Genomic DNA, 72,089 nt, shown 5'->3' with positions numbered 1-72,089 from the left:
GTTAAGTACAAAACATAGGTTCAAAACTTCTCCTGTCAAAGTTGTAATGCCACAGGATTTTTTGTGTTTATTTTTATTGCTATCTTTTTTTTTCTTATAATTTTTGTACGACCTACTTATTTAGTATTATTTAAGACTCACAATTAGATATTTTTTGTATACCACATAGATAATCTCATCAAATCATCTTTCAATAAATCCTAAACTCAATGGAGTAAAGTATTTCTTCCTTGAGAAGTTACTATACTTGGTTCATATAGTTTTGTACATCATATAATTCAAATTATAAAATAAAACAATTATTTATATATATAGAAAACTATTTTCTTCACGTTTTTTATTTCAACAATCGATCAAATGTAAATAATCCAAAACAGTTTAATTTCACTTATTCATACAATCAAACAATGGTTTAACACTTCATCACAACAAGTTAATTATAATTCAACACTATTATAATTTACTATTTTCTCTTATTTAAACTATGAGCTACCAACAAAAAAAATTCCACTACCACTAAAGACTTATCTATTCACACAAGAAGCAATAGCTACATACAAATAACTTAAATCAACGATATTATCTACAATGATTCAAATAAAACAGATATTTATCTTCAATCCCTAAATGTCACATATATATTATGTTTGTGGACCACAAACATGTATTTCTAGTTGATTGTTGTCTAAAGTTCAAAATTTTTGACAAAATATATTTAAATTTAAATATTTTTCTTACTCAGTTAATGCATGTGATCCTACTTTGTAATGTTTAATCATTTTTCTAAACTTTTTATGTTTTTTTAAGCTATTTAATATTGAAAGATCAAAATCTCACTCTCTTTTAATTATGAAAGTTTTGATATTTAGTAATGAACATAGACAAGATATTTGGGATTAGTTGTAGGTTATTATAAAAAAATGAAATGTATTAAGACAAAAGCAATTTGAAGTTTTTGGACAATCTAGACCTGTTTTATGGTCAAATTGGTATTCTCCTTTACATAATGCCTTAAAAGAGTCTTTGAATCATATGAGTCGGTACCAATTTAATCAATGAATCAAATTCTACACATCCCAATTACCACTAGATCAATCAACAACATACAACAAAAATTACAATCCCAATAAAACAAAACTAACCAATCAAAATCACACCAATTTAGACTTTATGAATCCAAGAAAATGCGCAAATCAGAAACACTCAAATAAACACAAGTTTAATAATGACTTCCCTTACTTGATGAAGTAGCTCAATCGACTCTAAAAACTCAAATTTCTTTCTTAAGTCATGGAATACTCTATCTACACATATAAATATCATATAGACGATCAGATCATACCCTCGTGATCATTGATCTACAAAGAAGCAAAAAGAATACCAAAAGGACATATACACCCTAAAAGAGACGCATGCAAGCAAAAACATAAATTAACTAAAAGAAGAGTTGAAAATTAACTTACTCAAACACAGAAATTGATCTATCAATCTTGAAGATCTCGCCGCGAGGATCACATAAATAATTTTAGGTATTCAAATAGATAATTAGAAAGTTAAAATTTATAAAAAGAAAAAAAATAACTCTAGAGAACAAAATTTTTAAAAATAATATAACTTGTTTATAAAATTTATATTTATACTTAATATCTTATTACTAAAATATTTGAGTTCCATTATTTTTAATATGACACCAATTTTAAAATACCATCTTTGGCCGTTACATTTTCTTTAGATGTGTTCCCATGTTATTTTCATATAAGCTTAGTCTTATTAAATACAGGTTAGGTCAAACATTTTATTTTCGTGTTAGACCCACAATATTCAAAAGTTATTTAACGTGCTGACCTATTTAAAGAACAAACATTCCACAACATCTAATTTGATTTATTTGTTAAACAGTAAATTTGTATCTCTATTCATACTCACATTCATAATTATTAGCAACACATCGATTTTGTTTTCTTATTCATGATATATACAAATTCATCTCTTACCACAAGAAAGACAACAATTAAAGAACTAAAAAGTTAATCTAATATATCTATTTTCGTACAAGAGTTCTTAAATTTACAATTAAGTTGTCTCTTTTTCTTTTTTCAGTTTAATGATCCCAATTACATGTATGACTGTCAAATCAATTTTCTATTTGCTTGAAACAAATTCCCAAACCACGATCATGTATGATGAAATATTAAAATAAAAATATTTGTTCACTCTATGTAAACAAATTCTCCAAATTTGGAATAGTCATAGAAGACTCATTTTTTTTTAAATATATATTAGCTAAGTGAAAATAATTAAATTGTACTATTTTGGAAGCCGACACGCAATCCCTTCATAGCTCATTGTCACTGTTTCAAGTCAACCCCCACACCCCACGAGGTGCTCGAGCCTTTTGGCTCGGTTCTCATCATCCATCCAATCCAAAGTACCAAATACAAAAATAAAAGATAATCTTCAATTTTATTTTTTCATCATTTTTTTTTATTTCCTACTCTATTACGGCGAGCAGTTATTAATCTAACCGTTATAGTTAGTACAACTTAATTACGATTTGTTGTTTAGTAAACTAAGTTTAATGGATGAAATGTCTTTAATAACTAGAGAGGATGAGAATCCGTTACGAGCGTTCTCTTTGAGAGTGATATCAACAAAATATTATTTTAATGTTGAATTATTTAAATGTGTTTTTCATATTTTAAAACTGTAAAATTTATGTCGAACCAATATTTTTATTATTAAAATAAAATCTCTCGTTAAAGAAATTACCATGCTAAATGCTATTGCTATCGGACCTTTTCCCCTTTTCGCTTAACTTTTTTTGAACTAAACCCTGCAACTACGCCACCGTGTATCAGGACTTTTCATAGTCGATTTTGCGGGGTTTAATGGAAAAAAATAGAAAAAAAAAGTACTTTTGGTTATTTACTTGAGAAACATAAAAGGTGAAATATTTTTTTTTTTATATAATTTATAAGCAAACTCTCTCCTCAATAATGCAAAAGTAAGAAAGATAAGTATTTTTTTTCGTTTTATTGAGAATATAGTAAAATAAAAGAACCAATAAATAATTCAATAAAATATGATAATTCGTCTGGTGATTTATTTATTAACTTTCATTTAGGCATTTTTTTTGAATAAATACATATATTTTTTATTTGGGTTAGTTATATTTATGTTTTACTTGTTATTAAGAGTGAATTTGATTTCCTACCTTTTAATGGACTTGCCTTTTTATTAAATTATTGTATTTAATGATTTATCATTTATTATGAACCGAAAAGAATTAATATATAATTAAAATAGAGTGTTATATTAACATAGAAGAGCTAACATAAAAGATGACAGAGTAAGATGTCAGTAGTGGAATTAAATATTAGTGAAAAGTTAAAAGAGAAATTAAAAAGACATTATTAAAACAGAAGAAGAGTAATTATTTAATATTAATGTAAAGATTTAATGTCTTTTTTACAGAGTTAATAATATGATTTGGGAGTCTCCCACTAAACATTCATGGGAGAAACAAATTTTGTCCTCTAGGAAACATAAAATTGGTTTGGTATGGTGTGTGAATTGAACCCATCCCTGTAGTAATCATGTCTCAGCACAACTTGGTCTAATCCTTTTTGTTTTGAACCAAGTGTGTTGTTTAGTTCGCAGAGGAGTGCAGGTAGAAAACTTTGAACCGCTTCCCCGGGAGACAAAAAAGGAAACTTTTGCAGGAAACTGCGAACCAATTCAGGGAAAGTCATCACGAAACGCTTCAAATCTCATCCCTTTCTACTTAATATCTATCATCCGTTTTTCCCTTTGAACTTTGAACCAACTCAAAGCATTTACTCAAACACCTAGCTAGCTAGCTACCTGTCACCAACACAACTCAGATTGCATCATTCCAAACGCTTCCTTGGGAACTTTCTCTTCTGTCATATTACGTGTATGTGAGTTGGAACTCGTATACACTTCCTCACTGCTAAACCAACCCCAAAACCCGTTCTTTTTGTGTTTGGGCTCACGTAGATCTGAATAGAGTTTCAGGTTTTGGTCATAGTCAGAAGGAACCTTCTAGATGGCGAACCGTTGGTGGACCGGGAACGTGGCGGTGAGACCCAATGATCCCAACTCATCGCTTCAGCCCAGAGAGCAAGACAGCGGCGACAACGCCAACAACGCTACTCCGACCAACAGCGGCAACAGTAACACCAACGTCAACCCTGGGGAGGACGACGACAACCCCGCCAACAACAACGACGGCGACGAGCAGAACCTTAGCAGCGGGCGGCGGCCCAGGGGCAGGCCGCCGGGGTCGAAGAACAAGCCGAAGCCGCCGGTGGTGATAACGAAGGAGAGCCCCAACGCGCTGCGCAGCCACATCCTCGAAATCAGCGGAGGCAGCGACGTGGCGGAGTGCATTGCCACCTTCGCCACGCGCCGCCACCGCGGCGTGTCTGTGCTCAGCGGCAACGGCGTCGTCACCAACGTCACGCTGCGCCAGCCCGCCGCTCCCGGTGGCGTCATCACGCTGCAGGGGAGGTTCGAGATTCTCTCCCTCTCCGGCGCGTTTCTGCCGGCGCCGTCCCCGCCGGAGGCCACCGGACTAACCGTGTACCTCGCCGGAGGGCAGGGGCAGGTCGTCGGCGGAAGCGTGGTGGGGCCCCTTGTCGCCTCGGGAGCCGTGATGGTTGTGGCTGCCACCTTCGCTAATGCTACCTATGAGAGATTGCCCTTGGAGGATGAACAAGGCGAAGAGGACATGCAAGAGGTGAATGAAGGTGGTGGCGGCGGAACTCCACCACCTTCTCAGGGTGATCAGCCGCCAGAAGTTCCAATGCCGGTGTATAATTTGGTCCCTAACAATGGTGACGTGTTCTGGGGACCCCCACCTCGTCCTCCTCCACCTTCAAATTATTGAAATGAAACCCTTGTTTACTTTTCACCGTTCATTTTGCCGACTTACATATATATGCGTAGTGTGATCTGAAGTTTTCTTTGTTTAAACCAGGTTAGGGTACACCTTAGAGCGTATTAACAATCGATCTGTTTCATTTTGTTTTACGTTCTACCCTAAACGTGTTCCTTTGTCTTTGATGTTGTCCCTTCTGTTCAATCTGCACATTAATTTGGGTTCTGGAAGAGTTTATTCGGATATCTATTCTATGAATGATAGACAATTTTTGTTGTTACTACTTTCTTAGTTGGATTGTGTTGGGGAAGAAGTGCTGTACTGCACGTCTGCATCGTGTACTCTGGTTAATGAACGATTGCGATTGAATTTTTGAAAGATGTGTACGGAAGCTACATGATAATATGTGCTGGAGCCAAGGTCGGTTCTTGTGTCTCTCAGGTATAATCGTTATCGTACTTGGTTCCCTGTCCTTTCTGTCTTGCTGTAATCGGGCATTTTGTACTACAAGGGAGGGGTCATTGCTTTATTTTTTCTTTTCTATCATTTCCCCAGTGGGGCAGGTGGAACTTCTGGTTGCTTCAATCTGGTAAGTGATTCTGATAACTGATAAAGTTTAGGTTTTTAGAGGAACCGCGAAATGTCCCTGTATCTGCATCTCTTTGGTGCAGTATTTGTAAGGATTGAGATTTACGATTTGGTTTAATTATTGTTGAGTGAGTAAATGTCCTAAACTAGAAGTTCCATTTTTCACTTTATACATTACCACCCATGTGTGGTTGAGGTATTTTTGAGGACTGATAACTTTTTCTCTGAAACAACCATAGGTATAGGACAAGGTTGTTCTTCTAGGACCTGTTTGTGTTGAGCTTATAATTAGTTGGCATTATTGAACTTCATCAGAGGTGCCGATAAAGGTTGTCTAGGTGCGAGTATTTGGAAGCCCACATGCTGGATACTATTTTTTCGTTAGTTACTTGTATCATTACTTGTTTGATTTGTACTAATCTAGCTATAGGCAAAAATAGAAGAAAAAGGGTAAATGTAGACAGTGTCTTTTTATCAATTTTAATGTGAGATGATTAGGTTTCTGATATGCATGAAAGATGTTGGGGGGCAGAATAAATGTGTCTGCTTTAGCTTTTGTTAGCCAGATTGAAGGTGGTAAAATGAAGGGACTCTCTACACTTTTTTACGATAGTTCCTCTTCATTTCCTTAGGCAAATGTAGAGTCTTGATAAAATATACATAAAGAGGTAAAGCTTAACAAAGTCATATTTTTAACGCTATAAAACCCCCCCCCACCCCCCCCCCCCCCCCCCCCCCCCCCCCCCCCCCTTTGTATTAGAAAATGATGGAGCCGTGAAATTTTCGCATGACTTTGTTGTTTTTATGCATTTTACAACAATATGGTTGAAAACTTGAAATATCCCTGTGTTTTATTCAGCCTGGTCAAGCATTTCAACTTTGGTTGCCCCTTTTAGGATTTTGTTTTACTTATAATGTCTTAATGTGGTATTTGTATTTTCAAATATATACTTGTCACAATGAGCATATTGCATTATAGTAATATAGTCAACATTTAGGCTTAAATAAAATTTCAGGTCCTTACAATTGCGATGAAATACTGTTTTTTTGTGTGTTCCTATAAATCTTATTTCAACACCTCTCTTATGCAGTAGAATTTTTTAATTTTATTTTAGGAAATATCACGCTTGCTTTTCGATGTCTACTAGTTTTGAAATCACATAACATGGTAATAAGTTTACGACTGAAGAAAAGTATATATTTTTCCTGTTCCAATGAAGGCTGGATTTTTAAAGAGGTCAAAATGAGAATAATTACATATCATAGAAGGGATAAGAATTCATTCAAACCTAATTTTCCACTCTCAAATTTTCTTGTAGTCATTTCAAATTTGTCTACTAGCTTAGAATTGTGCATCCTTGTGTATTTTATCACCGTAGTTGGGAAAAGGGTGAAGAAAGAACCAAATGTCATTCTACACCACTGTTGTCTTGAGATTAGTGAGAATCTAATAATTCAAAAACTGTTTAAGGCTGTCTAATGACGTAACCTGTAATCACATGCATGTGTGTTCTGTGCATGTAAGGTAGATGTTCTTCCAAAGTACCTATGAATATTACAGTACTCACCACCACCCATTTTAGGTTTGTGTCTGAACAATTAACATTGGAGATGGTCCTTTGCAGTGAATGTTTCTTGCATTAGGAATTAGGACGATGCAAGATTTATCTTTGCTACATAAAGACGTTTGTAACTTTCATTTCTGCAATTGGACTGGTTTGTCTGCGACAAAAGTTGACACGAATTCTTGCTATATGATGTACCTTCAAGTTAAACTAGGTAAGTTATTCATTACGATGAAAAACAGACTAGAAAAGTATGTTTCTGTTAAGAATTTGTATTTGATTGTAAGCCAATTGTACTCTTTTTAATATTTCTCATTTGTTCTTTTGTCATTTTCGTTTATCGTATGCATGCAAAATCACATATAGATAAGGGTGAAAACACACATTGTTTCTCTTGTGTAGTTTTGAGGGAAAAAAAAAGTTTCAGTATGGAGATGAACATGCAAAAACACACATTTCTGTTTGGTAATTATGAAGATGAACATTTTATGGGCACAGGAAAATTGGGCGACGATTATTTGTTTGTTATGACGATGGAATAAACATATATTCTGTTGGGCAGTATCATTTTTATACCAACAATTTTTTATATATATTTTATATTTATTATTTTATTCCATAATCTCTCTTTTTTTTTTCTTTATAATACATTTTCTTTAATAAGTGAATTGTCACTCCAATCCGCGTAAAAAAGGAATTTTCCTATTTTTGTTTAACCGTGTAGGGTGTGCAAGGACTTTAACGATGCGTATGTTAGTGTTTTTGAAAATTTAATGATGTACCCGAGAAATTCGCATAAAGTCACTTTTGAGGGTACCAAAGGTCAAAAGTAATTGCAGATCATTTATGGTAAAATTAATTAGAGTCTGAACATCGATCGGTGAGTTGGCAGGTTTCGAACGTAAAAATTTGAAAAGATTAACACATAAGAATGGTCTTAAAATTGAAGTTCTAAATCTCATAAAAAAAAAAAACTGTAATTGAAATAGGATAAGATATAAGGAAGATCTTAACTTTATACTTTAGAAATAATAAAATTCTTAAGTTGTAAAAAATTAAACACAAATAGAAATTATAAAATGTGAATCTTATAAACCAAATGACATTTGAACGAGACATAACACTAGATAATTCTGAAAAAACCTTGGCTGATTTAAAGGATTCACTTCATGACAAAACTTTAACTTGTACATTCAAATAAAATTGGTTTTGGAACTGGGAATAGTCAAGTAGAAATTTTCAAAAAGGAAAACAGTTTTAGATAAAGATGAGGTAAATTCACTTCCATCATGTGTAATTTTATGCGGGTAAAATTTTTCTGTGTTTGGAATTGAGAAAAAGAGTTGAATATGTGATCATGACTCCTATATCAATGATCTAAGAGTTAGAACTGAAAAATTAAATAAAAAATTACAAATAATATTGATGCTTTGAACCAAGATTTTGTCCAATGGAGTGTTAACAAGGCATTCTGTTGGTTATGAGTAAATATCTCCTTTTGAGATGATTTTTTTTTTCATTATTATCATTATTATTGCCATCAACCATGCAATTGTTGGTTGGATAATTCTTCTTAAGAAGAAAAGAACAACTTTTCTGATCCAAAAGAAAAAATATTATGTTTGAAGCTTCTTTTCTTTGAAATTTCTTCTGCCATTATTTTCTTTGTATGCAACTAACACATGTTATCTACCATTAGGGATATTCATCTGTTTTCCTCACTGAAGAAGAGAAAAAATTGTAGTCATTATTGTCAACGGATCTTTCAGCATAATACTTTGTGATATGCAGGGGTGATTTGGCTAGATTTTTCAAAAGACCCGAATTCGATAAAATATATTGATTTTAAAATTTACATATATTTTAACTAGATTATATTGATTTGAATTTTTTTTAATATAATTAAGTTGGATTAAAATATGATTAAATTAATTTTTGTTAATTATATTAAATTTCACATGGGATCAACTTAATGCGAACAACCCAACTCAACTTGACACGATCTCAAACCAATGTATATTTGATGTATGAGTCAAATACAAACTCAACTTGACTTGGACTGATGTGGTCAAGTGTAGTCTATCTTGATCCTACCTAAATTCAACTCAACATCAACCAACTAGATTTGACTTGATTTGAGTCTATACTAATTCCACTCAAATGTGGTGCAGACCAACTCGTTTTGACCTTGGTTTGGCCACCTCAAATGTACTAGGCTTGGTCTGATTATGCTTAAAAAGGGCCAGTTAAATCTGATTTTAATTGGTCTGGCGCAACATGGTCTTGATTGGATTAGGTTAAACCCAATCTTGATTGAATTAGAAACAACCTAGGTCCGGTCCAATTCGATCCAACGTGAGTAGTTTATAATTCGATCCCGTGACAACTTTTTCCTTACATATTTAATTTATTTATCATTTAAGAGATAACTATGTTATACTTGAATTTTGATAAAAACACACATTTATAATTTTTACATAATTTTTTACAACATATATTTTACTCCTCCAATAATATTTACTCATTTAAATTTTTAAGGTCTTATCTCCAACTACATAAATAAAATATTTATTTTATCATAAACTTTATCATTCCACAGTAATTATTATCATTATATTTATTTGCTATACGTAAATAAAATATAAATATTTAAATTAATATTATAATTGAATAAATTAATAATAAGTAAACTAGTGTGTGATAAAATATATATTTAAAATCAATATATATATATATATATATATTAATAAAATATCTATATTATTTTCATAAAATAACAAATATTTATATAACTCATAAATAAAATAAATATTTCAAATAGTGTTTTTGAAAAAAAAAATTGTATAGATGTTACATACCCAAACTCGACTAAACAACGTCGCCTAGTCTCAATCTAGACACAAATTAATTCAACTTGACTTGTTTATATAAATGTTTTTCAACCTAGGTTTGGGCTTATTTGTTTTGACCTAGGTTAAGACTGACTTGATTTGACTTAAGTTGAAACCAACTTGCCTTGACCCTTGATTATAGTTGAGTCAACTCAATATAAGTCTGTAGGACAACTCAACTTTATCGAGGTTGGGACCAATTGTCTTCTTTATGGACTTAGGTTAACTTGTATAGATTTAGGCCCAAGTTTTCATTTAAATTTGGACTCATACTGACTCAACTTAACTTGGATCTAGAAGCATAATAATAATTAATACTTTGACAAATTATAGAATTATTGTAGAACCATTCATATCAAAATTTTATTTTGAAACTTTATTTTATTTTCTTTATTATTATTATTATTATTATTTGTCATCTGAATATAATATTTTGTTATTAAAAAGAATGTAATATTTTTTTATTAAAAAATATATCAAAATGGTTGTTAACAAGAAAAAAAATAGATATCAAATGATCATTTTCCTAATAGTTCAATGCATCCGAAAGCAAATTTATTGAATAAAATATTTTAAATAAATTTTATTTTTTAAATCTAAAATTTAGGTACGAGATTTCAAATGTCAAAAACAATGGTACGCAACAATGTGAAGTACTATGTGAATTTTGTAAAAGCTATTTGTTTATGTTTTTGTCAATGATTTAAGAAGACAATGACTGTGTGAGATATATCATTTTAATAATGCCACAGATGTACAAAACTTTCCATTAGAAAACTTATTCTGGTATTGAAAACCCTCGATCAAGGGTTTTCTGTTAAGGCTTGAAGGTTTTCTGTTAGGGCTTTCTGTTAGATGTTAGTTAGGGTTCTGTTTACCCTTTTCTTCCTTCTCACGGAGACTATTTAAATAGATCTCCTCCTTTGTACAACACCAGTTAACAAACACACAGAATAATAATAAGATCAGTTTATGCGTTACTTACCTTCGAGTTATCTTCTCTCCTTGATCTCTTCTTCTCGCGCTTCCTCTTCTTTCTCCATGCTCTTTCTCTGAAGCGTCGTCGCCATGCCAGTGCGTTCTGGATCAGGAGGTCGTGGGTCTGAAACCCTCGAGGTTAGGTTTGGGCTGCAATATGGTATCAGAGCAGGTGCATAGCCTGCTCTGTTTTCGTTTGCGCACTCTGTCTCCTAATTCTATCAATCTACAAATTGCAAGATCGAATCTTGCAGCATGGAAGACAAAACCAACAATCAGGAATTCAAGGAAGAAAAATCAATGCAGCAGATGGAAAGATTGGATCTTGACCAATCTTTAATTCCCACAAGTCCATACTATATTCATCTTGGGGAGAATCCAGGACAGGTCATACTACACCTTCTCTGAATGAAACCAATTATAATTCCTGGAGCTGGAATATGAGAAGAGCCCTTTTGTCCAAAAATAAGTTGAAGTTCGTGGATGGCAACATCAAGACTCCTACCAAAGATGATCCTCTGTATGAAGCTTGGGAGAGAGCCAATGTTATGGTTCTCTCTTGGATTATCAGAACACTCTCACCTCAGATTGCTGAGAGTGTTATTTACATAGAATCTGCAAGGGATCTATGGAAGGACCTGAAAGAAAGGTTCACTAAGGGGGACTACTTCAGAATTTCTAATCTTCTCCAAGAGATACATTCTGCCAAGCAAGGGGAGAGAAACATCACCCAATTCTTTACAGATATAAAAATTGTCTGGGAGGAATTGGAATTCCTACGTCCTATCCCTAATTGCGTTTGTGGTAAATCTTGTGACTGCAACCTTTCCAAAATTTTCATAAAACAGAGAGAGGTTGAGTATGTGATCTGCTTTCTAAAGGGTCTTAATGACAGCTACAATACAGTAAAGACTCAAATCCTGCTCTTAGATCCTCTTCCCAATATAAACAAAGTCTACTCTCTTATTATGCAACAAGAAAGACAGAATAATGGTGCTGCCAGCCTAGGGACTGAAGGAAAAGTTCTCTTTAACGCCACTGAAAGACATGGAAAGTCTTAAGATCAAGGCAATTGGAGAGGTCAAGGAAGAGGCAGCATGCCCCAGTCTCAAGGAAGGGGAAGGGAAAGAAATCCTAACTATGGCAAGCAGTGTTCTTACTACCATAAGATGAACCATACTGTTGAAGAATGCTATTCTAAGCATGGGTACCCACCTTGGTACAAACAAAGGAATGATGGCAGCAATAATACTCTGGAAAAGGGCAGCCAAGAAAAGAGGGAACAACAGGTTTGTAATCTCAATATGAGGGAAGATTCTGCTGACAAACAACCAATGAAAGATGAATCTATCAAAGGATTCACAACAGAACAAATGCAGAAACTTCTAAGACTCCTTTATGACTCTGAGGGTACTGGACACAACATCAATCAAGTACAAAAGCGTGATAATGACTCGAACAGGAATCCACAAGGTAACAATCTTTGGATTCTTGACACTGGTGCAACAAATCATGTTGCACACAATAAAGACTGTTTCACTACCTTTTTCAAAATAAAACTTGTGAAGATAAAATTGCCTAATAATAATGATGTCACTGCCTACTTTGCTGGAACAGTTCAATTCTCTGATAGTCTAATTCTTTTTAATGTCCTATATGTTCCAAAATTCCATTTCAATTTAATTTCAGTTCAAACCTTAATCAAAGATTTGAACTGTAATCTAATATTTTCTTCTGAGTGCTGTCAGATACAAGACATTATTACATCACAGATGATTGGACAAGCTAATCTCAGTCAGGGTCTCTACTATCTTGATATTGTTCCTGTCACCAAGATTACTGATTTTTTTCCTAATACTGTCCTTAACTGCTCTAAAGTTGATATAGATACTTGGCACTATAGACTTGGGCATCCTGCCCGTAGAATTACTGAACAAATCTGTAAAACTTTTCCTTACATTCAATCTAAAGGTTCTGATGTTTGTGATACATGCCATATTTCCAAACAGCATAAATTGCCTTTCTATAAAAGTGATATTGTTTCTAATGCTTGTTTTGATCTTATTCATCTTGATATATGGGGCCCCATAACCATTCCCTCTGTTCATGGTCATAGATATTTCTTAACCGTGGTTGATGATCACTCTAGACACACATGGATCTTTCTTATGCACTCTAAATCTGAAAATAGAAAACTTATCCAGAATTTTATAATTCATGTTAAAAATCAGTTTGATAAGACTATTAAATCTTTTAGAACTGATAATGGTCCAGAATTTAATTGTGTTGATATATACAATGCTTATGGGATAAATCATCAAAGAAGTTGTGTTGAAACTCCCCAACAAAACTCTGTTGTGGAACGAAAACACCAGCACATTCTCAATATTACTCGTTGTCTTCTATTTCAGTCTAATTTGCCTAAAGCCTATTGGTGTTATGCTGTAAATCATGTTGTTCATATCATTAATAGATTGCCCACTACTGTATTAAGTAATGTTTGTCCCTATCAGATTTTGTATAAAAAGCCTCCCACTTACCTCAATCTTAAAGTTTTTGGAACTCTATGTTTTGCTAGTACCCTTGAATGTAATAGAACTAAACTTGATCCTAGAGCTAGAAAATGCGTGTTTTTGGGTTTTAAAACTGGTATTAAAGGCTATGTTCTCCTTGACACTTCAAGCAGAGAGATTTTTATATTTAGAAATGTGATATTCTATGAGAATGTTTTCCCTTACAAAACTGTTAATCAGCGCATCCAGTCCACTGACAGTGAGGATCATGACCTGAATTTCCTATTTGATGAAATTGACAACTATCCCAAAGATATCAGAGTTGATAATCAGATTCTTCCCAGAACTGACATTGGCGATTCAGAAACAAAATCCATTCCAGACACAACCAGTGATGATTCTACCAGCCATTATGACATTAATCTCCCACACAACAATGATCAAGAATCTGAAAATGTGATTCTACGAAGGTCAGAAAGGCAGAGGAAACCACCTACCTTTTTGAAGGATTACTTACACCAGGTGAACAATTCCATGAACCCCAAGCATTTCATTCATAATAGATCTGTCCATAAGACTAATTATCCCATTAGTTCTGTCCTTTCTTATAAATCTTTGTCAAAGGAACACCTTAAATATACTCTAGCTATAATTGCTACACATGAACCACAAACATATGCAGAAGCTTCCCAAGATGCCAAATGGACTGATGCTATCCATAAAGAAATAAAAGCTCTAGAGGACAATAAAACCTGGTATTTTACTGATCTACCTGAAGGAAAGAAACCTATAGGATGTAAATGGATTTTTAAAATCAAATATAAATCTGATGGGACTATTGAAAGACACAAGGCCAGGCTTGTAGCTAAAGGGTATACTCAATTAGAGGGGATTGACTTCATTGATACCCTTTCCCCTGTTGCTAAACTTACTACTATGCGTCTGTTATTAGCCATTGCAGCCACTAAAAATTGGTATTTGCACCAACTTGATGTGGATAATGCCTTCTTACATGGCAACCTTGGTGAGGAGGTTTACATGAATCCACCTCCTGGGCTTCAAGTTCCTAAACCAGGACAAGTTTGCAGGTTAACTAAATCCCTTTATGGCCTGAAACAAGCCAGCCGTCAATGGTTTGCTAGACTATCCTCTTTTCTTGTTTCTGCTGGTTTTTCTCAATCCCAATCTGACCATTCTCTTTTTACTAAAGCAAAATCAGACACTTTCACTGTTCTCCTTGTGTATGTAGACGATGTGATTTTGGCAGGAAACTCCCTGAATGAAATTGATAAAATAAAGGCCTCCCTACATGAAGCCTTCAAAATTAAGGATTTAGGAAGCCTGAAATACTTCCTAGGCTTTGAAGTGGCTAGATCTACCAAAGGAATACACTTATGCCAGAGAAAATATGCTCTGGACATCCTATCTGAAACTGGAATGCTAGACTGCAAACCATGCCAGACTCCTCTCATGAACAACACTAAAGATCTTTTTGACAAAGCTGCTGATCCTGTCAAAGACCCTGAATCCTATAGACGTCTGATAGGGAAGTTGCTTTATCTTACTAACTCAAGACCTGATATTTGTTATTCAGTACACTTACTTAGCCAATTTGTGCAGGCACCTACCATCTATCATCAACAAGCAGCCCAACACATCCTTAGATATCTAAAAACCAGTCCTGCCAATGGCCTTTTCTTTGCTGCCACTAATGACATTCAAATCAAGGCCTTCAGCGACTCTGACTAGGCCACCTGTCTAGACACAAGGCGCAGTGTTACTGGTTACTGCATCTTCCTGGGCAACTCCTTGATTTCCTGGAAATGAAAGAAGCAAAGTACTGTATCCAGATCCTCTTCAGAGGCCGAATACCGAGCCCTGGCCATTACCACTTGCGAATTACAGTGGCTCAGCTACCTTTTCCATGACTTCCGTGTTCAACACCAAGTTGTTCTCTATTGTGACAGCCAGTCTGCCAGACAAATAGCTCACAACCCCACTTTCCATGAGCGTACGAAACATATTGATCTTGATTGCCATGTCGTCCGCGAAAAACTCCAGAAGAAACTCTTCCACTTGCTGCCGATTCGCTCCGATGATCAACTCGCGGATATTTTCACAAAGGCTCTCCATCACACTTCTTTTAAAACCATTCTTCCCAAGCTTGGACTGATGGACATCCATCATCCAGCTTGAGGGGAAGGTATTGAAAACCCTCGATCAAGGGTTTTCTGTTAGGGCTTGAAGGTTTTCTGTTAGGGCTTTCTGTTAGATGTTAGTTAGGGTTCTGTTTACCCTTTTCTTCCTTCTCACGGAGACTATTTAAATAGATCTCCTCCTTTGTACAGCACCAGTTAACAAACACACAGAATAATAATAAGATCAGTTTATGCGTTACTTACCTTCGAGTTATCTTCTCTCCTTGATCTCTTCTTCTCGTGCTTCCTCTTCTTTCTCCATGCTCTTTCTCTAAAGCATCGTCACCATGCCAGTGCGTTCTGGATCAGGAGGTCGTGGGTCTGAAACCCTCGAGGTTAGGTTTGGGCTGCAATAGTACTCATACTTTGAGTTTCCAATATCATGATAAAGTGCGTTCTGGATCAGGAGGTCGCGGGTCTGAAACCCTCGAGGTTAGGTTTGGGCTGCAATAGTACTCATACTTTGACTTTCCAATATCATGATAAAGTAATAGCTTTTCATGGCATAGATGAAATCAGGTTGTGGAAAAGTTCCGAGATGAAGCATTTGACAAGTGCAGTTTAATATACATTTATAATTCATATATAATTTGAAATTATTTAAAGTAGTTTTTATTTTTCTCATCTAATAAAGTTTAGATACGGGTTTTCAACATCAAATCGAACTAAAATATAAACCAAGTCAGTAAATTTTGTTTGGCATATACGACATTTTAAAGACGCATGTTTGGGTTGATATGAAGATTGTGTCCATGGTGAAGGGTGATATTAAATTTAGAGCCAATTGTTGACAGGGATTTATGGGTTGTTAAGAAGAGATCAAAGAATGATAATAGTTTGAAATCTTTTTATACAAAGACTTTTTTTTTTTTTTTATCATTTCCTTTTTCGAAAAGACACCAACAAAGGTTTGAAATCAAATAGAATGAAAGATAAGGTTAGGTGGAGAGAAAAAAAAAATACGAAATTTATATTATCTTTACTTTTGTTTGACCATGTGGAAAAACGAGGAGAAAACAAAAATCACGACACTCATGTAATGTTTTTCTATTTTTTGGTATGCATACAACTTGTAATGTTTCATATCAACTTTAAAAAAAAAAAAGGATTTTGTTTGAAATAACAACTTTACTTACTATAACATTTTCTTACACTTACACATAAATTAAAAAAATAACAATTATTTAATAAGGTTTACTTTCTTTTGTAACATGAAAATAGAAATTTGAATTGTTTATTATGAAAAACGATAAAAAGTCATAAAGATAAAAACATAGTTCGCGAAAACTAGATTTTGAGTTTGAGAGTCAATTTCGAATAAGGGAAATAATAACACTCTATAGCATCCGCCTACCTTTAATTAAATTTGAACAAAGAGATGTGTTTATTTTAAAATATTTTTTTTCCAAAAGATAAGAATATATTGAAAAACAAAATTTGTTGAGCGAAAAGGATCCGACAAGGGTTAACATTGGTCCTACGTATTTTAATTAAAAATGAGAAATCAAAACTACGTAGTTCTTTGTTAAAAGGGTTGAAATATTGCTTTAACTTTGTTAATTTTTTAAAGTTGTCTTTTACATGTTTACATTTTTGAAGATGAGTGTCACGCGACGTGCGCAACCTAGTAGACAACAAAAACATTTTTTACATTTTACATTTTTTATATTTTTAAAAAATAAGTATCATGCGACGCGAATGGTCGAGTAGATACAAAAAAACTTTTATATATTTTCTTTTATATTTTTGAAAATGAGTATCATGGAACATGAGCGGTCGGTAAATACCAAAAGGTGAAACAAAGAAAATTATCTTTAATATTTTTTGAAAAGTATTTTAATTCTTATTTCAATTTAAATATTTTATTATTATTTTAGAAAATTTAGATATATAAAAAAATTGATGGATTAAAAATGAAATTGAAAATAAAATATTACAAAAATGAAAATGTGAAATGTAAAGTTTAAGTTGGAGAAAATGGTAAAATTAAAAATAAAAAATATGAAATGCATGAGTGAGAGCATGTGGGAGTAAAAAGAAAAGTTATACACTTGGGAATTGGAGTGTGTGAAGCAGATCACGAGGTACAAAAAGTAAAACGCAACCTAACTAAAAAACAAAATTAGAGTCGCATGAGGTGTGTGCTTAATGAGATAGCAGGTATAAGAAGTAAAATAAAATTAAATGCAGGCGATCGGGTTATTATATGGCGAGTTAAATATGGTTTTGTCTCTTAATTTTTAGTGTGAAAATTAAAATTATTTTATTTTTTAAATTTTAGGCCAAATTAGTTCTCCATCTTTAAAAATGCGTCATTTTAACCAAATTCTGTTAAAATTATTTGACTTTTCAAACACATTCTATCACTACGAAGACGTCTGAATGTTGACTTTTTCTGATATTATATTTTTAAGCTTTTTTATTCTTTTATTATGATAATTATAATAAAATAGTATTTTTAGTGATAAAATAATATTTTTATTAATACAATAAAACAAAATTTAAGAATAAAATATTAATATTTATAAAACAAAAACATTTTTTTAAATATTCTTAAAAATTTATAAATAGTAATAAAATATATATTCATACCGAAGTAAGTAACTAATATCAATAATAAAAAATAATATTGCTATTTTTTTTATAACAAAACCTAAAAAATATATATAATAATAATAATATTAATAAATGTTTCTATTTTACTTTTCTTCTTTTCTTCTTTTCGTTTGCCTTGAATTCCTATTTCTTTCCCATTCCATAACTTCTATTTTCATTCATTTCTCTCTTTTATCTTTCTTTCTTTACTTCTCCACTCTTTTTATTTCTTTATTTTCGTACCAAATATAGGTTTCTTCATGTAACTTTTGAGCCTAACAAAAATATGATTGTTGTATTGTATAACCTTTTATTACATACAAACTTCATGCCATCATTACGAGTATTTTTCTTTATTAAAGATGTTGATGGATGTACACACATTTAGGTGCATACACTTTCTTTTTCTTTTTCTCTTTGTTGATATTAATTCTTTTTGGTGTTTGATAAGTGACGTGGTTATGAAAGTGCTTAGTGAATGAGAATATATAATATACTAATTAAAAGTCATTGATCAATGTATTACGGAGAAAATTAAAGTAACACTAAGCTGATAGCAACTTAGCTATTAAAGTGGCTTATTCACGTGAGAAAGAGTGAATAGAACATTTAGACTTTAGTGGATCAAATCATAAGTTTAAACTATTTTTATGGTCAAATAGTTATTATTTGAATTTTATGTTTTAGTCGTTATAAAATATTCGTACAAATTTGCTTCTACCACTTACACTATTGGTGATGTATCACCACCACTATATAAAAAGAACTTTTCTTTTCTTAATAATATAAAACCGTTACAAAATTTCATGTCATAATTTTCCGACAGATTTAGATTGGCCATTTTTTTTAGAGTTTGACACAGAAAGTTTGGATATTATAGCTCTGTTAGCCGCCATACTTGTTAATGATAAGTATTAAATGTGGCATGGTAGAGATTTAAACTTAGTAATTCTTTATTAGAGAAAGTTTGATTTTTGTTTGATTTTTTGAAAATTTGAAATTTGATTGTTTATTTGCACGTTTACTACAATATAAAAATACCATGTTTTTCTAGTTTAATCTTAAAATATATATATATATATATATATATATATATATATATATATTCTCTAGGAATGGTATTTAAATGTTTCTCACAAAACTATATTTGTAGATAGAAGGTGAGAATCTTACTTTCTCCTAGTTAAGAAAATGTTTTACTGTGATAAAATACTATGCTATTTTTGATAAATAATTTAATATGATAAATATTATAAAGTCTTTGATTCATGGAAATTTTGGATGGATAATTATTCTTAAAAATATTTATGGTAAACTAACCAGATTTTGTTTATTCTATATATAGGAATCATGATTATGGGAACTCATAATTTTTATTTCTAGATATGATAACCTCTTACACCAAAAGTTAGCTTAGAGTTTTCTTCTTCTGTTTTTCCTTTTCAAGGATATGAGTGGATATTTTAACTAATGGTATAGGAAGACTAACAAAATAATTAAATAATTAAAAAGCCTTTGGCAGACATAAATTATTAATTATTTTTTTTATGAGAACTATGACTCAACCGCATTGTGCTTAGACTTTTTCATTGGTCATTTTATTTATCTCTTTTAATACTTTTTTTTTTCACAATAGTTGTATGCCCCAGTTTAGTTATTATTACGTGTAGTTAGATGTTTGCAGTCATGTCTGGTTTAAAATAATAACTCACTTTTAAGTTTCCAGAGACAGCTTTTGGGAAAAAAAATTTTTTTTCTTTAGCAATAATATTAACCAGATACCTGCAATTAGAGCAATGATTCACCCATCATCGTTTTTGTTACAAAATTTTACAACTGGATTTACACTTTTCAGTGTGTTGATTTGTTAACCATTTAACTCTGGTTTTTTTTAATCCAAATGATTGAGAGAGTAGCATTAATCTGACACTCTTACCTATTATATATATATTGTAATAAAATATACATCACATAAAAGTTGATTTTCATGCAATCATATTGCGCCAAGTACGTGCACAAAAGTCTAGTCGCAGCTTTTTCAACATTCTTCCTAGCCCTTTATGTCTGCATTATGCTTGAACCATGGATGATTCACGAACACCTCTTGGTCAATTCCAGATAGGAACTGTTCTAACGGATTGGAGTTGGAATCACCAAAGGAAGCTTCTTCTTGCACGTGTGCATTAGGAAGCTCTATATTCATCTGTGACTCCAAACTTTGCAAGACTCTGCCACTTCCATCATCTTCTGAAAGAAAGTTTGCCACATTATTATTTTCAAAATACTGTGTCCTTCTACCATCATGCTGCAAAGTATCATAAGGAATTCCGTTTTCTGAGTACATTTGGACAGTGCCAGAATTCACAACACTAACTGTGGACTTTGCCACCATGCTTCCAAGAGCATCTATCTCCTCTTGCAAGTTCACAACCTGCACAAGTTTGAGTTTATATACCAAACACAAGACTTATATAACAACTATGTTAAGAAACACCTTAGTTTAAGCTCTATCTGTAAGTTATTGAACCTGATTCAGAACAGTTACTTTTCCACACACATTTGAAACCTTCGAATGAAGATTAGACGGTTCAGAACTAGATAAAATATGAGGCATCTAATCTCATCCGAAGGTTTCAAATTGCTGAATGAATGAAAATCCAACTGTAGGGAATTGAAGTTACTAAATGATGGTGTGATGAAGCATGTGTTGGAGTCACAGCATGAGAAACCTGTTGCTGCAATGCATAGATATGAGCGACACAGCCATAAATAGGATCATGCATGCGAGCCAAGGCTTCGTAAGATATGGTGATGGCAGCATCTCTTCTATTCTGGATTGGGAGATGTGACAGTAGCTTGGAGACGTTACTGGCTCCATAAATCTTATGCACTGCTGCAAAATGGGTTGAAGCTTGGTCGTAGGAAAAGTAAGGAGCAAATACACAATCACTGGTGCATTTTCTCCTTAGGAACTTGCATGCTCCACACGATGTTGAACCAAACCCTGTCATTGTCTCCAAGGTGTTACGATGTGGTTGATTTGTACAGTACAAGAGTTTGTTTGTACTAATTTTGTCTAAGGAGAGCTCAGGATTGGAAGCTTTATAGGCAGCACCTGGGAGCGTCACCTCCTTTTGCCGTGTCCAAAGGACATTCTCATCACTCGGTTTACTTTAAAGTATGTTGCTCTTTTGGGTCCCTTTTGTGGCCTACATTGTCTTTGTCAATTAGGGAATTTTTTTCCTCTTTTATGCCTCAAAAGGGCTTTTTTTCGTAAAGTTTCTTCCCTAATGCTTCTGTTATTGAATATCCAATCATCATCATTTTTTGGGGTTGGGAGAAAAGTATAGTTACTACAATTTGTGTTTTTGTGAGTTTGAGTTATAATGCACGCTTTAGCTAATAATCTAGTTTGTAGCATAGAGTTCATGACTCATTGCGGCCATTTGTCTGGAGATTGTTAATGGTCCTTTAATCCCTCCATTTTAATATTCATTCATCTGCCACTTGTTCTCTGTGTGCATATTTTAATCCCCACCATAATTCAGGTTCAGCTGTTGGCCACTTAGACTATGGTTTGAGGTGAGTTAGACTGTTCCCACTGTTATCTGTTACTTCTTTGGTCCTCATTTCTGATTCTTTCTGACCCAAAAAAAACATACGAGCAAAACAAAATCTCTCTCACTATTCTGTTCCAGTGTTTGATATCATGATTTGATATCACCACTTGTTCACGCTTGAGACAATTTCTATGCAGCAATTACAGAAGAGATGCAATAATTTATGTTGGTACAGAGAGAATAGGTTGATGATGAAAGGTGGAAGAAGGAGTTGGGAGACAATGGCAGCAAGAGTTGGAAAACTTTCTGGTTTGTGTCACTTCAGAACTGTGAACTTTTTTGTCTTTGAGGCATGGACATGCGTGAGAAGGGAGAGAGGTATGAGTTGGTGGATGGCACTGTCTTGAGCTTTCGAGTTTAACGATGAAAATGTCTTTCTCTATCATGCATTAATCATCTTTGTTATCTCTTCAACCTTCTTTATTGTCAAGTTACATCCTCATCCTCTTCATTTCTAGATACCTACAACTCTCTGTCTAATAGATTACTTATTTAAATAAGGTCTTCATTTACAGTATTAATTTCTTTTTATTCTCTAAATTTAAATTTTACTTTTTTAATCTTAAAAACTTGTGATTCTTTTGTATTAATGCATTTAAATGTCATTAATATGAATATGAATAAGTGAAAAGTATACTTATCATAAATCATTTAATAATAAAAATATAAAATTAGTGATTTATAATTCCTTAGAGCAAATTTCTAATTATATTTATATAAAGAAACTGATTTTTTTTTTAAATTTCATGAATTAAAGTGATCGATTTGAGATTTTGGAAACTAAAAATAAACTTGCCTGAATATATATATAACAGTCGTTTTGTTTGTTTGAGGAAAATCATATTTGTTCTTAAAATTTTGTTAATCTATTTCCTGAAACTACTAAACATAAATTATAATTTTCTTTGCTGCTAGAGTTTTAATGACTAATATATATACTAGTCCTTTAGTAATTTTAAAACAAAATATAACCATAATTTAATGATTTTAAATATTAAGACGACATTTTTGAAGATATAATACAAACGAATATTAGACTAAGGTTAACGTCGTATTTTAGTAATATTAAAATTGTTCTCCGTTCCATAAAACCTTAAATATAACAACAAATTATATATATATATATATATATATATATATATATATATATATATATATATATATATATATATAAACCTAATTATTAAATATTTTAATACTAACTCAATGAAAACTCTTACCAAATTTTAGATAAACTGAATATTTCTAGTCATGTAATTTTATAGTTGCCATGTATGTATATTTAAAAAAAAATTGCAAGTTAACATATTTAAAAAAATCAAATAAACTTTGAAATTTATGAAATTTTACCCAATAAAAAATTAATTAAAGGTTAGATTAATAAAATTTAGCATATGAAGATAAATATCAAAGGGAGCATTTTTAACGATAAGTATCACGGGACTTAAAAAAGTAGGCAAAAACAAAAACAAGAAGCATATCATGGTAATATGTTAAATATTTTTCAAACCTTATAATTATGTTTTCTGAAAATATTTTAAGGAATAGTTTCTTTTTTCACAAACATTTATTGAAAGTATTCCTAAGATAGATAATTAGATAAAAATAATAAATTTAAGCGTAATAACATTTTAGTCCTTATATTTGTGACAACGATTTAATTTTTTTATATTTATTTTTTACTTAATGTGATAAAAAAGACTTAAAATAATTAGTTAGAACAATTTAAAGTCACTCCTCTCATTTTTCTCTTAGGATTTGTGTAATAAATGTATTAAAAAAAGTGGGTGATAGTAGTTCATTATCTAAAAGATGTTAATATTGATTTAGGGGAAGAAAACACGTAGAGTCTTTTAAAAAAATATATAGGAACTAAGTGAAAATAAATAAATAAAAAAACATTAAATTACTGCTACAAAAGATCAAAGATGCTATTAAACCTTAAATTTAATGAGAAATTTAGATCTCCACCCTCTATGAAAAAGCTTTAGTGAGAAACTTAATTAAAAAACTATTAGTGAATGTATGTTGACAATGATTTTCTAAACATTCATAAATCAAATTTCAAAATTTATTATTTTCAACCCAAAATTTTGAAAAAAAAAACTTAAAATAATCCGTTACCAAACACATACGAAGTAATTTGATCACTTTCCTATGAATGTAATTTGTCAACATTATAATATAAAAATTAATTAAAATATAACGGTTAAAATGGATTAATGTTTGAAAATGAACATTTTAAAATAACATTAGAAGAATTTTGGGGGTAATTTATTTCACATAACAATACTTTTTTCATTGATTTTAGGAAATAACTTTTAAAACGAGAGATTATATATTTAACTAAAAAAAACTCCTGAAAAAAAATTAGATTATTTGTAATGATAGTTAATACATATATAAAAAATGGGTTAAATATGTTTTTGCTCCTTAACTTTCAGTAAATTTTGGAATTAGTCTATTTCGAAACTTTATACTAATTTAGTCCTTCATCTTGCAAAATATGTGGATTTAGTCCTTTTAATCAAATTTTAGTTGACATTTCAAGCATGTTTCATAATAGTATTTGACTTAACATTAAGACAAAATTATGTCAAATACTATAAACAATTCAAATACAATCCTAAAATGCGTACGAAATATCAAATAAAACTAACAATATTTGATTAAAAGGACTAAATTCACATATTTCAAAAGATGAATGATTAAATTGGTCCAAAGTTTTGAAATAAACTAATTCCAAAATTCACTTAAAGTTAATGGACCAAAAACATATTTAACCCATACAAGTTTTGAGTTTTTCTTAAAGAAGGGCACGTTTATATTTTGAATGAAATATAATTTTATAGGACCAGAGTAGTCTATTAAACAACATAATTTTGGGATGTAAGGAACTACAAGTCATAAATCATTAGATTAAGTTAAAATAAATTCATTAAGGTCGGCATGTGTAATTAGGGTAAATGAATGCATGGGGTGTTAAGTTTGGTTTTTGCCACCGTTAATAAAAAAGAAGAAGAAAAGATACAAATGATTAAGATAAAACATTATAAAAAGAAATTTGGACGATTATAACATTATTGTCAAGTTGAAAAATTATTCCGTTAGTGGTGGGGGAAAACCAAGAGATTTTGTCATTTTATTGTTAAATCATTATTAGACGTTAAGAAGACTTTATTAAAAAAAATTAATGTTCTTTATGTTATTTTCACATGTTCTTTTAATTTACTTAACATTTTATAAAACTTTATTAGTTGTTCTATCGTGGCATTATTTGTCTAATTGAAACCGAGTATAGATATCTTAAGTATGATTTATATATTAAACTATGCACACAAAAAACCTAATGATGAGACAACTCGTAATTAAGTTGCGGAAGAAATTGTTGTTAGCAATTGACTCATTTGTTTCTAGTGGAGAACTTTATTTTTTTCTTCATACGTGTAAGTGTTTTTTACTTACAGAAACTAATTTATTTATAGTATTAATTAAAGAGACGACATTTGTAATATTTTATACTTCTCTACCAAGAGAAATGGTAATATATTTAACACTTCTTAACTGAAAGCTTTCAATATTTCAATATTATCACTAATTAAATTGAGGAATTAAAATTAATTATTTACACATATTACGAGAAAAGCATATCATTGGTCAAAAAATGGGATAACAATAAAAATTAACGCTAAATAACTATTAGAGTCAATTTTTTATTACACGTGTATACGATACTAAAATCATCAACTAATTCTTTAGCGTTGTGTTTTAAAGATAAAATCTAATTGTCATCAGCTTAATTGATATTAATTCATCACTAGTTTTTAAATTAATTAAAACAGTTTTCAAATAATATAAACAAAAAATAAATAATTATAATTGATTAGATGAGTGTAAATGAAGAATATGAATGTGAAAAAATGGAAGTGAGGTAAAAGAATGTAGTTAAAAGATAATACGTGGATGAAAAGAATGAGTGTGAACAAGTGTGGAGAGATTTATGAATAAAACAAAAAAGAATGTGAATGAAAAAAATGAGTATGGTGAGATTTATATAATAAAATGTGAGAGAAGAAATTAATGAATGAGGAGTGTTACGGAATTGACAATGTATCAAATCGCACAAGGAATGAAGTGAAAAGTCCAAGTATCAATCGTTTTTCAAGATACTTGTGCAACACTTGCAACACTTAATAACTTTTGCTATTTATCACTCAATTCGGAAACAAATTTCCCAAAAACAAAAATAAAATTCTTTTTGTATTTTTATCAAACATATGATATGGAACAATATATGATAAATGTTTCACTGGGATTGAATTTTATGATTCAATTTAAAGCAAAAACATCAAACAATATACTTCTAATTCATTCTCTAGCATTCACACCTCTTGTAACATGGTCGTAATATCTTACTGACAAGTCTAAACATGAATAATAAAAATCCTATGTCCAACAATTTTTATTATAAGTTCGTATTAATGATTAAAATTATGATGCTATGAATGACTAAATGTTCTACATATATGTCTAGCATGTGAAATCTATTAGTTGTTCTATCCTAATTAGATTTCCCAAACTATCTTTCGATTAGCACGTACTCCCACATATGCAATCAATATAAAATATGTAGTTAAAATAAGAATAAAACACAAGAGTGACGAAAAAGAATTATGTTGAATAGTAAAATTCACAAAGAGTTAAGAATACATTATACCCATTCTATGAATAAGGGAGTTAGCTACTCTTTAACATTTTGAATACTAGAGTAAAAATAAAGATGAATGCCCCAACCTTCAGAATGTGTCTCTACGTTCTCTCCTTTTAGGTCAAGTGTCCTTTTACCCAAAATGATTAGTTTTTCCTCTCTCCCCCAAATGGGTTTTCCCTAAAATGGATGTTTATTTCTGAAAAGGGTTTTTGATTTTGACCCCTGCCAATTCCCTTATTTATAGATTTTTCGAAATCAATGGGAAAGTTATACACAATTCGCTAGGCGAAAGGACCTTAGCTGTGCGAGTGGCTCAAATTGGACTGGGTCTACCGTTTTGTACTTGATCTTGTACTAGAGTAACCAACTTTATAAATATTTTCTCTTTGTTGATAAATTTGATAATAAAATTTTGCTGATATTCTTCTTAATTTCTTTGATATTTTCAATTATATGTAAAATATTAAATATGTAAACTAAATTTTTTCTAATTTTATTAAATAAAACATAACTAAAAAAACACATATTTCCTGTCAATTTTCTTTTCAAAATTTTTTCTCAAGAAATACTTGCAAACTTTGTTATGAATAATGATTTGCAAGAATTTGCTACCAATTTTCTTGCAAAATATTTTGCACAAAAAGTTTTTTTTGTAGAAATTTTTGTAGGAAATGAATTTTATAATTTTGTAGGAAATAATTACCCATGAAGAAATTGTTATCCAATTAAAATTCATAGGAAAAATAGAAAAAAAGGTCTTTTCTCGCAAAATTTTATAACAAATTTTCAAAAAAAACCCCACAAAATATTAAAAATTCTAGTAGTGAACTCTAACTGTATTATTGGAATATAATTATTAGATTTATGTTTGATCTTCGCAAAATAGGGTTAAAGTTGGTGTAAGAAAAATCAAGAATTTTCCTTATTTTAAAAATAATGAAAAATTTTCCTTCTAACTTTAAAAATAATGAAGAACTTTTCATCTAATTTTAAAAATAAAGAAGAATTTTTCTTCTAAAACTTAAAATAAACAAAAATTGGGACTGAATTAAACAAAATTAGTAAAAATTGAAACTAAATTGAAAAAAAATTGACAAAAATTGAGATTGAATTGAATATAAGACACTAACATGTAGTACTGACATCGATACATGACACTAACACCGATTTGACATATTATATCAACACTGACTTGACACGTGTCATTGTTTATGCCGTGTGATATAATGTTGATTTGACATGTGGACAACTTTTTTTTTAATTAAAAAAATAAAAAAAATTAAAATAACTGCAAGTTGACACATGGTGCACACTGTTCACCTCACATTAACTATTTAAACATCGATACTGAAAATGATCAAATTGACAAAAATTAATAAAAATTGGGACATTATTAAACACCCAGAAAGGAGTAATAAATTTGAACAAAATTGACGTGATCAAATTTGTATTTAATTTTTTTTTAACTACCCAGTCCAATATAGTTGTGATTTTAAAATAAACTATTATATTTTAGATAAGTAAATCTTCTAAACTATGATAATTAGTTGGGACTAAGTAAAATCCAGATTGTTTAAGAGCTAGAACAAAAATAAAATAAATAAGTTGTGCTACAAAATATCATCTTATGATAGCAGGTAATTTGGAAGGATTAACTCTGGAACATTCAGTTGGACATGTCTGGAGCACAGAAAAGCACGTATCACTTAACCAAAGGGAAAGCGAGAGGTGCATATAGCAGCTGAAAAAAGCAACTTCTGCGAAACTTTGTGGCCATTGGTTCTCCTTTGAACCCTTTGTGGAGGGGGCTCATTACATCATCTCAATCACCATTATTCTAGTGTCTATTAATCAAATGCCCCATTTTATTTTCTTGCACAAAATTTCATAAAATCTTTTTTTTTTTCATGTGCCCATTTTGTTAACCATCATTGGTTTCAACTTCTAGTGTGGATTAGTATGCAAAAAAATCTAATTGATGAACACATGTTCCCTTATAGTCAAACAAACACCAGCCAAAACTTGATCCTTATGAGATGAATGCTACTAGCTAGTTACGTGTGGTAAAAATCCTCCTAACTTATGGATCAGGAAAAGGATTCAATACCAACCTCAAGTTCTATGGTTGTAGGTAGATGAAAACTTTCACACACTATATGGTTGCCACGTGGAAGCCAAGCTAATCTTCTTTCTGTGGATGTTATGGATTCCTCAACTAGTCTTGAGGATATGAATTTCTGTTCACTCAATTGCACCATTAATATAAGTCCTTCCCTATTTGTATTTTCTGCTAGCCTCAAAAGACTTCCGCTGTGTTTGCTTTCTCTGCCACTCTGAGTACAATACTGTCATGGCTGCCTCAGTCTCCACTGTTGGAGCTGTCAACGGAGCTCCAGTATGATCTTTTTCCACTTTTTGCACTTTCTTATCCCTAATTTCTCAGCTGATCCTTAGATGATTTGTTTCATATAAATGCTCAATTCATCACTGATATCATTATGTTGGAAAGATACAATTATATTCATGTTAAATATTTGCTTAAATGTCAGAAAGAAAAATATGGCACTACCTTTATCCTAGTTTAGTTAAGAATTATACCAAGTTCTCATCTGATAAAGATGTCTAAAAAACAAACAACTTAGTAGTGTATGGTGATTTTATTCTCCTGTATGTTGATAGTTAATTAATTTCATATAAGTTAGTAACTGTGTTGGGTGTTATGTAAAGTAATGATCAATATGTATGAGTAGTGATAAAAACACATTTAAAATGGAAGCTTGAGAGGTGAGTGGATTTTTGAAATTAGTTTGAAGAGTTTGAAAGAGTGGCTACTGTGAATATTGCAGCTGAGCTTGAACAGCTCTGGAACTGTAGCTTCAGTTCCCAGTTCAGCCTTTTTTGGCAGCAGTTTGAAGAAGGTTGCAGTCTCAAGGGTCCCTAACACCAATGTTTCCTCTGGGAGTTTCAAAATTGTTGCTGTAAAAGAGACTGATGAGGGCAAGCAAACAGATAAGGACAGATGGAGAGGTCTTGCCTACGATATTTCTGATGACCAGCAAGACATCACAAGGGGGAAGGGTATGGTTGATCCCCTTTTCCAAGCTCCAATGAATTCTGGAACTCACTATGCAGTCATGAGCTCTTATGAGTACCTCAGCACTGGACTTAAACAGTGAGTGACAGATTCTGCTGAATCTAACACAAGCAGTGTTTACTTACCACTTTTATTGTCATGAGCTGATAAACCTGGTCATGATGTGGTATTTCAGGTACAACTTGGATAACAACGTGGACGGTTTGTACATAGCTCCTGCTTTTATGGACAAGCTTGTTGTTCACATCACCAAGAATTTCATGACCCTGCCAAACATCAAGGCATGTAAATTGCACACGTAAATATTGTCCAAGACTTTAGTTAAAAAAACAGGACACATTCAATAGTTTCATTCATTTTACAGGTTCCTCTCATTCTTGGTATCTGGGGAGGCAAAGGTCAAGGAAAATCCTTCCAATGCGAGCTTGTGTTTGCCAAGATGGGAATCAAGTGAGTAAATGTTGTATACATTTTACTACTACAGAACACATCACTTATATCATATGCATTAACATTATCAAACAAAACCAAATTTCAATATTTTGATGGACCAGAAACTTATTTGGTGCTGATTTCAAGTGTTTATGATGTTCTGATCACAGCCCTATCATGATGAGTGCTGGAGAGTTGGAGAGTGGAAATGCAGGAGAGCCAGCAAAGTTGATCAGGCAAAGGTACCGTGAAGCTGCTGATATAATAAAGAAGGGGAAGATGTGCTGTCTCTTCATCAACGATCTTGATGCAGGAGCTGGACGACTTGGTGGAACCACTCAGTACACTGTGAACAACCAGATGGTGAATGCCACCCTCATGAACATTGCTGATAACCCCACAAACGTTCAGCTCCCTGGTATGTACAACAAGGAAGAGAATCCCCGTGTGCCCATCATTGTCACCGGTAACGATTTCTCAACACTGTATGCTCCTCTCATTCGTGATGGTCGTATGGAGAAGTTCTACTGGGCACCTACCAGAGACGACCGAATTGGTGTCTGCAAGGGAATTTTCCTCACTGACAATGTTCCTGACGATGACATTGTCAAGCTTGTCGATACCTTCCCTGGCCAATCCATTGGTAAGTAATGTGGGTATTTACCGGCAAAAATAGTGTTGGAAGTACTACATTATCTGTATATAATGTCAGTTTAAAGTACATAAGTGAGTCCAAATGTCATTTTACAAATTAGTTTTATGGATTTAGTTATGCTTAAAATCATAGAATTAAAAATGTTGTTGAAGACAAAGATGCAAGACAAGACTAATGACATGCCATATATCATCACAGATTTCTTTGGTGCACTCAGGGCTAGAGTATATGATGATGAAGTGAGGAAATGGGTTTCTAATGTTGGTGTTGAGGGTATTGGGAAGAAGCTTGTGAACTCAAAGGAAGGACCTCCAACCTTTGAGCAGCCCAAGATGACTTTGAATAAGCTCTTGGAGTATGGTAACATGCTTGTCCAAGAACAAGAGAATGTCAAGAGAGTCCAACTGGCAGACAAGTACTTAAACGAAGCTGCCCTTGGTGATGCCAATGAAGATTCCATCAAGAGAGGAGCTTTCTATGGTTTGTTCTTTTATCCTTAGACATTCATTCATATAGGATGTTTGCATTGCATATACCACAATTTGTTCTGAATTTGGATTTTTTACTAGGTTTCTCTGTGCTCACTTCAAAATGCCCTGCACTATGACCATATTTATATTTTGTCAATTTAATGTATTGCCTACATTAACTATTGTAACGGTTTGACAAAATTATGTCAAAATCAAATTCATCAAAAGCATATTTTTATCAAACAAAACAAGGTCTAAACTTTTTGGTTGTTTTTCCTTATTGTGTGCAGGCAAAGCGGCTCAGCAAATAAATGTTCCTGTTCCTGAAGGTTGTACTGATCCAAATGCCAAAAACTTCGACCCAACTGCAAGAAGCGATGATGGAACCTGCTTATACACCCTCTGAGAACTTAAGCATTCTCCACTTGAGGAGAAACTAGGACATGAGATAATCGAATAATGTATCTAGTTCACACTGGATTGTTATCCCATTTTGTAGTTTTTGAGTTGCATGGTCTCTACATTTTACTATGTGGAATGTGAAGTCTTGATGCTTTCAGCCTTTGCTTTGTTGCTTTTCCACATTTAACTTCTGGTTTGAAACGATGTTAATATTAATATCCTATTTGGCTATTTTAATCTGGCATACATGTCCCTAAAGATCAGCTATCAATATGGAATCCACACAAACTTTGGTTTCTTACCAAAGTTCCATGGAAATCACACACCAGTTTAGGAAAAAGTTTATTTTAGTAATTTCTAATGTTTTGGTGATTAACATTTATTTGGAAACGGTTCCTCTTGCACCCTAGAGTATTATATCACTTAAAAATGGAGAACTTTTAAATATTTTTTCCTCTTTATATCCACCAAATTGTCTTTTAAAGACAAAATATTCATGAACAAACTCCAAAGTGAACAGTATCTTTGGACACCAATTTTCTGTCCAATCTAATTGAGTTTTATTTATACTAAAGATGGATGCCTGAGAATAAGAAGAAAAAGAGAGAAGAAGAGGAAGGGGTGGTAGAAGAGAAAGAGAAACCAGGATGAGATCACAAAAGATGAAAATGACCTAAAAATGATCTAACATAAGTTTTATAAAACAAACCAACACCAAAAAACTATATACTTAAGTAACATTAAATAATCGAATTTTTAGTAGTATGTTGAAGTGCATTTGGTCCAACTAAATTTCAAAGGTTAGCATTCAGTATTTTTTTTCACGTAATCCGAGATTTAAGGTTATTGAAATCTCTTTTTGCTATATTTCTTTTCTTTAGAAAACACTTTCTTTACTATATTCCTCTCCTTTAAAATACGTTGGAGCTTGAGCAATGGCTTTGTATTTTCAAACAAACCTTTTTGAAAAGCAATAGGAGGAAAAGACTCATAACATTCAAACCCAATTTGAATCTAATTAATCTCATTGTTAACACGACTTTCTCCTCATAATGCCTCTATAACCATGTCAAATAACACAAACACGAGTGATTATAAACTTGGCTAGATTTACAATTAACGTCATTGAAACAAATTTTTTGGCGGATTGAGAATAGTTTTATTTCAGAAAGGGCATGATTATGAATCAATACATTTATACCAGATATCGTACCAAATAATATTAAAGAGGGTTTCAGCTTATATATGTTCATACTCTAGTAAAATAATGATAAAAAGATTCATTAACTTTTGAAAAGATGACTAAGTGGTAGATAGTACTGATCTTGAAAACCGTTCAAAAACAGAGAACTATTTATAATTATTATTCCTAAAAAAATGTGATAAGTGCTTTTGTTTCCTTTTGGCAAAGAAAAAAGAGGTTGAGGAAAAAAGAGGTCGAACATGTTAACCATTTCTCATAGTGTACAGATGAAATGATAGGCTGACACCCACATTTAACCACTTTTTTTATCACTTTAAAAATAATTTGTAACTCAAGACAAATTAACTTGTAACTTATGAAGGTGGTAAAAAAAGTGGTCAAATGTGGGTGTCAACCTATTATTTCTCTTTTAACTATATTAGAAGCTGGAAAACATGGAATAAAGGTAAAGAAGGTAACATTCAAAGAGCCATAGTCTCTGCTTTAACAGTTTTTAAAGGAACACTTGTGCAAAGCTAAAATATGGCTAAAAGAAGAAGAAACTACTCTTCATAGACTCTTTCTCTGAATGAGGCTCTCTCACAGATAGCACCAAGTGGTTCGGCATCAATTACTAACTTCAATGACTACTTTCATGCAACCCTTCATTTTCCTCTGCATTCTCATCTCTATCCACCTCACAGGTATATATATGTATGTATTTCTTGAATTTCACACCCTCGTCACAAGCCAATGAGAAGAAGCCTCTAAACTCCATCAGTTCCCTCATTTTAGCACTTAACTCTCTATCAAACTTAGTATAATTATTAATCAACTGATTGTTTCAAAACTTCCACTTTCACTCACTCTTTTACAAGGTTGGATGCTTAAGATATTGTTGATGAAGTTTGTGTGATTTGGTGATGGTGTGTTGCAGGTGGGACTCAGCTGATATTGGTGAACAACTGCAAAGAGAGTGTGTGGCCGGGAATCCTAGGCAGTCCAGGCCACCCCACTCCCAAAGACGGTGGTTTTCACCTCTGCGGCGGCGAAGAGGTGGTGTTGGATGTTCCTGAGGAATGGTCCGGCAGAATCTGGGGCAGACAAGGCTGTTGTTTTGACCCCATAACCGGCAAAGGCTCATGCGAAACAGGTACTAAATAAAAGAAAAAAAAACATAAGATAAGCAGAAAAAAACACATAAAAAGATCTAAAATTTAGACGTTGGTGATGATGATTACAGGAGATTGTGGAGGCGTTTTGAAGTGTGGGGGAATGGGTGGAGTTCCACCAGCTACACTTGTGGAAATGACACTAGGGACTTCCGAATCAGCACTGCATTTCTACGATGTTAGTTTGGTTGATGGATTTAACCTCCCAGTGTCGATGAAGGCGGTGAGAGGTGGGGTAGGTTGTGGTGTTGCAGCTTGTGAAGCCAACTTGAACGTTTGTTGTCCAGCTTCTTTGGTGGTGAAGCGGCAAGGGAGGGTGGTGGGGTGCAAGAGTGCTTGTTTGGCTGCAAAATCAGACAGGTATTGTTGCACCGGCGAGTTTTCCACCCCAAAAACTTGTAAACCCACTGCATTTTCTCGTCTTTTTAAGACCCTTTGCCCTCAGGCTTATAGCTACGCTTATGATGACTCAACGGGGCTTAAGATTTGCAAAGCGCAGAGGTATCTCATCACCTTCTGCCCCCCAACTTGATGCTCTCTGCATGCATCTCATCAACACTGCAGAGACTTCTTTTCTACTGTTATTCTTCTTATTTTCTTTTCTTCTTGTTTTTGGTTGCTTCGCATCATTGCCTCAAAACTTCTATAAAAACAAATCTGTAAAGAGGAAATGAAAATATTTTTCGACTAACCGGCTTCCGATATACTATTCAGTGTAAGGAAAAATGATAACAAGATATTTTGTATTATTAATTAAAATTTATTTAAAAATCACAGAGAAAAATAGGTGATAAACGATTATGAAGTGGATGATGATTGATTTAATATTGTTTGGTAATTGATATACGTGTACAGTATTCTTCACTTTGATAATAAGTTGTGTTACTGATGTAACTTCTTCTGATTTATTGATAATTAAAAAAATTAATTTATTTGTTTCACTTGTGTGGTAGAAAATTAAATGAAAAATGTAACACAAAAGGACAATGTATTTTTTTTTAGAATATAAGAGGGATACTATCTCTATTTTAATGTGGAAAATAGCATAATGTTGATCATTATAAATCCATTCCTTTAATCTAAACCATAAAAAAATGTAATTTTTTATAATTCTGTAAATCATCCAACAAAAATACAAACCTTAAATTTTCTCTCTTCTGTTGGGATGATAAAGTGGTTCATCAAATGAGAAGAGTATTTTTCGTTATTTGATTTAAGAAAATATTAAAAAATAATGAAGTACAGTAAAAAAAATGTAATAAAAAAAAAGGTTAAAAAGCTCTGATTAATTCAGCTCTAATTTTCTTTCATATTATTAGTCAATCATGCTAATGCCAATTACTCATAAAAGAAACATTGATTCCAGTCTGGGTATTCATGCTGCTTTATGCACTTTAGAACATGATAAGAAATTATTCTGAATTCACCTAACCTAACCTCAATTTTCGGAGACAATTAGTCTTAACGTAGGTTTAGAAAACAGTTATATACAACGTAATGGATTTTTCTTTCTTTTTTTTTTTTGAAAAGAAATAAAATTACTGTTTCTGTTAAACGGACATCTAACCAGTACTTAGTTTCTACAATTTTAGAATTTTAACAATTGTGGAACACATGAGAATTTTATGTGGTGCATACTCAGTGAAACCATCTTATTGGGCTTACATACAAACAGGCCTATTCCAGGTCCTCTTTTTTTTTTTTCTGTTTTTGTGACAGAGATAAACCTGGACAGTGACATGGTTGAAAATCAGTTATATACTGATCAACAAAATTTTGTATTTTTTTTATCTAATTAAATTTAGATGTTGGGTATGGTTATATGCAAATGTAATAAAAGCTTATTATTTTGTGTTAAAGAAATAAGTTAAGAATTTGGTACCTTTTCTGTTGTAAATCTTACATCGATGATAGATAAGACAATTTCATAGTATATAAGTGAGGTGTAAACTTCATCTTACAAGTCGGTTTTGTGAAGTTAAGTGACTTAAAGCTCACTTCTAATATGATATTAAAATCATCATTGTATAGTATATAAGTGAGCTGCAAACCTCATCTTACAAATTCACTTCTAACATTTTCTTCTTGTATATATACTTTGTTTCGTTTCTTCGTCTGATAAAAGAATCCTTAATGTTAGGCTCATCATTATTTGTCTTATAGCCTATGAAAATTTCATTGGCTTTTGGCTTCCATTTGAGAAAAGTTTTGCATAACAAACACTTTGAACTGGTCCTCCTGAGTATATTGAAATGTTATTATTAGCCAAAAAGGTTTAATTAGTATAGAAAGTGACTTTATGTGATGAAATGTTAAGTGGGAGGAATGTACTATAGTATCTTATCTATGAAAATGTTTGAAGGCTAACTGAAGCCAGAGACAGAAACATGAAAATTTTTGTAGTGGTTTATTTTAAGCCTTTCCTTGGTTTATCTTTAAGGCATCAATGTCCAACTTGAATATGGATATGTATGGTCTACTTCTGGGGCACTTGAAAACCAGAGGCAGCAATGATATGGGCCCTAATCACACAAAAGTATGGTACTGCTACTTCTTGTGCCACCACCACCATTGTTATCAACATTTTAACTTTTGTCATCACACTCCAACATATTAGGAAGGACCACTCGCCAAACCAGAAACGTTTTCTCAAAGAGAAAATTATATGTCTAGTACTTGTATCTAACTTTTTCTAATCACCACAAACTTCCTTTTCTTATCATTAATTCAACAACACTGCTTTGCTTTTGTAGCCATCATTTAGATATCTTTGGGTTGAGGCAATCTCCTAACACTTTATGGTATCACCCAAGTTTGTGTTTAGAAAATCGTTCAAAATCTCACGGCCTGAGTTGCACGGCACATGCATTAGACACGCAAAGTGTGGAAGATTAGTGAATGGTAAAGCAGAGATGCAGAAGCATTAATAGATTACTTAATATGATATGAATGAATGAAAGAAAGTGGTTAGTTCTTCCACAAAAGTATATGTACGGAGTCGGTGACATCATATCTCTTCTTCTCTGTTTGGAAACTTTCTCAATTATCAAACGGTTTCATGAAGTGACAACCAATCTTTATCTCTTCCTCCAAACTACCAAGACCGAATACATTCCAATGTTCAACAATGCAAAATACGACACGCATCACTCTATCTTTTCTTTTTCTTTTTTTGGGTGAATGTTGATGATCCTTCACGAAAAGTCATTTGTTCTTTTAAGACTTTCAATTATGCTCAAGAGATTAACCTCTGTAAATTCTCAACTAGTTTTTTTCAAAATGCATGAATTTAAAGATCAAATTTTTTTATTGCATACTTAAGAGACTTAATGGTCCACTAATGACATTATACTGCATTGTATTGGTACATCGATCATCATATGCAACATAGATATTAAATATGGCAAATTAGGAAAATATAGGACAAAACCAACATGAGTGTTACATGGAAAATTAGTATTGTGAAATTAATACAAAAGACGAATATTAAATTAAAAGAAGGATAGGGAATGTCATTATTAAAATATTAGTTTAGTTTGGAAAAACTAAACCTATCATTCTTTTCGATGAAAAAGTTTGGTTTGAGTTGAGTTTGGTTCGATGAAAAATTAAATTAGTTTTGTTTTAACTATGCGAATGGTTAAAGTAATTATTTAAATGTTCGTTTTCGTTTCTTAATTTAATTGTTTTTCATACAAACTCTAATGCATTTATACTTTAATTTGAATCACGTATCTATTTTTATACTTGAGTATATTTTACTAATATTTAATATCTATTTATGAATAATCTAGTGTATAAAATAGTAGTACTTTTATGAAGATAATAATTTATAATTTTTTTATATTGATAACTTAATATATTTGGTTTTAATTTAAAATTATACAATAACAATCATATATTTATAACGTTTTTTAAAATTATTATATATTTTTCAATATACATATATTACGTATCGTATTTATTCTCAATAAATATATTGATGTATCAGATAATATGTACAAAATAACATATGAACATTATTTATTTTCTAATAAACACGTGTAAAATCTACTAAAGAATTTTTCTCTCTAATAATCACATTTTTGTGAATATTAAAAAGTAAAAATATATTTAACTATTTTAATTATTAATAAATTTTAAATAAATCTCACAAAATTAAAAAATTATATTATTTGTTATTATATTCAAAATTAAATATGTCAACGATTAATTATTTATTTAAAATATTTTATTAAATTAAAAAATATATGTTACTTTTTTTAATTTGAAAAAGGTTAATGATAATTACAAAAATTTAGGGTTAAATATATTTTTAGTTTCTATCCTAAACTTTGATACAATTTGGTAATCAAATTTTAAAAATAAATGAATATAATTCTTTTAACTCTATTATATTAAAGTATTTTTTATGCATCAAATGCATTTCATGCTAGTATTTAAGTTGTTTATATTATTTTAACACGTTTTCTCCTCAATGTCTAATGGAATGTGTTTGACGCGTCAACAAAATTTGACCTAATTGGATTAAAAGGGTTATATTTATTTATTTTCAAAGTTTGAGATTAAAATGTATCAAATAGTCAAACAAAAACAAATTTTAAAATTATGCTAAAATTTAAAGACTAAAAATATAATTAACCTAAAAATTTAAAAGGGAGATTATTTTCAAACTACAATAGCCTCCCTCGATTTGAATAAATAACAAAAGAATGTTAAAAGAAGAGCCATAGATGAATATAATATGCTGCTGAAACTCTATAAACACATTAGAAATTTAACAATATGTTATGTAACCTCGATAAATATTAATCGTTAATATTTTATCAGTGGAAGAGTAAAATCTACCCTTTCTCTCACCTTTCTAAATTTATTTAACCCACCTTATAACATTTTTCTAGAAGAAGGAAAATGAAGTTTGGCAGAGGGGATTTTTTTTCCTGTAAATGCGTATAGAAGTAGAGTATTGATTATCCGTGAGTGACTGCTAGAAAGGATAATGAGTCCACCCATCAATTAATTAATGGACAGATGGTACATGGAATTAACTTCAAACAAAGTGTGCAGAGAAAGAGACAGAGCCACATGGATCATGTTATAGCTACCCAGCTACAAGCATTTAGAATTTTGCTCAAAATCAAGATCCCAAGATTTTATTTCAAAGATTTGGAAAACCTCACAACTCATACACTAATTAATCTGTTGGCTACTTCCTTTCCTTTCCTTTCTCTCTTGGCACCTTCTCAATCAACACCAACTCAAACTACATCTGCTATCACCACCACATTCGCCAAAACACAATATGATGTAGACATCAACAAACACTAACTAGGGAGTATCTATCCTCAGAACCAAGCTACCTTGCATTTCTAAAATGACTGAGAAAAAAAATATATATCAAGGGAAGTGAAGGCTATAATATCATAATTTTGTTACATGACATGTTCTAAAGTTGATTCTAGTATCTGATTAGTGTATTATTTGCGGGTCAGGTCATATTTTATTACCGTTGTATTTTGGTAATTCTTTTTCGAAAGATTTATTAATGTATTAGAGTTTATGATTATTTTTTGTGATAATTTCAACAAATTTTTGTATAGAAAATTTTACCGATGAAAAGTTCAACAAATATGAACTATCATGATGAATTGGAAAATAAAAATGAAATAAAATTCGTATTTGAGTGAGAAAATATTGAGTGTTAAAGTCTAACTCTAAATCATACATTAAATAAAAATAAGAAAGTTAAACATTATATAAATATAAAAATTCATAAATTTATTATTTTAAAATTTTAAATTAAATATAATATTTTTATACGTAATTTGAATTTGTATTTTATTGATATTATATCTTTTCGGTGATCTCCGTCGAAATAGTCATCATGGTTGTCTTTGTCTTCACTTAAGTTAGGAAGAACTTTTGAAGGTTCACATATTATTGTATGTTCTTCTTCTGTTGTTGATGTGTTAGAGGTTCTGTTTGAGGTGATGTAAAATTTGACCTCTAGAAATTCAGAATGTTGAACACCATTGCTTTATCAAGGCATATTATTAAGTTTTAGACTTAGCTGAAAATAACTGAGATGTTTAGATCTTGAATTCCATAGCATGAGTTGAAGATGCAGTTATTAATTGTTAATAAATAAAAGTGTGCAATTGGTTGGTGCTACCTTGGTTTTGTCAACTTAGGAGAATTGATCCATAAATAAAATTAATGGCTTCTCTTGTTGTCGTGTTGTGTTGTGAGTCAATGACCTTAAAATAGAAATGACTTGTTTCTGCCTCCTCTGGAGCGTAGCAGAATAATGCACCAGATTCTTTGTTCTTTTGTCCACAACCAGATATCTAAAAACTATGCAATATGTTTTAAAATTTACTGTGATTTTTATTTTAAACAATTTATGATATTAGAAAATATGTTTTAAAATATGATATTTACTGGTAATAATTTAAATAACTCATATAATTCAAACAATTTCAAGTAATTCACTCAAATTATTTATAAATGAACGAAAATATGATTATTTATGTTATCACTTCGGAATAAAAATAAATGAACGAAAATATAATAAAAATATTATTTTATTATGATTTGTTTAAAAATAAAGAGCTTATACATGTGACTTTCAAACAAAATAATTTCTGACCTTTTCTAAAATTGGAAGAAAAGAAAGGAAAAATATAATCATTTAATTTCTACAATATCATTTTTCAAAAATAAATATTTTATATAAAAGTGCATTAAAATACTGATAAAAATAAACGCAATTTAAAAAATTAACACTACTCTTAACTAAAATCTTAGGATAAAGAAAATAAATTCTTAAAATCTTAAGATAAAGACAATAAATTTGTCCTCAATTTTCTTATTTTTATTTAATATTAGGTTTAGAAACGATATAAAATTTTCATTCTTCCTTCCTCGAAATATTGCATTTTTCGTATTCCGTTATTGTGTGCTCTGTTCTGATTCACGCCACCGCTGACCACCGTCAACTGTCATATTGGAACCGTCTCCTTTACATTTAAATCTTATACTTATCTACATCAATATTCGCCAAACATTATAATTTTTTTATCACCTTTTTTTCTAAAATTTTCTCTTTTTTCTTTTAATATAAATTATTGCACAAAAAAATTTGAAAAAATAATATAATTCCTTTATCTAATTTAGCCCACGTGTTTCTGGGTATTGGACGTATACCCGTTTCTAGCTTTTGAAATTTGAAATTACACTTACTTAAATGAGACTTTAAAATCTTCAATACAAAGTATAGTTGAATATTTGACTCTAGAAATTTGGCAACAATTACAATAGGTTTTGGACCAGCTTTTGCATATCGAATTTTAGATTAAAAAGAATCAAAGTACTTTTTATTAGTCTTATATAATGATTCTATTTCTTAATTTATATACAAGTTAATTGTAATATATAAAAGAATTGGTTTTAATTTTTAATTCTTTTGTATTTATAAAAGAAATTTGTCTAGATATATAAATAATTTTTTTAATTCCTGAAAGGCTTTATTTTCTCAAGTAACCAAGACTATTATTGTATGAAGAATATCTATATCATCGTTTGAATGAATAAACACTAACAATTTTATTTTTTATTATCATTATTATTATTATTATTATTTATAACATAAAAAATTCAAAGAGACAAAAATAGAAAGTAACCCCGCCTCGTTTGTTAACCCTACATCCCAATTTCGTAGCAAAAATGAACATTGTTTTCATAAGATTTTTAAGAAAAAGTAAATTTTATATAAACTAAAATTATTTATGTCAAAATTTAAAATAAAAATATAATATTACATGAAAATTTTGCTTGTGTTAAGTATAAGTTGTTGAGTAACAAAAAAAAACTCACAAAACTAATTATCTTGAGTTAAAAATGTTGTAACTCTTATAACTTATTAATACTTAATTTCACTACTGTTTCTTTTCAAAAAAAAACTTGACAGAATTTTCTATAAATTAATTTACAAAATAATTAATGTTAATTATGTTTTTTTTTTTAAAAAAAACTTTATATAAATCATCCAATAGTCTCAGATATGGAGAAGTTCAAGCACACTTAATAAAAAAATTTTAAAAAAAAATTCCTTTTCACCTTACATTTGAGTAGATTTTATTTTTCCTCTCTAACCATGATCAATGAAAAAACCCATCTTTGGAAGTGACCGAATTTTTTTATGCACAGCTTTATTTTATTTTTTTTAATTTAATGTCTCCAAACCATGCTCTTATGTTCCAGTTTTATCTACAAACCTTATATTCAATACATTCAACGTCGTACTTATGCGTATGCATCTCTAGTTTTATTAAAATTAATACTAATCCAGTGTTCTTTTGAGTGGTTGAAACTGTGAGAGGTAATTTAGGAGAGTGGATATCATAGATTGACCGCGTTCCTTTTGTCCGATTTAAAACGATGTGAGAGAGCGGATTTGGGTAAAAGTGAGGTGATACTCGTATATAATGTGAGAGATTACAAAAATACTCTTTTGTTAAGTGCATCCATGGATGGAGAAGAACATGAGGTGCTTGGGTGTGGTGGGGGAGGAAGAGGATGGAAGTGGTGTGCTGTGGTGGCGGACTTAGGTGAAGGAAGTGGTGGTGTGTGGTGGGGAAGAAGTCCCGTAGTCCATAGGAGATGCGCACCGGTTAACTAACCGGTGTATGACACCGGTTACGTAACCGGTGTCATGACATAAAGGGGTTTGATACCGGTTACGACACCGTTGTGTGTGTGTTTTTTTTTTCTTTTAACTTTGTTTTAAAACTTTTTTTTAACTTTATTTGTATAACTTTTGTTTAAAATTTAATTGTATAACTTTTTTTTAAAATTTAATTGTATAAATCTTTTTTACATTCATAAAAATTTAATTTTTTTTATTTTAAAATTTCATATAATTTTTTTTAATTCGTATTATTTAATTATAATTATTTTTATAACATCAAATTAGAAAATCATTCTCTTTTTTCATCAAAGATATTTTGGTAACTTTCTAATTCTTTCTATTTTTACAATTTATTTTATCTATCACATTAATCAAATCTTTCACTAATTCACTTAAAAAACACACACAAATTCATCCACCTAAATCAACACAAATTCATCTTCACACTCTTCCCCATATCTACACCCCCAAAGGAACACACCCTAAATATTTGAAAAAAAAAATTATTTTGTTCTCTTAGTCTTATATAATTAAATTCGTTATAATCGTGTTTTATGAGAGACTTGTGTATAATTCAGAATATATATACAAATCTATTTGTATACCGAAGTAAACTCTTTTACTCATCTCATGAAGAAGTTACCAAACGCAACACATACACAAACACAAGATTGAAAAGTATGTAGAAGAGAAGTTAATTTGTGAAAAGCGTTTTGTGTATCACAAGAGTCTAGCTGTATGTTGTCCCACTCTACATTTACATTTAGAGGTCACATCTAAGCATGATCCACCAATCCTTTCACCTTTTTATAAGCCATTCCAACCCCATCTTAACTTAATTCACTTTCTCTATTTCCAAATTGCATGCAAACATACCCTAATTAACCTTCCTTCCTTTCTTCCTCTTCCACTCATGGCTTCAACCTCTCTCCACACCAACAACACCAACAACAACAACACCAACAACCATAACTCTTCTTCTTGGACACGCATGCAGAACAAGCAATTCGAAAGCGCACTTGCCTTGTACGATGAAGACACCCCAGATCGATGGCAGAACATAGCCAGAATAGTTGGTGATAAATCTGTTGAGGAAGTTAAGAAGCACTATGAAATCCTTGTCGAAGACCTTAAGCATATAGAGTCTGGTCGTGTTCCAATCCCCAGTTACAACTCCACTCATCATCAAGACAGGTAAAAAAGGATCCTTTCTGCTTCTTTCTCTCTCACTCTTCTTCTATCTTCCCCTCATGCACATGCAATGCTTACTTATGCTTTCTTCTCTCATTCATTATTCCTTTCGCCTTTCTTTAAATCACTTCTTTCTACCAACTAAAATCAACCTATTCACTACTCAAAAATAGATTATATATTAATTCAAATTACACAAAAGTTATTCAAACAAAACTTTACTGCAAGTCAACATGGTATCACCACAGTATGTACAAGTACTATTATTTTAACACTCAACAATTTTTTTATACATTTTATGAAGAAAAACAAATTATTGACACCGAAATTGTCTTTGACGCCCATTTCATAGGAAAAATAATATTTTATATTATTATGGACCATGACAAACGAAAAAGGAGACATTTCTTTAAGGGGTGTCAAATGAGAGCGTTCAAATATGACTGTTATCCCTATTTTATTCTTCAATGTTTTTCTTTTTTCACACATACAAAAGTTAACTTCTTTTTTTAATGATCAAAATACTTCTAAAAATGAATTGTTAAGTAATGCTAGTGATGTTAAAAAAATATTTTACTTTATGAAACTTAATTGGACAAAGATGTAAAAAAATTACATTGTGAGTGTAGGGATTTTTCTTAATGAAGAAGGCATAATGCATGCTGTTCTGTGTTCATTAACAAAATGTAGCTTAATTGGCAGGCCTCTAAAGTATCTTAATCAGCAGTGAATTGACCAGGTCAACTCAAGTATCTATAGGCACTTAAGTTGGAACAACACAGGATGCAAGACCAAACATTCTTCTTCTGTTTTCCTTGTTTATGTCCAACAAACATCCAACACTTTACTTCTCTTTACAGTTCAGATACTAAGTGAACAATATGACATATTTGATAATGTTTGGTTTCTATTTTCAAGATCATTTAGGAAAACAAAAAGAAATATGCTTGATGGAGACAGATTGGGAATTTCCCTTCTTTTGTTTCACATTGCAAGGAAAAAAGCAACATAAATACCAAAGTAGAGGTTCTCTCAAAAGTTGTTACAAATCCAATGTTTCATCTCCACGACGATGTGCTCTGTTATATTATTATCTCATTTATATGTCAACGCAAACAGGTCACCAAAAAATGAAGCAAGTTTTGAATGTTTGAAACGGTGGCATCTTTTACACATATTTCAGATTAATTAATTTAAATTCACATATTTTGCTTTTGGCAAACAAGTTTTGACCACAATCTTATTGTTAAAATGGAGAACTCATACAAAGAAAACACATTCAATACATAGCTAACTTTGGAGAAAAACCAGGAACACAGTGCAGTAGATTAGAATTGAAGAACATATAAGAAAAACAAGAGAAAGAAATGGGAAGAAAAATTGAAGCAAGAGGCAAAAATGTGGAGGGATAGAAGAAAAGGTTAACATAGGGCAAAAAGAAAAGCCTCATATGTCAAAACATTTGGTGATCCCGAATACAAGGACTCTGATAACCTAGTAAAATTTGTACAGTCATCACCTCCCTTTACAACATGAAAACTAGCTCATAAATAATATTATATATCCCTGCCGCATGAGAGAGAATCAGGCAGGGCAAGGCCATTAACAGTACCAAGCCTGAGCTTCAGCCTCGGCTATAACCTGATTCTAGCTGTATTATCCTCACACTAACAAATGTACAATTTCAAGTAGAACTAATTTATTAATTCACTACCTGAATACAGACAGGGCCATTAGCAATACCACATGAAAAGAAAAAAGAGCAGGTGCTTCTATTATCCTCAGTTAGCTGTACATTCTCTATACCATCTGTGCAGGATTTAGAGTCAGAATACTAATCCTCCTCTCTGCATAACAAACAAAATTGACTTAAGTGCACACAATCAAATAACATCTAAAGATAGATAATACATGCAAAATGTCAAATAGTAGCCACTTCATTCAATTCATTAGATAGAAGTGCACTCAGAAGCCTATATTTTAGACATCCTTTGGCAAGTGAAAGTCATTCATCTTGTTTGCATACAGTAATTAAAGATAGACTCATCAATTGTAAAAACAAGACGTGATATATCACCCCTACTTCATATGGTAGTTGATTGAATAAAAAGTTTGTACAAGAAAATTACCAAACCTCACGGTTGAATAACTTTTTTCAAACAAAAACTGCTATATACACAGGTAAATTTTTGTAAAGAAAAAATGCCACGTTAGTCCAAAAACAAATTTTCTAGGAACTGTACTGCTTAATCAAAACAGAGTACAGTCTTTAAAAGGAAAGAAAATTAAGTATTATACGAGTTTTGTGAATGTATGAGCCTACTTGACGCAATTGTAGTAATAGATAAATAAGAGCAAAAATGAAAAGTAAATTTGAGATAGAAAATATACCCCCAGCAGCAACCAATTTCTCTACACGGGCAACAATGTGCTTCCCATAGGTATATTTCTTCAAGGCATTCAGGTGAACCTTTATTCGATTAAGGATTAGCTCAAGCTGCTGGTCATCACAGGTTTCCAGCACTTTCTGTACAACGTAGTTTGCAAACTGATCCTTCATCATAATCTAAAAACATACAGGCAATATATGAGAAAAGTAGATAAATGACTAAACAACACAAAAAGATCAATTAATATTAAACACAAAAAATGGCAGTACAAAACTTAAACTAAACTTACTTTTTGGAATAAGACCAACCTGGCTATTTTTACAACACGGTCAAGTCATAATCACAACATGAGAAACCATCATTTTATTGAGTACAAGACTAAACTGGTGAACCAAACTGGTAAGTCGACTAATGTTCAAATCAAGACCATAAATTGACAATGACAAAATAAAAGTGGGCCCTGGAAACTGAATTACTTTTAAGGCAAGTACTTTCAAAGCTTAATTTAATATATTGAGTGTATGATTGTACACTGGATTTATTACTCCACATCACCATGGATAAAGAAGTGGGGAAAAATTTAGGATGTAAAAGCATAGAACAAATTATCAGGGGAAGGAGGGCACTAAGAAAAGGGTATATATCAGTGACATTTTAGAAACATGTAACGTTTAAAGGGGAAGGAGGGACCTATCCTACTCTTGGCATCACCACCAACCCTCCTCCCGCCCCTATCTATTTGACATTTCAATGACATCTCAGACAGCAACATATTTTCATAGGAGATAGTGGAGGGGTGAAGCTATGAAGCAAATAGCTTACGGGAGTCTTTAATAAGGTAGAAAATAGGGAGGCCTAATTTGTACTGCAATGGATCTTTCATGAAGAAAAAGGTGACGTAGCACATCGACAACAAAAACAAGATGAGCTAGTAAACACCAGAACCTATGATTTGCTTCAGCAATCCAAACTAACTTCACACGAAGCATATTTCCTTAAACTCCTAACAACCAGAACAACGAAAAATCTTATTGAATGAAGTAAATGATAAAATGGACAGAGTGAAAAAGGGCAAAAATATTCAAAATAGTATAAAATACTTCAAGTTCTACTTTCAGCAGGAGATAAGGAAAGATTGCTAAAAGAAGCATAATGCATGACAAGAGATCAGTACATAGTTCGTGCACAAACCTGCAGGGGCTCGTTTTCATAAGTGGAACCAAGCATCTCATTCACAAGGACTTGTCGCTCGGCAGGAGTTCCAAAGGTAAGGCACTTTTCTATAACATTAGAGGCAAACTTCTGCTGGCTCATCTGCACTATTTGCCCAGTTAATTCTTTGATTATAGCTGAACGTTCATAAGGTTTGCCATGCTCCAGCACATGCTGCAAAATTTAACCAAGCATAAAAAAAAATTGAACTGAAGGCAATGACTGAAATCTAAAGAGGTAATTGAAAAAAAAAAAGTCATCAGCAAAAATGCATAGTAGAAGTCTGTAGGTAATTTGGGAGAAAGCTTGTTGCTTAATTGCTAAAATCTGTCAGTTTGTTGAGACAGAAAAGAAAAAACTCATATTTCCTATAAATAAGAGAGAGATAGAAAAGACAGTGTCTTGTCATTTGTGAGAGAATTGGGTCTTTGAGCATTGGAAGGTGCAGACCTTCAATTAGAGAACAAAATCACAAGCAGTGACCATCGGATAATAAGCAAAAACCAAAATGAAATGCAACAAACCTGCACAACATAATTTCCATATTGGTCTTGAGCTAACATACACACAGATTGCAAAATTTCATCCATCATAATCTGTTGTGTTTTTGTATCATGGCAGTACTCCAAGACTCTCTGCACATTTGAAATATGACGAGTTTAGAACTATTATGTTGATCTTACAAACTAGCAATCCAGCTATGTTTTTTACACAAATGCACGAGAGGCAACAGTTAACCTGTATAACGCGGCAACCATAAGGATGAGTTGACAATGTCACAACCTGATCATAAAACGTTGAAACAATAAAATGGATTGCATCCTCTGGTACACATTCAATACATTTCTGGATGACATGATTTCCATTTTGATCACGTACACAACGCATGATATGACCATCCAACTCTGTAACCATTTTAGTCTGCTGATCCATATCAACAACTTCAATAGCCTACAGAATTTAAAAGAGAAAAACAAAATGAATAACTCTTGACTTTACCATTAACCCACATAAATCACAACAGCACCCTAAATTCAAAGCATTAATAACAAGACAATATCAGTTTCACACACAAAATAAGCAATTACATATTGCTGTAAATAAAAATTTAGTAGGATAAAAAATATTCTCAATATCTCCATAGTAATAGGAAAAAATATCTTCATAATCTTCCTATTTATTACACTGCATTTTTATCCCTTTTTAAAGTTTGGTTATTACAAACAAAGACAATGAGAATGTAATTTGAATGATTGACATCAATAAAATAATTCTTTACTTTTTAACTTGATATCAAAATCTATCTTAACGAGATTTGTTGGATCTATCGTGTCACCCTTTATAAGACTGCTATTTGAGTACCCACAAATATAAAAAAAAAAGAAAATAATAATAACACCCAATATATTTTTCTCACTTAAAACCTCATAGACAGTCAAGTCAACAAAACTATTAGAAAAGAAACCATAGCTTTCCTGACATTAAGATGATGAAAAAATAATTAGAAGACTCAGGTTGCTCCCAAACACACTCCAACCCAAGAAGTAAAATGGGAAATGTTGGGGAAAACATACCTGCAAAGATAAATCAAATAAAAATAAAAGTGGAGCTCGTTGTGATTATTTCAACAGGGTGCCTAGACAACCCTTCAACATGGTATCTCTTATTAACAAGAAAGCAAGTGTAAATGCAGCTCTAGTAACAGTTCAAAGCTCAAAAAGCACTAAAAGTGTTATACATTCGTCGTTACTATTTCAACATTAATAATCCTTTAAAGTTTTGTATCGTAAATTAAAAAAAACAATAAAGAATGTTCCAATACTTTAAAACAAAATCACCATTCCATTAGTTAGAATGTTTTGAACAATGTATAGCACTGATAGTAATAACAAGTCTTAAAAGCACAACCAAACAAACCACGAATAAAAAGAAAGGAGTTATTACTTATTACTATTACTGAAGTAAGACAACATTGCCAACTACCAACAGAAAAGGACAATGATATCTTCTTTCTGAATAGGTTCATTTTCCACTGGGAAAAAAATATTAAAGGAATTACTAACAAGTGCCCTGAGTATAATAAGGAATCAAATTTAAAATGTATTGAATGAAAAGTAAAACAATTATTATATAAAATTCAGAAGAATAGTTAATGCTTTCATCTTTAAGCAAATAGAAGCATTTAATGGTGGGGGTATTACAAGCTGGTTAATCGATAGTATTAGTTCATAAAACCTTAAATAACAGTATCATCTCTACAAAAGGGATACAGCTTCTTTAAGAAGCTGCAGATGAAACACAACCAAACACCAATGGCAGGTCTTGGCAGGGAAACATGCTGGGTTGGTTGGAAAATCCTAACCCAAGGCAGGAGCAGACCAAGGGACGGAGATTTTGCCTACATTACATTGTGGCAGCTGTTGCAGCCACAATTTTACTGCAATCACAGCAACTATTATTGTGATAACCAAATGTGATACTATGCCTAACTGTCGAGGGCAAGAACTGACAGCATGATTGACTACCGCATAACAAACTTCAATCCAACACTTAAAACAGCAGAATTTGTATAATGATAAAAAAACACAGTATATAATTATGTAAACAGTCATAAGGTAGATAAATTAATATGCAGACCTTCTGGATAACCCGACAGCCATACATTTGAAGACTCAGGGTCAGCACATGACCCGTAAGCTGATCGGCCAGTTCCCTTATTTGTGCTGCTGTTCCATGTTCAAAAAACTAAACACGAATAGCAATTTGTTAGACATGTATACAATGAATTCATAGTTTTTTGCTTTAAATGATGAATTTGATACCCTTTGTACATAACAAACAATTATGAAAAAAATACACTATACAAGTTGAAAATTGAAAATATAGCGAGATTCCATATATAGCAAAGAAAATATCAAAGTACCTTCTGAATCACATAATTACCGAAGACATCAGTCATTAGAGAAAGTGCTTGTGGCATGATTTCATGGAAAACCATGTTTTTCTCTTCCATCGAGGCTGTCTCAAGTTTCTGTTGTATAAATCGGCTTCCATACTGATCAGCACTGTTTAAGAAAGAATATGAAAACAAGTTAGCTAAATATTAAATCTGAAGAAGCAAACCAAAGTAGATCACCAGTATGTACCTGAATTCAACAACATGCCCAGCAATTTCTGAAAGTTCAAAACATTTGGTCTTATTACTTTTGAATTCATCAAGCAAGGAAGATGCAAAATTCTCTTCTAAGCTACCAACTGTGTCTGAATGCCAAGCTCCCATGAACCCCCCCGCCACATTCCTCATCCCAGACAAACGCATATTTCGTTCACTTTGGTTCATTGGACTACCCGGTCCATAGAGGGAGTTAGGGAAAAGGGAACCAGCCAGTGGGCTCCCTGGATATGATGTGGCCAGACCATACGAAGGATTTCCAAAAGAATTAGGGCTCAAGGTAGCTGATTTACCAAGGTATGGAACATTGAAATGTGAATTTTGGGGAGCAATCAAAGACTCAACATAAGCTTTTTGGAGGCCAAGTAAATCTGTGCATTCCCTATTTATCACTGATTCCTTAAGCGCAGCAATCTGTGCAGCAGAAGCAACATCCCCCGATCTCAGATACTGAAGATACAAAGGGTCCATCAAAGGCAACTGTTGAGTGCCACTGGCAGCATGACTTCCAAGCCTGCTAGAATTTTGTAATTCAGTTGCAGCCAATAAAGGTCCTAAAGTTGCACCTCTTCCCAGTGCTCTAGAGTCCATAGCATTCAATCCTAGTGCAGATGCAGCAACAGCAGCATTTTCGAAGAAAGGAGGCAAATTCCCACTCCCAAGCTGGCCTGTCATCATGGATGGTGATGGAGGATTAACATTATATCCATTCATGCCATAGTTTGGATATGAGATATCTTCAACATTCTGATAGTGAGCAGGTGAACTACCTCTGCTAGTATAAGTTGGTGTAGAATGTCCTTTCAAATGCGTGTTAACAGAAATTCCACCAGCCTTATGGGGTTCTAGCTGTTCATCTGCATACCCTGACGATTTATTCAGATCCAATCCAAAACTGCTGACTTTATTCACTTTTAAGTGGGATTGGGTAGCAGAATGACGTTGAAAAGCCAAGGAATCAGGCTGCTGTTTAAAACTATGAGTATAATCTTCATTGTGCCTAGATGACTGGGAATGTTTTTCATCATCTATTATATCTTTTGTGGATAAATTCATACCAGCCAAAGCAGACGCCAGATCTGCAGACTCATTTAAATTAGATGAGACAGCATTGAGTAAATTTTGACTGTTAGAACTTTTTTTATCAGCTGAACTGGATCTGCCATCACCAATGGGTGGAAGACAAGGACTAGCAGCTCTTGGTAGAAGCTGAGAGTCAGGGGTGCTACTCCTTGATAGGGAGGCACCTAAGGCGGAAGCATACGTTTGAGGTCCCGAACCAACAAAATTTTGGGCAGCAGATATGCCTAGCTTATTTCCACCAGACCGCAGGGCATTCAGTTCTTGATGCACATAAGCAACACGGGTTTCAGATTTTTCAGCAATGTCATCAAATAAATTACTGCTAGGTAGATTATGAGGGTGCTTGGATCCAGATGATGCATTATTTATTTCGTCCTGCTAAGAAAGTATGGCAACAAACATCAGAGACAATGCAACGACATAAAATTATAATACAAGTTATGATAACCACACATAATAACATCATTTCATTGCAAAACTAACTAGTAAAGACAAAATTTTAAATTTCAAGCTCTTAAAATTGCAACTCCACACCATTCAGCCACAACTAGAAACTGAAAGGTTAGTCAGCCAAAACTGATCAGAGCAAACCAAGAATATGCAATAAAGATAGAGTGACTCAATAGTCCACTAAAACACTGCCTGGTAAGCATAGAAGGGTCAACAACAGCATCCAACTAAAACAGAAATAAGAGGAACCACTATCGAAAAATTAATCAATTTACAATCCACAACTTCCATTGCAAATCACTACATCTCAGCTTAATCAAAAAAGAATACTGCCTCACTCGACACTAGGGGATGTTGGGGAGGAGAAAGAGTTCTAAGACCAGGAAAATTCTTTATTTTTTAACAAAAATCTTTAATTTAATAATTCATTAAATAAATGACCTCTTAAATCCAACTCTCAATCAAACCCTAAAACAAAGCCAATGAATGTATCAATGAACCCTCTTGGATTTAGACCAATTATTTGGGCCGTGTTGCCTGCTAATCCTTGAGCCAACCTAGTTCCAAAGCTCGGATACTAAGCTCAAAATGTAGTTGACAATGTTGGCAGTGTATGAATAATCCAAGCATGGGTTACTAAGCTCAAAATGTAATTGACAATGTTGGCAGTTTGTGAATAATCCAACCACTAGGGAAAAAAGGACAAGACACGATCACAAAAATGGTTTGTCCATGTCACAAAGGCATTGGTAGAACACACTGTTGAATGACCTAAGCATGTAGAATCTCAGGAGGCTCACTTCCGAGGGTTCTTCCAGATAGCCAGAAACAGTGATGCATTGCTTTCCATCCTATAAACACAAACTCACTCACACACACACACACGCACACACAAACTTTTATCCTTCAATCAGAGAAGCAACCAACCATCAATAACCAAACAACTAATGTAAAACAACATGCATATGAATATTAGAGAAACAAAACATAATACACATTCAATACTTAAATTACAATTTACAAACATAACAAAACTCTCACCTGAAACAGTTCTGCGATGCTCTTCTGCCTACTCCCTAGACCTAATGCCGGCAACCCGATCAACCCATCATCACCACTCCATTCTGGGCCGCCTTTGCGGTGCTTCAAACCACCCTCTTCCTTCACACCAAACCCACCAGGGTGCACAGAAAACAAAGGGTTGTTATCACCTCCTTCAATTCCACCATCATCACTGGTCATCCTCCTATCCCCAACACCGCCCACCTTAGAACCACCCCTCAACCGCTGCACGAACCGCCAGTCCTCCTTCGAGGCCAGCGGAGGCGGCAAGCGCGGGTTCAGATTCACATTAGAGTAATAATAATTGGCGTAATTGGGATCAGCCCGAAGCTCTTCCTCGCTCCCAAAACCCCTTCTGCCACCATAACCTGGCGCAGCCGGAGACCCCTCAAACAACCCTCCCACCGCCGTCAAGGACCCCTCCACAGTCGGAGGGGCCGACCCACTTCGCAACCGAGCGAGTTCCCTCTCTCTCAGAACCCCTAAATCTTCGCCGCCTGTGTATTCACCTTTCTTCAACATCGATCGAATTGCCACATCAGACATCATCTTACCGTAACTGTCACTCACCATTACACCGCACAACAAAGTTTTACTAACAAAACAAACAAACACATACAATAACTCAACCAAAAAACTCAAAACTGGTTTGAAACTGCTCTGGTCTGAACAGTTGCAAATCCAAAAACCCAAAATACAAGGTTTGTTTTTTCTCTTATTTTTGGGTTACAGGCTTCAGTAACAGGAGTTATGAGAGTTGAATAGAGAAAAAAACTTCAACTTTATTGGTGAGTTTTGTGATTATTTTGTTATGTGGGAATCAGAATGAAGATCGGACTTTAGAGTGAAGAGAACGAACGCGGAAGATCGACGATGTGTTGGTCCATGTTAGAAACGAAACAGAAACAGTGGCGAGACTGCGAGTGTGAAGATGGTGGCAGTGATAAGTACGAGAGTTTGGCCTTCTCCCACCGTTTGATCTAAGAATGACGGTGCTGATTAATTGCTTCAAGATTTGTTATTACACCTCTCTAGGGTTTGTAGTATATGTTATATTTGTATTAAGCACCCACTTTGTTTTTTTTCATTTAACATAAACCCGCGTGAATTTATAAAACATTATCCTCTCTTCGATCCTCCGACATTGGAGAATCATATCTTAGGTATTAATATTTGATTTAGTAAAAAAAAAAAACATATGTTACCAAATAAGAGTATTATGTTATAGACAATAAAAATACTCAAATATTTATGATATTACATGCATATTTATATTTCAAAATTTCTATCACATCTAATTATAACAATTTTATTCTGATTATTCTATATCATATATTCAATCATTCCTACAAAAACATAACATGAATGAATCTTGTTCAACCTTCGGTGTTAAAAAGATTGAAACACTTGGCCTTTTGCTATAATGGTTGAAGCGGTGGGATGTCTAAAATTGTGTCTTGGGATGCACTTAAGAGATTTAGATGGTTTCAACATTACTTATATATAAACTATGGAAAATTCAAGAAACAAAAATGCATAAGTTTTGCCTAATTTAGAATGAATTGTTTGGAGCATAGTTATGCATACAATTTTATTTGATGGAAAATTGCATTTGGCTTGATGTTGTATGAGAAATGTTGTGGTTTTAAATAAATATCTTAATTAGTTATATTTATATAATTTAATAGCATAATGATAAATATTTAAATAATGTAAGTCGTGAAATTTTATTGTATAAATATTTAAAATTTAATTTATATTTAATTAATTATATTTTTTATCAGCTTAAAATTTAATTTTTATTTAATTAATTATATTTTTCCATGAGCTTAAAATTTACGCGAACTCTTCAATTAATACATGTAATGTCTTTAAATTTCTGTCATCGCATCACTTTACTGAATTTTGTTTGTATCACCATCACGATAAATTATATATATATATATATATATATATATATATATATATATATATATATATATATATATATATATATATATAAACATCAACTTATAATAATATACTAATATACTATTAATACTTCTAATGAACATTTTGAGTATAAATTAACTTATTTATAAACTAAAAATAATTTATATACGAGTTAATTTATGATATATTTTTTATGTAATAATGAATGTGAAAAATTATATTAATTTTAATTTATAAAAAATAGTTATATTGGGAAAAATTATATAATAATGCTATAAATAATTTATATATAAATTAATTTGTGATTTATAATTTTTAAAATTTTCATTTTATATGAAACTTTGTTTACGTAATATTTGATTTGATTCCGTCATTACTACCTCCTATTACCTATTGAACTGGTAAAGAGTGTTTGGGTTCTCATATTTACATAATAAGACCCCTTTAATATAATATCTAAAATTTTAGATAAACAAGAGTATCAGATTCCAAATTTGTTTTGTTTAAATATGTAGGCTATCACGTGTCTATCTCATGAAAATTTTGGCATGAGATAAAAGGATTAAGGGGTAAAGTTTAAGACTATTTCTGTCAGAAAAAATCAATGTTCATGGTGAATATATTTTCTATGTTTAATACAGATTAAAAATAAGGTTCTTCATGTTCAAATGTGTTCAGTTAATTTTTAATTTAGTTTTGGTTGTTTTAAATCATTCTGTCTTGTGAATTACATAGATACAAGTGAGTTATTTTGTTACGTTGAATTTTAAGATTATAATAATTAGTTTAAATTAAATAAACTGTTATTCTTTTGTTAATATTTTTGTTACATTTTGTTATGATAAAAATAAAAATTTATAAATTTGTAATATTGTTTATATTTTAAATGTTGAAGTTGAAATTGAATATTTTCATTATTATTTATTACTTCAAAATTTCTTCATATTTTATATAATAGTTAATTTTTTAAATAAAATTTAATGTTCTTTTAATTAATAATTCAAGTTGTTATCAATAATTTATGATATTAAATTTTTGTTTTTAAGATTTTATTTTGAGAGTTACCTTTCAAATTATAGAATCATTATATGTCACTCAATTTTATTATATGTCACCCAATTTTATGTCACATATTATAATCATCTTTTTAGTAAATTAGTTTCATCAAATTAATTTTTTCTTTGCCTAATGACAAATTTTTAGACTCAAGACTCTTATTTCTGGAAGACTAGTATATTAATGTACTCATAGTATATTAATGTACTCATGAGACTTTGCACCTATCATATTATCACATCATTAGTCTCCTCCAATATACTTGACCTCATCTTATATCAGGATTTTCCCTTAGAAATAGACAATCCTACATTTATAAAATATTTATTTTTTTCTTGATCTTCACACGTTATACATATAATTGTACATAAATTTTAAACATACAAAAAAATTCCGTACAATTTAATAATTTGTAAGTTTGTACAAAATTTATTTTTATCATTGTTTTTAACAAAGAACAAATAAATAACACTTTAGCAGTTCTTCCCTAAATAACTCATCAATCTAACATGTTTCAAATCATTATTTTAACTAAAAAAATCCTTAAACCACTTTGGTACTCGAAAATGCATAATTTCACTAAATTAAAAGTCTCACGTCACAGGGTATTAAATCCAAAATATCTCATCCTCAAAATATCTTACTAGCATCATTCACAACGCAATTTCAATTCAATACAAATGTTCAGTTATACCAATCAAACCAATTCAAACTAACCAATAACTTAAATAACAGGATATGACTTTAAAATCAATTATATGACTTTAAGATATGAAATAAATTTAGCTCTCTTACCTTGTAAAATATCACTATTCTTCCCCTTACACAGTGACTCCCCTTACAATAGTTCCTAATATTCACAACAAGGACTAAAATTAATAATTGAATAATGGTTTAAAGATCATGATTATGAAGATGTATCTAGAAAAGAGAAAAAAATCACATATAACTAGAGACAATTGCATACACTAGAAAGATTAGAGTTGCTCTATTGGAGGAGGAAAATTTTAAACTTACCCTAATATAAGATTGATTGACTTATGATACAATCTTGACACTAATTGCTTCTATGAATTTGGATCTTGAAGAGAAAAATGCAGGAGATCAGTTTATCAAGAAAGGAGAAGATTGAGAACTAAAAATGAGATGAAGTTCTATAAGATTTAGGTAACTTCTATTCTTTAAAAAAAAGCCTTTCTAAAACCTTTTAATTCTTTTTAATGTATATAATATGCTATTAATAAGGAAATCACAATATTAATATAATAATAAAATTCTACTTTGTTTAGAATTTTAATCAGATCCTCACACTATGTATATTTTTTTTATCATTAATAATATATAAACTTGTAAAATCAAGTTAATTTTCACATTTTTTAATTATAACTAAAAATATTATTCATTTATTAAATTTTATTTCAATATATTTTATCTATAATTTCCATAGATTAAAATTAATATTTTTTAAGTTGCTTAATTTAGATGATTAATTTAAGATAACCATACCATTTGTTAATAAACAATATAGTTCATTATTATCTCTCCAACTTAAATTTTCATTTAAAAAAAACATTTTTTAAATAAGAAATTCTTACTATGAGTTTCTCAATTAGCCTATGCTAATAACTTCTTTTGAGCTATTAAAAAAAACATGCCTTAAATTATAAATTCTTTGACATTGTACATTAACATTCAATTGGAATTTCAATAATTATGATATTCTGAACTGTTAATATACTTTTACTGAGAGAGTCAGGTAACCCTTCCTAGTTAAGGTTTGGAATGGGATGAAAAGTAAATGAAAGTAATGAATCCCATGGTAGTTAGAATTGTTATAATCGTTAGAATTGTACGATTCGTATCGCGATACGGTTCAAATTTCGTGACTTGAATTGGCTGAATTGTGTTGGAATCATATGATTCTTGATTCAGTTTTGTTTCACTCGATTCTGCCCACGCTTACACTTTTCCAAAATACACATCTCACGAAGTGACACACTGTCTACATGTTACTCACACCAGATACTCTTCACGCAGGATACAATACACATCGAAAATGAAAAAAATCCAACAAACTGAATAGTCACATTGGATGTATATTTGGTTATAAATTAAGAAGGGAAAGAAAAAAAGAAGAAGGTGGAGAAAAAGCATAAAGTGGAAGAGAAAAGAAGAAGCATAGAAAACCTGACTGCTCGTGAAGAACCATTTTCGTGAAGAAGAAAGCATTGTGAAAGCATCTGAAACAGGTTTGCTGAAGTGTTTTCTGCTCAAATGTTTTCTACCCGCCTCTAAAACGGCTTTTTGATATATTGCTTTTTGATGAAGCTTCTAATTTTTTAATTTTAATAATATTTAATTTACTGAAAAAGTAGATGTACATCACATCAACCTTTTATTTCACTTCTTCTGAATTCTTCACACGTGATCTTTCTTTACCTTTTTATTTTTTGTTTAAATTCCATCTTAGAGCAGAAAGCTTAGAACATATTCATGTGATCTTTCTTTACGTTTCTTTTTCAAATAAAATATACTTTTCTTTTTCAAATAAAATAAAGATTCAAATCGACTTTGAATTTGAACCCTTTAGTTGTCGCAGGACAAACCACACACTTGAGCAGTCTTCACTAGGCTATAACAATTGTGAAACCACCATCTCAATTCTTACTCCCTCTTGCATATAACCCTGACTGATTCACCATATTGGCGACACCAAGAGGTATACGACCCCAAGCAAAACTGACTTAGTCCAAGCATCACTTTTGGAATGAGGTTACTCGTGCTAACCACCTCAGCACCACCCATCATAGACACATTGTCAACAACCCAAAACTTTTCTTTTCATTTTCTCCATCATTGTGTTCTAACCTCATTGGTTGTCCTTCCATACAAGAATGATCTTTAAAGATGTGCTTCTCTTTCTAGTACGCAAAACCTTCCATCTTATATAAGGTCAAACCTATCTCTCGTGTGAGCCACCTTACTTAGAAAATACTTTCTACTCTTGCTTGATTAATCTTCCAAATTTTGCCTCAACTTAACCTCCCATCAGAGGGTTTGCCATCCTTATAAACCTCATGGTCTTTAGCCTTATTAGCTTTAACCTCAAACTTTCAACAACTTTCCACCTTAGAACTCAAACATTACTGAGATATACAACCAAATTGATTTCCTCAAGCGTTGTTACACTTGCATGCACTGATATTTTCCATTGTTTTAACCTTCAAATTTCACTCCTTTTGGAAAACTTGTAGTATCAAATTCCAAGAACTTGTCCTTGCAGCTTCCTCTCACCAAACGTTGTTTTATGAACTCTTGCCTATTCTCCCAGTCTACTAACCCAAAACTTATCTTCCCTCGCTCAACGATATACATCATATAACAACTTCCTATCTTTGAGGCAAGAAGTTGTCTCAGAGACGTCATCCAACACTTGTAAAGGTAAGCAGGCCAAGTTGGCCTTGAATTTGCATTCCTTTACCACCATAGACACCAAACACAAACCAAAGAGGCGCAAACAAGACTACTAGAACATACAAAACAAAACTCCATCATCTACCGACAACCAAATCTTTTGTTTGACACTTTTCTATCCCTAAACCATTCGAATTAAGAAATGAAAACAACCTTTGATCTAGTCATAAGTGTGCACCCTCATTATTTTATCAACACGTTTTATGTTCTTAAAACTCTTGGTTCCACAAACAAACTTGACTAAACTTGAATACTTAAGCCCACAAGACATGACAAACCCACAACCCTCAGGTCATTCCAAGGATGACCTGCTCTGATACCATAAATGTAACGTCCCAATTTAGTAGAATAATTCTAATAAATAAAATTTTGCAGGGTTATAGTATAAAATGGAGCACCAACAGGAAACATATAAGAATAACCTTCTAAAGTTATCCATAATATTATTAGAGGAAGAGTACTAAGACACAAAACATTGACCATAAGCTTAACTTGAGAGTGCTCACAGAGCAAGGAGTTGCAAAAAGAAAAAAACGATATGACAAAAGTTGCTCAAAAGAGCATCAGCTACCATGCCCAAAACAAGATAACAACATCATTATCACCTGAATGATCCACAGGAATCTCCACGTCTGCTCACACCAAGGATTTGGTGATCATCGCAAAAAGAAATACCACACAAGAAAACAAACACAAGCAAAAGGGTAAGCTAGAGATAAAATATTTAACATGTTATTGAGCAAACATATTATAAAACATGTTATAGACAAGCAAAGCAGTAAGTACCCGAAACATGTGAAAGCAAACAATTGAAGGACTCTCTAACTAAATATCCGGATCATACTCTTGATATAGAATTCTAAGGGAAGTATGCACCTGTGCTGATTTCTAAACTCTGCAGACTCTAGACGCAAGGGGTTATCACCCAACCACACACATGGTTAATCCTCTAATGTCTTGGGCCTAATATGTCCCAATGCTAGGACCTCCTGCCACTCTCACCACATAAATTATTCTACTCTATGTGAGCGTGAATAATTATTAGAGTTCAGAATACCTTCCTTTATCTAGACATCTCCTATATCAAGGTATACACTAACCACCATCACCAAGAGTTTCCCTTGAAACTCTTTTACCAACAAAATCCACATGCCATATCAAGCATTCAATTCTCATGCCAAACCACCACCAACCATACAATCATGTTTTCCATTTCAAACACAACATAACAAGATCACATTTAATCTCATGCTTTATAAATGCATACCAATGTCCAACCCAACCAAGTCATGGATCATTACATAACAACACATTATGCAAACAATTTAGGATTTTTGAAATAAAATTGCAACTTGTGTAAAGCTCCAAAAATTTTGTATTTATATTCAAATTAAATATGATTGAATCAAGAATCAAATGCAACAAGAACCAACTTAATTGAATAACTATAGAGAAAGTTATGCACTAAACAAACAACAAAGGTCAATTCTGTCAACAACCAAACTACAGGGACCTTGCGATAAAAACAACTCTCACTACAGAGCTCGATTCAAGATCCGACCGGTCAAAGTCAAGAACTGGGTGTTAAGGATCAACTGTTAAAATTTCAGCTCGATCCAACAGTTAACGAAGTAGAAACCCTCTTTTTACGAAAAGTGTGCAGTGTAGGAAAATGGGTAGCACCACATCATATGCTTCTTGGTTGTGAGATTTTGACTTGTTCCACTGCACAATTTGGTATCTTGCACTTTTATCTTCTCAAAATCATTTCAAAGTGGTTTATAGATGATACCAAACTGAACAATTGCAACAATCAATATCTCTCATTCCCATTGCAATCCAAACTACATAAAATTCTCTAACCCATAGATACCCAAATATGAAATTTATCTCAATTCCATGCAATCATCAATCAAACTTACTCAACACATTCCAGAACGAAAATAAGTACGCACTATTTCAAAGAAAAAGAAGAAGTTCTAGCTTTCCTTACCTGGAAAAAGAAGAGTGCAGCATAAGAGAGCTCTGACAAGGCTCACTACAGCACAACGATAGTGTAATAAGTTGAAAAAGAAGGACGTACAAGTATGAAACTGAGACCTTGACAAAGACTTTGTGAGACCAAAACTTAGGAACAAAGAAAAGCAAAAAGAAAACGGGGTTTTAATGTAACTTACATGGAGATATGAGCTCAAACAGTTCCGAACACAGACGGTTCACTAGCTCAAGGTGCAAAGGTTGGTGCCTTAGCAGAGCTCTTGCAACACTAAAGGGAGGGGGAGAGACTGTTTTATGTAAAAAGTGGCAGAATGAAGAATGAGTGACTGTGAGGAGGTCTTGGGGGGTCTAAAGTGGGTTGAACATGAGCCCTTGAAAAGGCTAGGTCCCAACCTTTATGGAACATAATGTAAAAATAAAAGAGGTCTCACATATATCAAAATATAAATTTTTAAAAATGAATATTTTAAAAATAATTAATATTTTATATTTATAAACCTAAATAAAAAATAAAAATATATGAATTTAAATTTTAAATAATTTTTTAATATTTATTATTTTTTTCATTAGTCACTTGATTTTTAGAAAGAAAAGTACTAAAATAAAAGTCACTAATAATTATTATCCAAAAAAGATATAAAAAAGAATTATAAGTGGATAGTGGATATTTGTTGATCATCATATAGTAAGATGTCATAATACTTGTGCGTGCCTCGTTAATAAACGCGTAATCAGTGGCGGAAGAACGTTGTGATAGAGGGGAGCCACGGCTCCCCCAACCATTTTTTTTATTTTATTTTTTATTTATTTAAAAAATAATATTTATATATTATTATTTTATTTATATTAATTGATTTTTATTTTATTTTATTTTTTATATATTTAAAAAAATATATTTATATATTATTACTTTATTTATGTATTATTATTTTATTTATATATTATTATCTTATTTATATTAATTTAGTTTGGATTTTTTTTAAGTTTAAAAATTATGTTTTTTTCTATTATATTTTCTTATACTTCTTTATTTAGTTTTTCTATTTCGTACCTCCATCTCTTTCTCTCGTTCTATTTTCATCTCAATTTTTACCGTCAATTCTTATTATTTTCAAAATCAAATTGCACTATGACAAAATTAAAGAGTTAATGAACATTTTGGACCGAACAATTTCTTCTTTTGAGTAAATTCATTTTTTCCCTTTTTTTTGAAGCAATTTGTTTCCCTCTTGTATGTGGCTTTTCTATGCTCTAGGCATATCTTTATCTGTTAGAGATCAACAAATCATGCTTTAATTGTTGATCAAACTCTTCTTTGTGTAGATGGAGCTATTTTAGGCTTTGAAGTTGTGTAAGAAAACAACAAGATTATGAATTTACTCTAAGGTAAGGGAAGCTAATCATTTAGAAGTTATTAGTTTTCTTAAAATATTAAGTCTTGCTTTTAAGATTTAATTTGGGGTATTCATAATTTTATTTTTTTGTAAATAGGTGAGAGGTGACAAATTTATATTAGAAAAATTATGATAAAGAGTATATTAATTCATTCTTGTTTCAAGAGGAAGACTTATGATGAAGATGAAAGAAATGTATCTAGAAAATCATTCGTTGTCTAGTAAAAATGATCATCCAAGAATATTTTAGTACACATGGTTTAACTTATTTTCTTCATGGTTAGAGTATTCGCCATTAAACGATGTTGTATATTGCTTACCGTGCTATCTTTTTAGTAAAAAACCAAGCGGACGACCTAACTCATATGTTTTCATTGTTACAGGTAATTGAGTTTATTTTTATTGAGTTCTAATTAGAAATTTGAATTAAAGAAATTAATTTTTTTAATTAAAAATAATAATTTATGTGACATCCCATTTTAAATAGAGTAGTCTACTAAAAATTAAGCATCACATAATTATAATGTAAAAGAGCACATATCATGAAGTATACATGTACTGACTATTACAGTTATCCATAGTATACTTGGAATAAAAGCTTAGGCACACCACAATTGCCATAAAAAGGACACAAGGGTACTATTGTTTTACAAAAGATTGCTCATAGAGCAAGGAATCTAAATAAACAAGAGTTCTTCAAAAAGTGGCTCAACAGTGAGCCATAACCCAGACTAAGGGGACCACTCTACACAGCAACATCTTCACCATCCTGAGTTCTACCAAGGGTTTCCACATCTGCTTACACCAATAAATTGGTGATCATTGCAAAAGAGAAAGCAAAGCAAGGAACAGACAAAAGTGAAAGGGTAAGCTAGAGTAAAATATTTTAACATGTTATCAAGCAACCAAATGATAAAACAGGTTATAATCAAACAAAGCAGTAGGCACCCAAATCATGTGAAAGCAAACAATTGCAAGACTCTATGACTTAATATCCGGATCATACTCTTGATATAGAATTATAAAGGAAGTATGCACCTGTGTTGGTTTCTAAACTCTGCAGAGTTTAGACACAAGGGATTATCACCCAACCACACACAGGGTTAATCCTCTAATGTCTTAGGCCCAATATGTCCCAAGACTAGGACCTCTTGCCACTCTCACCACATAAATCATTATGCTCTATGTGAGCGTGAACGATTATTAGAGTTCAAGATACCTTCCTTTATCTAGACATCTCCTATATCAAGGTATACACTAACTACCATTACCAAGAGTTTCTCTTGAAACTCTTTTACCAACAAATTTCCACATGCCATCTCAAGAATTCAATTTTCATGCCATTCCACCACCAACCACAAAACAAGTCATGCTTTCCATACCAACATTTTCATTATCAATCTCATTAAAGCATACAAACAGGCATGATCATCTATATTGAGTAAGGGAAAATTAAAGAAAACCCTCATGAAACAAACAACAGTCAACACAGCGTCTCCTACCTGAGTTTCATAGGAATGACTTAAAAAAACATGTATTATCATTGAAAATCTGACATTTGTTTTAAACTTACAAATATATAAATAGTTTTAATAATATTTGACAGTAGCATATAAAATTAAAACCCATTGTTAAACTTGCATGTGGAAGACTTTGAACAAATTATGTTAAATTGGTAATTGGTAATTAATGCATTTAAAAATAAACATTTTTCTTTTATAATAATGAGAATAAAAATTATTGTCATTTATTCTTATACAAGGATCAAAGATATTGGTATTCTAAAATGTAACAAAATGATTAAAATTTTATCAGAAAACTAAAAGAATATTTATTATTTATTATATATATATATATATATATATATATATATATATATATATATTGACCTTTACTAGGAGAGGAAAGACATTACTAATTATGAGATGAAGGAAAAAGTAACAGGTCTGAAAATCAATACATGTATGGATTTATGATAACACTTGCAACAAAATAATGTCTTTTACAACAGTGTATTATGTTCTCATCAAACTAGTTTACTCTGGTGAAAATAGTTACGTATATAATAATTTAAAATTTTTTTTAACCAAAATATAATTTACCCAGAAGGGAATACTCCTCACATTTATACTTTTATCTAGATTTTTAATTTTTACAAAACATAAAATGTACTCGATGCAATATGAAAATTGTCAAGGGACATGCCATTTTTAATGTAAGCATCAACACCTTAAATTATTTTCTACAAATCTTGCACAGGGGAAATTTTCAATAAAGAATAATTTAAACAAGATATCAATCCACAAATGTTTTAAAAAAAACAATTTTACTTAGTTCATACTTCAACATAAACCCAAGTCTTCAGAGATTGAGACCAAAGGCAAACTATTTTCATGAATAAAATCTCAACAAATAAATAAAAGTATCTAATGTCAATGATTCAATGCGGGCAACAATCAACATCTAAAATTTCAACCAAGGAAACTATGTACAGAAAACAACATACCCTTAAAAGGATAAATATTAAATACAGTCAGATACTATACCAATAAAAGTACAAAAATGATGCACCTTGTCTAGCAACAGTTAAATTACAAGGTGCTTTCTGTCACATAAATCTTATGCCTATATAGAAAGCATAATAACTTTAAAAAAATATAAACTCTAACTTCCCTTACCTCGAATGGAACTAAATGTTCTTAAAGGACTCTTGGTGGAAGAGAACCAGGACCAAGAACAGCTTAATAAGCTGAAAACAAACGCACGAGCACGAAAAAGAACTTAGATTTGATAGAGATTAAGGTAGGACCAGAACTTAGGAGCTGAAAACAAAAGAAAGCAAGGGAAGGAATCAACTTACGTGGTAGAAAGATGTTTCAGCTATGGAAATCAAGAAACTTGTTCAAGCCCTAGCAGAGCTTTCTGCTTCAGCACCAGAGACATAAAGAAGACTATTTTCTGTAAAAGTGGCAGAATGAAGGGTAAGTGACTGTGAGGGGGGTCTTGGGGGTCCAAAATGGGCTGAACTTGGACCCTTAAATGGCTAGGCCCAACCCCTCTTTAGGACAGAGTTTAAAATAGAGAAAGGGGTCTCACAATTTATATATAACAAATATAATTTGGCCTCCTAAGATTTTTGGTCAAGTTCCGCCACTGCGCGTAATTGAAAATCAATCCTCATTTCTTATAATATCCCTTAACAATATTCATTTAGTATTTGTTTACGGATTTAATTCGTGAGTGTGAATTATTTTCGCCATTTTCACTTGTATCCCTCTTCGATGATCTTTTATTTGGGAATTCTTTTGATTATCTTCTATTTTAAGTTCCTTTTCCTTTGAGTTATTTTTCACCTTAAGCACCTTCTAAATATTAATTTATAATACATTTCGCATAATTTTACATGGAACACTCTGTAAACATTATTAACATCAATTTAACGTAATAAACTAAATTAATTCTATAATCAAATCAATTTTAATAATTATTTTTTATAATGTAAGAGAAAATGATCCGAGTGAAAAAAAAAATAATGTTAATATAAAAGTGTAAAATCCTGCTCCAATTAATTCTTTGGTTATGGTTGGTAAATTAATTATTCCTTAACAATTATTTATCTCAGAGTCACTAATGAGGCTCACGTGCATAGTGTTATAAAAATACATCAACCAACGCCATCAACTCTTTGCAGGAAGTCTAAAATCTCTTATTGGTAAATAAATAATCCCAATGCCAAGTAAGTGTTGTACGCAATTCTTATTATATTATGTATCAGTTTTACTTTTTTAGCCTTAAAATACTTTAGGTTAAGAAAGGGGTGAATTAAATTTTCATTAAAAAGTATTTAATTGGAAAAAGGACTAAGCAGAGAAAAACTTATCATAAAATTCAAATTTTCATATAGACCTATTCCTTAATTTGAAACTTAAATAAATGTAAGGAGAAAAAAAAAATCCAAGAGTCATTTACAATTTTTAGATACAAAACTTACTTAAATAACTTACATGTACATGATTTAACCACTTACATCTATGAACAAATATTATCATCTGTATAACATTTCTCGAGTTAAGAGAATGTACTCTCCAAAATATTAGATATTATTATAAGTTTTTTAATATATATTATGCGGACATCTCAATTTTATTCATTATTTGTTATAAAATAAAAAATAATAAACAATAATAAATTGCCTAATGACCATATCACTCATAGGGAAGATATCCTTAGAATATCTGCAGTACATTATTTAAATGGTTGACTTTTAAAGTGATTTGAAATAAAACTTTAATAGTGATATTTATAATTAAAATCAATTAAATTAATTAATTTTATAAATTTGAATTAATTATTTATTTTTATATGAAAAATAAAAAATAATTATTTATAATGTTTTATTTTTAAAATGATTTGAAATAAAAACTTTGATCGTGATATTTATAATTAAAACCAATTAAATTAATTCATTTTATAAATTTGAATAAACTATTTAATTTTATATGGAAAATAAAAAATAATTGTTTTAAGGCGATATGAGTTATGAAGATTAAAGATGACAATGAGAATGCATTATGTGAACTGGTTGCAAGACTGCAATAAAAAATAAAGGGAGGCCGAATATTTTAATGGAAGAGTTGTCTAAAAAACACAAATATATGGATTCACACGAGATTTAGACAATAACTTCATATGTATCATCATACAAACTTGACATGTAATTTAAAAAATATTAAAAAAATTGAGAAGCTTTCATCTCGGACGAAGGGGTGAGGATGGATACAATTACAGTGGCAAGCAAGTGAATGATGTTGGTTCATTTGTAAGTCATAAAACATGGATTGGAAAGTGATGTTTTTGTTTGCAATGATGCACAAAGGGTTTTTGATGGCATGAAGGTGAGAGATGTGGTCTCTTGGAATTCTATAATAACTGCATATGAGCAGAATGATGATCCAGATACTGCACTTGGTTTCTTTAGAAGGATGACAACAATTGATGCTTACAACATGATGGTAGAATGTAGAACAATAATCCCCAACCAAGGGACATGGGTGAGCATTCTCTCACCATATTCCCAAATTGGAGTTTTTTAACAAAAAATCTATTAGGAATTCAAGTGCAAATCCAAGTCTCACGTTGATTAGAGATATGAAAGTAGAGAAACGCATTGTCTTAAAGTTTTAGGTTGAGAATGATGCTAATATCTATGTGATTGGACTTAAGTTTCATTGATATTTGTTTTCTTCGGTGAAAATCCCTCTTTAAATCTAAATCTAATAGAATGATGGAGGCTAATCAAGGAACTTCATCTATTTGGATGTCTTTGTGGCCACCTGCCTGATTGACATGTATGGGGAATGTGGGAGGTTAGAGGATGCAATGTCTCTATTCTATGAAATTCCTCGGGAAACTTCAGTCCCTTGGAATGCAATAATATCTTCTCTCGGGATTCATGAGCATGGAGAAGAAGCCTTGAAACTTTTCAAGGATATGCAAGCTGAAGTGGTAAAGGCTGACCATATTACCTTTGTATCATTGTTGTCGACTTGTAGCCATTCAGGTTTAGTTGACGAGGGTCAATGGTGTTTTGATTTGATGCAGAAAGATTGTAGGGTCAAGCCTAATTTGAAACATTGTGGCTGCATGGTGGATTTGTTTGGCAGAGTTGGGTATTTGGAGAAGGCATATAATTTAGTAAACAATATGCCCATACAAGCATATGCATCCATTTGGGGTACTCTCCTTGCTCTGCTTTTAGAATAAATGGGATTTTTTTGTAATTGGGGTCCATTGTAACTCGAATTTGTAAAAAATCGTCCCTCAATTTTTTTTTGTGCGAAACATGGTCAAATTGTCATGGTAAATGACGACATTAAAAGTGAAGTTGTCCTCCCCCAAACTGGTTTCATTTTTTTTTTTGAAAAAGCGATGTTGTCAGGGTGAAGACCGTTTTTTTTATATCTTAAATTGAAGTCGTTAGATCGCAGGACGATTTCACTTTTAAATTTTTTTCTTAACTTAACAGTTTTTTTTTTAGAATTTAAACGATGAAATGTTCTCAATCTTAGTGCTTATGGCTCTATTCACAACCTTCATCACAACACCAATAGTGATGGCAATCTATAAACCACCACGAGGAAACTCAACGAAAACACGGCGGAAGCTGAGTAACAGTTCTTGGGGGTCTAGGAAAGAAATGGTTGAGAAGTTCAGAGTCTTGACCTGTCTCCATGGGCCAAGCAATATCCCTTCTATCATAAATTTGATAGAATCAACTCAAAGCACAAAAAAGTCTTTAATAAAGTTGTTCATGATGCATCTTGTCGAGCTTATAGAGCCGCTCATCCTCTATCATCATGGTTCATCGTGTTCGTAGGAATGGTTTCCCTTTCTTCAGCAATCGTAATATTAAAAAATAACCTAAAAGTGAAACCAGTTTTTTGCCTAACGACTTCAATCTCAAATATTAAAAAATCGGTTTGGGAAAGACAATTTCACCTTTAATTTCGTCTTCTCCTACGACGATTTGACCTTATCAACGGTTGATGGTCAAAAGGACCCAGAAATAAAAAAAAAAAGTCAATAAATGGAAATGCAGAATAGGTACATTTGCTTTAAATTCAGACAACGTTGGCTATTATGTTTTGCTGTCAAATGTCTATGCAAATGTTGGAAAATGGGAAGGATGTCCTACAAGATGTTGAGGAGGATGAGAAAGAGCAGATTTTGACAAGTCATAGTGAGGGATTCTAACCGTTTTCATCACTTTAAGGATGAGCTTTGTTCATGTGGTGATTACTGGTGACCAGCATCTACTTGATCAAATCTTGTTGACCAACATCTACTTGATTGAATCTCGCTGACCACCATCTACTCAATCGAATCTTGATGCACTGCATGGCTAACCAGTTGATGCATATGGAGAAGTCCTCAACGGTGAGATGGTGTTTGTTTGTTTTGTGTTAACTGCAAATGAAGTTTGAACAAGAATGAAGTGGTTATCTAATATGCTCGATGTGCTTTTGCAGTGAAGAGATCTCAGCCATGTGACTGATAAGCTCTGGGATAACTTTTTGAAAAACATTTTGGCACAAATTCCACTAACGAAGTGATTAGGAGGATGAAAGAAAATATAAATTGTCATTTAAATAGATGCAACTGTATGAGGTAACTCTTATATTTGCTTTGCTGTTGTGTCATTTAAGTCTCAGCTAAATGAAAGAGAAGTACCATACATAACTTCTGTTTATTTCACTATGCTTCAACAAAAAACCTTAATTATAGAAGAAACAAGACTAGGTTGGTTGATGGTTTTGATATTGCAAAGAGAGAAACTCTGCAATTCCTTGAAAAGTTTAAGACTCCTGTTGTGATGAGTGGTGAGTCGGATAAAGTGATTCTCAAGATGGTAGTTAAAACAATCAGAAGGACAAAGGTAAAACTTGTTTATTTTGGAAAATTATATTTTTACAAAGTTTTATTAACAAATTTTTAAAAAAGTATGTATGGTAATATTTTAATAGATGAAATAAATGTTTGATACGACTTGAAAAGAGAAAAAAATATTTAATGTGTCTTAAAAAATAAATTTTGTCAAACTTTATTAAAAAAAAATTGTCAAAGAATCATAGTTTTTTTATTTTATCTCTTTTTAGCTTAAATTTGACCATACATTGTTACTGAATGGGGAATAACTTTGTCAACATAGTTTATTATGCTATCATACTTGTACCTTTTAAGTGTCATGAATGATTAACGGCAGAAATATTGATTAAACTAATGTATCAATATTAAATGTATATCCTTAACTAATATATGACATGAGTATCTAATTATTTGTTTGCTATTTACTATTGAGATGAGAACAAGTATTCTGATATTCAACATGTTATTTGTTAATAATTATTAATAAAATTTATTTGATTATTTTTTTAAAATTAAGTAAAATAAAATTTCAGTGAAATAAATGTTAATAGTTAAAGAATATTTTAAACTTAACTATATATATATATATATATATATATATATATATATATTTTATTTAGACATGAAATTGAAGTTAATTTTAAAAGTATTAATATTTTAAATTTTTTATTTTGGTACAACTTATTTGAATTTATTTTTCAGAAAGACTAAAATTATTTGCAATAGTATTTTAAATAGTGATTTGATTTGTATTGTATTTTAAAAATATTTTTTAACCTAAGTTTATATTTTCAAAATTTACTTTTAATTAATTTTATACAAAATTTTTGAAAAATTAATATTTGTGGGTGTTAAAAGACACTATTCGTCTCCAATTTTGTAGTCTTATTGCATTGCACCCAAAGAAATAAATTCTAAAGTACAAAAGGGCATTGGATTTCAATTTTCGTATCAACCTTACCTAATTTGTAGATCAAAATTTCAAAAGGAACAATGTGGTAAATGAAATGTTGAATAATTAAAATAAATTTGTAAACCTTTTTGGGAACATAGGAGTATATATAATAAGAGCAATTACTTTTAGCTTAAGGTCATGTAGGAGTTGAGCAACCGTATACTTGTTTAGAAGATAGGTATTGGGGTATATTTTCTGACCTACTTTCAATTCTTTTGCTAAATCCTGATAAAAAGTGACACCAAACTTCGTGTTTTGGCTTAAACCATTTTTAGCATGAGCAAACATATTTCCCACCAACTTTGACTTCAACCATTGTCCTGCATTGTTAAATTTAAAGTCTATCACATAACTTCTAACAAAAAACATTTGAAAAATTTTTAATTGGCATTTGACAACTTGTATAAAGATAAAATAATATTAATAAAAATTAATTTTTATATTTGTAAAAAATAGAAAAGTAAATAGTAATATAAAATAATATCAAATGATAGTAAAAAAAGAGTGATGTCAAAAAATGATGTCTTGATTGATTCCTATTGCTCAAACTTTGTTTTTCATAAAATTAATTTGACTGTAAATGATAGAAAGAACTTCATTTTTTTTCTTTAGGTGAAAAAAACAATCGAATAAAAG

The 72,089-nt window shown here is 31.6% G+C and overlaps 5 protein-coding genes, 1 long non-coding RNA gene and 1 pseudogene across 8 annotated transcripts; 4 read left to right on the top strand and 3 right to left on the bottom strand.

The window, feature by feature from the left end:
- Window positions 1–3,539: 3,539 nt before the first annotated feature.
- Window positions 3,540–5,183, top strand: LOC114193102 (AT-hook motif nuclear-localized protein 15 pseudogene; annotated as a pseudogene). Its single transcript, XR_014984269.1, has 2 exons — window positions 3,540–3,937; window positions 4,039–5,183. The product of XR_014984269.1 is annotated as an AT-hook motif nuclear-localized protein 15 pseudogene (transcript).
- Window positions 5,184–20,268: 15,085 nt separating this feature from the next.
- LOC114192982 (LOB domain-containing protein 33-like) lies at window positions 20,269–21,286 on the bottom strand. Its single transcript, XM_028082667.2, has 2 exons — window positions 20,961–21,286; window positions 20,269–20,662 (listed from the first exon to the last, which is right to left on the bottom strand). The coding sequence occupies exons 1-2, from the start codon at window positions 21,240–21,242 to the stop codon at window positions 20,282–20,284; spliced, it is 663 nt and encodes a 220-aa protein (XP_027938468.1). The 5' UTR covers window positions 21,243–21,286; the 3' UTR covers window positions 20,269–20,281.
- Window positions 21,287–28,620: 7,334 nt separating this feature from the next.
- RCA (rubisco activase) lies at window positions 28,621–31,852 on the top strand. Its single transcript, XM_028084898.2, has 7 exons — window positions 28,621–28,957; window positions 29,409–29,734; window positions 29,832–29,937; window positions 30,021–30,106; window positions 30,259–30,731; window positions 30,942–31,223; window positions 31,504–31,852. The coding sequence occupies exons 1-7, from the start codon at window positions 28,913–28,915 to the stop codon at window positions 31,617–31,619; spliced, it is 1,434 nt and encodes a 477-aa protein (XP_027940699.1). The 5' UTR covers window positions 28,621–28,912; the 3' UTR covers window positions 31,620–31,852.
- Window positions 31,853–33,281: 1,429 nt separating this feature from the next.
- LOC114195255 (thaumatin-like protein) lies at window positions 33,282–34,661 on the top strand. The gene is made up of 3 exons (XM_028085658.2): window positions 33,282–33,502; window positions 33,736–33,951; window positions 34,042–34,661. Exons 1-3 carry the CDS (start codon window positions 33,442–33,444, stop codon window positions 34,500–34,502), a joined length of 738 nt encoding a protein of 245 aa, XP_027941459.1. The 5' UTR covers window positions 33,282–33,441; the 3' UTR covers window positions 34,503–34,661.
- An 8,832-nt stretch (window positions 34,662–43,493) lies between these two features.
- On the top strand, window positions 43,494–44,809 carry LOC114193098 (protein RADIALIS-like 4). The gene is made up of 2 exons (XM_028082797.2): window positions 43,494–43,853; window positions 44,553–44,809. The coding sequence occupies exons 1-2, from the start codon at window positions 43,573–43,575 to the stop codon at window positions 44,578–44,580; spliced, it is 309 nt and encodes a 102-aa protein (XP_027938598.2). The 5' UTR covers window positions 43,494–43,572; the 3' UTR covers window positions 44,581–44,809.
- Window positions 44,810–45,251: 442 nt separating this feature from the next.
- On the bottom strand, window positions 45,252–54,230 carry LOC114193097 (pumilio homolog 1-like). Of its 2 annotated transcripts, none has more exons than XM_028082794.2 (9): window positions 53,199–54,230; window positions 50,599–52,085; window positions 50,376–50,517; window positions 50,090–50,197; window positions 48,191–48,403; window positions 47,977–48,087; window positions 47,432–47,626; window positions 46,242–46,416; window positions 45,252–45,697 (listed from the first exon to the last, which is right to left on the bottom strand). In XM_028082794.2, exons 1-9 carry the CDS (start codon window positions 53,790–53,792, stop codon window positions 45,651–45,653), a joined length of 3,072 nt encoding a protein of 1,023 aa, XP_027938595.2. In that variant the 5' UTR covers window positions 53,793–54,230; the 3' UTR covers window positions 45,252–45,650. The 2 variants fall into 2 exon arrangements, with proteins under 2 accessions (XP_027938595.2, XP_027938596.2); XM_028082795.2 differs by having other exon boundaries at window positions 50,599–52,082.
- A 9,366-nt stretch (window positions 54,231–63,596) lies between these two features.
- Window positions 63,597–66,035, bottom strand: LOC114185943 (uncharacterized). The gene is made up of 3 exons (XR_003604949.2): window positions 65,934–66,035; window positions 65,752–65,822; window positions 63,597–63,868 (listed from the first exon to the last, which is right to left on the bottom strand). It is a non-coding gene; the product is annotated as an uncharacterized LOC114185943 (long non-coding RNA).
- Between the last annotated feature and the right edge of the window lie 6,054 nt (window positions 66,036–72,089).

The sequence above is a fragment of the Vigna unguiculata genome, chromosome 8 (assembly GCF_037176805.1).
Source record: "Vigna unguiculata cultivar grain cowpea cultivar isolate G323 ecotype 2 chromosome 8, ASM3717680v1, whole genome shotgun sequence".
Classification (NCBI taxonomy): Eukaryota; Viridiplantae; Streptophyta; class Magnoliopsida; order Fabales; family Fabaceae; genus Vigna; species Vigna unguiculata.
This window is presented reverse-complemented; position numbering and strand designations above follow the sequence as displayed.

Bases quoted from the DNA above. Each gene is read 5' to 3' on its own strand.
- LOC114195255 (XM_028085658.2), top strand. From the start codon at position 33,442: ATGACTACTTTCATGCAACCCTTCATTTTCCTCTGCATTCTCATCTCT. The intron at 33,503-33,735 runs GTATATATATGT...GGTGTGTTGCAG, and splicing joins CATCTCTATCCACCTCACAG to GTGGGACTCAGCTGATATTG. The intron at 33,952-34,041 runs GTACTAAATAAA...TGATGATTACAG, and splicing joins CAAAGGCTCATGCGAAACAG to GAGATTGTGGAGGCGTTTTG.
- RCA (XM_028084898.2), top strand. From the start codon at position 28,913: ATGGCTGCCTCAGTCTCCACTGTTGGAGCTGTCAACGGAGCTCCA. The intron at 28,958-29,408 runs GTATGATCTTTT...TGAATATTGCAG, and splicing joins GAGCTGTCAACGGAGCTCCA to CTGAGCTTGAACAGCTCTGG. The intron at 29,938-30,020 runs GCATGTAAATTG...TTCATTTTACAG, and splicing joins TGACCCTGCCAAACATCAAG to GTTCCTCTCATTCTTGGTAT.
- LOC114192982 (XM_028082667.2), bottom strand. From the start codon at position 21,242: ATGACAGGGTTTGGTTCAACATCGTGTGGAGCATGCAAGTTCCTAAGG. The intron at 20,663-20,960 runs GTTTCTCATGCT...AAACTTGTGCAG, and splicing joins TCTATGCATTGCAGCAACAG to GTTGTGAACTTGCAAGAGGA.
- LOC114193097 (XM_028082794.2), bottom strand. From the start codon at position 53,792: ATGGTGAGTGACAGTTACGGTAAGATGATGTCTGATGTGGCAATTCGA. The intron at 52,086-53,198 runs GTGAGAGTTTTG...ATACTTTCTTAG, and splicing joins GCATCGCAGAACTGTTTCAG to CAGGACGAAATAAATAATGC. The intron at 47,627-47,976 runs GTTTGTTGCATT...TAAATTTTGCAG, and splicing joins ATGGAAATTATGTTGTGCAG to CATGTGCTGGAGCATGGCAA.
- LOC114193098 (XM_028082797.2), top strand. From the start codon at position 43,573: ATGGCTTCAACCTCTCTCCACACCAACAACACCAACAACAACAACACC. The intron at 43,854-44,552 runs GTAAAAAAGGAT...CTTAATTGGCAG, and splicing joins TCCACTCATCATCAAGACAG to GCCTCTAAAGTATCTTAATC.